The sequence below is a fragment of the Nelumbo nucifera genome, chromosome 6, assembly GCF_055504915.1.
Source record: "Nelumbo nucifera cultivar China Antique chromosome 6, China Antique-T2T, whole genome shotgun sequence".
Taxonomy (NCBI): Eukaryota; Viridiplantae; Streptophyta; class Magnoliopsida; order Proteales; family Nelumbonaceae; genus Nelumbo; species Nelumbo nucifera.
Genome location: NC_142654.1, coordinates 57,739,237 through 57,811,325, shown reverse-complemented (window position 1 = coordinate 57,811,325; position 72,089 = coordinate 57,739,237). Strand labels below are relative to the sequence as shown.

At 36.9% G+C, this 72,089-nt stretch overlaps 3 protein-coding genes and 2 long non-coding RNA genes across 17 annotated transcripts; 4 read left to right on the top strand and 1 right to left on the bottom strand.

The window, feature by feature from the left end:
- The first annotated feature begins 28,045 nt into the window (after nucleotides 1–28,045).
- On the top strand, nucleotides 28,046–32,437 carry LOC104601966 (uncharacterized). Its single transcript, XM_010265484.3, has one exon. The coding sequence runs from the start codon at nucleotides 29,274–29,276 to the stop codon at nucleotides 32,094–32,096; it is 2,823 nt and encodes a 940-aa protein (XP_010263786.1). The 5' UTR covers nucleotides 28,046–29,273; the 3' UTR covers nucleotides 32,097–32,437.
- LOC104601968 (uncharacterized) lies at nucleotides 30,885–50,981 on the bottom strand. Of its 9 annotated transcripts, XR_016077403.1 has the most exons (6): nucleotides 41,382–41,643; nucleotides 40,125–40,438; nucleotides 37,840–37,947; nucleotides 37,564–37,747; nucleotides 33,779–34,044; nucleotides 30,885–33,335 (listed from the first exon to the last, which is right to left on the bottom strand). XR_016077403.1 is itself a non-coding variant. In XM_088889826.1 (5 exons), exons 1-5 carry the CDS (start codon nucleotides 41,401–41,403, stop codon nucleotides 34,028–34,030), a joined length of 645 nt encoding a protein of 214 aa, XP_088745952.1. In that variant the 5' UTR covers nucleotides 41,404–41,643; the 3' UTR covers nucleotides 33,388–34,027. The 9 variants fall into 9 exon arrangements, 8 of the variants coding, with proteins under 8 accessions (XP_088745952.1, XP_088745951.1, XP_010263788.1 ...); XM_088889826.1 differs by lacking the exon at nucleotides 30,885–33,335 and having other exon boundaries at nucleotides 33,388–34,044; XM_088889825.1 differs by lacking the exons at nucleotides 30,885–33,335; nucleotides 33,779–34,044; nucleotides 41,382–41,643 and adding an exon at nucleotides 48,582–50,981 and having other exon boundaries at nucleotides 36,626–37,747.
- LOC104601967 (uncharacterized) lies at nucleotides 41,413–41,978 on the top strand. The gene is made up of 3 exons (XR_016077405.1): nucleotides 41,413–41,543; nucleotides 41,654–41,717; nucleotides 41,842–41,978. It is a non-coding gene; the product is annotated as an uncharacterized LOC104601967 (long non-coding RNA).
- Nucleotides 42,104–44,574, top strand: LOC148791086 (uncharacterized). The gene is made up of 3 exons (XR_016077404.1): nucleotides 42,104–42,271; nucleotides 42,450–42,661; nucleotides 44,321–44,574. It is a non-coding gene; the product is annotated as an uncharacterized LOC148791086 (long non-coding RNA).
- A 323-nt stretch (nucleotides 50,982–51,304) lies between the features above and the next one.
- On the top strand, nucleotides 51,305–59,072 carry LOC104601970 (B3 domain-containing protein Os11g0197600-like). Of its 5 annotated transcripts, none has more exons than XM_088889822.1 (5): nucleotides 51,305–54,165; nucleotides 54,273–55,332; nucleotides 55,489–55,628; nucleotides 57,930–58,177; nucleotides 58,649–59,072. In XM_088889822.1, exons 1-5 carry the CDS (start codon nucleotides 54,082–54,084, stop codon nucleotides 58,734–58,736), a joined length of 1,620 nt encoding a protein of 539 aa, XP_088745948.1. In that variant the 5' UTR covers nucleotides 51,305–54,081; the 3' UTR covers nucleotides 58,737–59,072. The 5 variants fall into 5 exon arrangements, 4 of the variants coding, with proteins under 4 accessions (XP_088745948.1, XP_088745947.1, XP_010263792.1 ...); XR_736002.3 differs by lacking the exon at nucleotides 58,649–59,072 and adding an exon at nucleotides 57,372–57,531 and having other exon boundaries at nucleotides 51,310–54,165; nucleotides 55,489–55,649; nucleotides 57,930–58,068; XM_088889821.1 differs by having other exon boundaries at nucleotides 51,310–54,165; nucleotides 55,489–55,649; nucleotides 58,649–59,062.
- The last annotated feature ends 13,017 nt before the right edge of the window (nucleotides 59,073–72,089 follow it).

The window sequence follows — 72,089 nt, the reverse complement described above, 5'->3', positions numbered from 1 at the left end:
GAATGACTGGAACACCAGATATGTGGCCTCTTCTGATTCTTCTTCCAATATTCCATTGTCTTGTGCTTCACCTTTTTCTTTCTAACACTTGTCCGACCAGAATTAGGGGTGCAAATGGATAAGATGATTCTATCCCATCTGATCCGAAATTCAACCCTATTATATTGGATTCAATCCAATCCGAATACATGTGTGTTTTATTTATTTACTTATAAATATATTTATATTGTATTTTTGTAAATTTTTTATATTTTTTTTATGAAAAACATGTATATATATGATGAAAATAGTTGAAAAATATTTATATATATACTTTTTATTTTTATATAAACTATTATATTTTCCTTTCCTTTTAATAAATGTTTATGATAAATGATTGGATTGGATCTATGGTTATAGTATTGGATCCCATTCAAATATATCCTAATTCAAATCTGATTGATCCATTTGTATCCCTAACCAGACTTTTCACACTTCATCTCTCTTAAAAGTTGCTCTTAGTAGCAGTGGCTGACAATCTAAATTATAGTACCTTGCTATGTTTAGGGACGCCGAAAGAGTTCCCATAAGATGATTTATCCGGTGAAATGTATGGATAACAATGTGTTTCGACATAAATCGAATGGCACAAATGCATTCTTAGTATTTAAGGTTATGCTTGGTTTGAAGGAAAAATGTATAGGTTTTGTATAGGTTTTCCTACCCAAGGATTAAAGTATCAGTATCGGGTATCGTACCGGACAACTTGGATATGGATACGGATATGGACACGCTTGGGAAACGCATGGATACGAACGAAAAAATATGGAAACGCTTGGATACACTAAGAAAATGCAAACAAATTCCATAAATATATAAATAGCATTAAGTTTAATGTCAAAACAACTATAAATAATATATAAATGCATAGAAATTGTATATTTAAATGATATATATATATATATACACACACACACATATGAAGAAATATATTATAATTAATATAGCAAGAAATATAGATATTATACAATTTTATAAATAATGCATTAATCAAGAGTCCAAGGAAAATATTATATAGATTTTTACAAATTAATATATACAAAAAGCCAATATTATTTTATTATCTATTAAAGTCTAAGGCATAAAGCATATGCAACTGTTATATTTGAATTATTATATCATTTGTTCTATTTATCTATTTTTATTTTTTAACATTAACAAAAAATTCAACTAAAAAATTCATTCTTAAATGTTTGATAAATAATATTTATTGTAAACAATAAATATGTTATTATAAAAATTAAATTAAAATATTAATTATAAAATACTAATTTTATAAATTATTTATTCCATTTATTTATAAAATACTAATTTTGAATATTGTTCTTTTTAATTTATAGTTGAAGTTTTTGAAAATCAATATATGTTGGTTTTTGTTTTCATGTAAACATTAAGATTAATAAAGGTTATTTTATTACATATATTAACATAAAATAACAAATGACTTTGTGGTTAAAGTGTATTTGAGCATTAGGCGCGCATTGCCTAGCATGGGTTCGAGCGTATTGAACCGATACGCATGATTGGCAAGATACACCTGCATCATAGTGTATCCCATATCGGTGCAGTCCGATACAGATATGTGATACAATCGGACATATCATATCGATATTTTAATCATTGTTCCTGCCTTTCCATACTTTTTCCTTCAAACCAAACACGGTCTAAAGGAGCATAACTAAATTTGTTTGAAATCCTATTCGTTGCAACCCGGTTCACTCTAGATCCCTATGGACTGTTTTAGTTAAGTTTATGACTCCTTAGAAGATGAGTTCTGCAAGGTTTGAAACAGAGTAACAAAACACTATTAATTTTGTCTTTTTGTCTAGACACTCAAATCTTACATTAGTCTAAATTCTCAAGAACAAAAAATAAAGAATCTTCATTTGTACAAAAACAAGGTGGAACTTCCTTTGCAACTAAAACTCCAATCCGACCTTAATTTATTGGACAAACTGAAACTTCAGTGGTAATTAAAACAATGTGAAAACGGACACATGAGATCAAATAGATTGTTAGACAAAAACAGAGATTGATATGAACGATTGGAGAACAAAACAAACATTTTTGCAACTGTTTTCATGATTGGGAACTACTGTCTTCATGGTTGAGAAGGAAAAGAAAAAATAGGGAATTTTTTATTAGAAAAGAAAAAATTATGAAGTTTGTGATTCAGTCAAATATGTAATATTGCCAAATAGAAAGTTTTTATAGGAGAAGCCAAGGGATGTGCCTCTACCTCGAATGGGAAGGGAGAGGAGTGGAAAGAGAAGGTGTTGACTTGGCTGAATGGGAGGGTTGGAAGGGAACAGAAGAGAAAGTTAGGGAGGAAGCAGGAAACGGGGTTTGGAAAAGGAGAAAATACTAATGTGAACTGCTTATAACATTCCCAATTGAAATTGAAATACTAGTTGGTACCCATGTGATGCATGGGTTATGTCAAGTGAAATTGAAAAATACAGAGCCTTATAATATTCCCAATTGAACTGAACCAATCCAAGGCCAATTTAAGAATGGTCTTAATTAATTATAATGTTATTGTAATTAATTTTACAATTATCATTTCAAAGTTTGTAAAATTTTTATTAGTTAATTTTATTTTTATTAAATTAATCATTTTAGATTGAAAATAAATTATTGTTAAATGGATTTTTTAATTTAGTTTTATATAATATTAAATTTTATTAACAATAATAATTTAAATAATAAATTATTAAATCCAATTAATAATTGGGGCAAGATCCTACCCATTGACAACTCTTTAAATATGGGCTATCAAATTGGTACTATATGGAGTATGAGTGATGTCCAATATGGGCTTGTTGGATTATGCTCTGTGTCCCATGCATCGTTTCTCTGAAGAAGTCGAGGTTCATGATCCTCAAAGGTCTTGTGCGGGATGTCTTGGAGCTTATTTGTCCAGGGTCTTTGTAGGACAACCTAATAACCTACTCGATAGTGACACAAAGCTGCTGATGTGGATGAACTCATCGGATGGATCTGGTCACTTTGGAGCCCACATGGCGAGTGCTGACGACTGGGATATGACCCTAACACCAGTCCCCCAGTTCTAAAGTTGAGGAGGAGGTGCTTGGACAAAGTTTGAAGGCTGAGATCCTTTGGTGCTTGGCTGTGGAACTCTTGTCAAAATTCTAAGTGTCGGTCAAGCCACGTGTCTACGGTCAGACCATTATGCAGGTGTCTAGGCCTAGGTGTGTGATCGTGTTGCTTCATCTCCCCGAGCTCACGTGTATGCATGAGCCTTGGGATTCGATCTAGACCATCAATTCACCTTGATCTAACCATTGGTTGCCCTTATATAAGGTGATAGAGGGCGAACCATTTCACTTTGCCATTTAAGTAAGAGCGATTTGGGGAACTTGGCTAAGGTCTTTGTCCTCAATACCCTTTATTTTCATCTCTGGGTGAGGTATGTCTTCATCCTCGTCTCTTTCTTCTGAGTGTTCTTTGGGGTATTCTAGGACTATGGGTCAAACACAAGTAGCAAGCAGAGTGGGGGGCGGTTTCTCAAGGAGAGACCGCTGACATGAGGACCCCTGAGATCGATGCCAACAAGGCTGAGTTCGAATGGATGTTACTAGAGTGGACTTCGTGGAGGAGGTCTGTTAGACAAGCAGTTTCACGAAGGGAGAGGCTGAAGTCCATAGTGAGGATATGGGTCAGGGTGAGATCGAGGCAGATGAGGAGTCTAGCGTGACCGAGAGTGGTCAACGGGCCACCATCCATGGTCTCCCTAGACTTGGTGATGTGCCTTGTTGCCTGACTGAGGCTGACATGGACTATATCCAAAGTGAATACTCGATCCTTGATGAGTATAAGCTAAGGTGCCCAAGGAGGGATGAGTGCGCAAACCAGCCCAGGGAGGGTGAATTGTGCATGTACAACCATAATCTAGAGGTCAGGCTTAGGTTCTCATTAGATGAGGGGCTGGTGCAAATATTAACCGAGCATGCCGATGACCTTCAACCTATTTCACATCCTTCCATACTTGAAGAAGTTCGACCAACCAAGATTTTACTACTTTTCAGCCCGACAAAACTTGAAGATCTTAGCTAGTGCCCCTTTGTTTTTGCAAAGATGAAAGGATAGGTACTTCTTCGTAAGCCAAGAGGGTGGATGGCCCCTGCCCCTAAGGCTGAGGACCCCTACGACCAAGCTGAAGGCGCCTCTCATAGAGTGTCTGACTGAAGAGGAAAGGGAGTCCTTAGGTAAAATGGCTAGTCTTCATATCAACATGATGGAGTATACGTTCAAGGCTCAGCTGATCTTGTGCCATTTGTTGTGAGATACTAATCGGCTATCTTCCTTTGTAGATTCCAATATATGGCTAGTAGAGGATCGTTAGAAGTTGACCGAGGATCTGAAAAAATGAGAAGATGGCTAGACTCCATCGTCTCTAGAGTGCTTAGAGCCAGAAGAAGATGACGTCTTGGCAAAAGAGTGTGCCTCCAATAGCTGAGAAAACCAGGAGTTTAGGACATGCACTTGTTCGGCCTTCAAAGCATCCTCGTGAGGGAGTGGTTGAGATCGAGATAAGTGTTTAGAGGCAACCGATCCCCCTTCGTCAAGTACCACCATCAAGGCCTTAGACACAAGAGGAAGGTCACTACTAGCCGAACTGTGAGGTTATGCCAACCGTCTCCCTTGAAAAAGGAGGGTGTATGTGAAGAAATTGTCCAGGGTATCTTGATTCTCGAAGTGGTAAAGGATCTACAATAATAGGTTAGTGGGTCAACCGGTAACTAATAGAACGACTATCAAGTTTGCTATCTAGGTAACACCATTTTTTGGCTTCGGCTTGGTCTGACTTGCCTTATTCTATTAGGGTGTTTGCTCGGTCATCCACCTTGTCAACCAAATGCACGCCATGTCTCAATTCATTGAGACTTCGGAGGGGAAGACAAAGGCCATGAAAGTCGCCTTGGGTGAGAAGGCAAAGGTGAAGGCTGAAGGGAAGAAGATCTAAGCCTTAAAGAAGGAGTGGGATGAAGCGAAGGCCACAACGGATTTGTCTAAGAAGAGAGCTCTTGTGGCCGAGTAGTTCCAAGATTGGGTTATCGAGGAGTCCAAATGATGGGCAGTCGAGGGGTTTTCTATGTTAGCCCAGTATGAATGGAGATAGATGACTTCGCTATCAACTCATATCTCTTTAGGTTTGAGAAATGCCAAAATAAGGTGGCGGAGATGTTTCTTGAGGTGGCCAAGGCCATCCTCAGCCTCCAACCTCTGGATCAGGAGCCCCTCAAGTGAACCAAGCCAAGGGAGGAGAAATCAAGCGAGACCCCAAGGCCGAGTAGCAACTTAGATCAGACCCTCTTATAGACCAGTGACTCTTGATCTTCTTCTTTTGTCAATCTTGTGTGGCTCGGTGCAGTGAACCTAAATGTCTCTTTTTTAGTAGTTTCTTGTTTTTGTATAGCTCAGTAGGCTAGGCTAAAATACTTGTAAAACATTTTGTGATGAATGAAAGTTATTTTGCCACAACTTTTCGGCTTCTACTATTAACTTGCATTGTGTTTGTAGTGTGGCCTCGACCTTCAGATGGTCGAGGCCTTCACCTTAACATGGTGGCCTTCCTCGATTTGCTTTGAACTATTTGTCTAAAATGTGGCCTCAGTATTCAGTCAACCAAGGTCATCAACTTAGCATAGTCAAGATTTCATTGCTTTTCCCCCTTACTTGCTTATATGAAGTGTGGCCTTAGTCTTCGATTGTCTGAGGTCTCGAACTTCATGGCTCAAGTGACCCCCAAGCCAAGTTGGATGAGGTACTTTCAAGCTCTTAGGTTCCTTTTGGAGCTCGATGGTACCTGGTCATCTCGGAGCTAGTCGGTAGCTCCTTAACGGATTGGGTATGGTGTTCGACTTACTCTTCCCTCGACACCAGGATGAGGGACTTGTCATGTGTCATCAGCTCCGTAAGGCCATTATGACACCATGGGGCAAATATTCATTGGTTGTCCTCAGGCCATGACTAGTAGGGGCGCCATTCCTGCCTTGCCTAGCCTAAGCTAGGAAACCCAAGTGTTCGTTCTTGGTCGTTAGAGTTCAGTCGAGTCACTGTGAAGGGTGCTTGGTGTACATAGTATGGAAAACACATTTCATCAAAAATAACTTTTATTGCTCAAAATTTAGTTACAAGGAGTTTGGTTGTTAAGACGAACATAGGCTTTCTGAGCCAATGGGCTCTCCCCTCCAAGTGTTTGCCCTGCAAAAGATGATACTGATGACTCTAGCTAAAGGCGAGCCCCAGTTGTTGGGTGCATTAGCACAACCAACTCCATTGGGAGCTCGACGGTCAACCACGAAGCCGTTAAGGTACCCTCTTTAGACGAGGTCTTCTATGTGGTTGTGGAGGTCCCAACAATCTTTGATGTTATGGCCATGGTCTGAGTAGAACTTACGATACTTGTCCCTAGTTTTCCTATTTCCTTGAGATTACAACTTCTCAGTCCATCGAATGAACCAATAGTCACAAATCTGCATCAATAACATGGTCTGTTCATGTTGAGGGGTGTAAATTTCCTGAAGGTCAAAGGTGGAGTCCTTGGCCTACGGTCTTGTCAACATTCCAACATCTTCTCATCATGATCAGATCGATGGTTATCCCAATCTCTATGCTTTGTTCCATGCTGATTCACTTCAGCTTCCCATTGTTCTATCTAAGCTTCTTCGGCATTGATGTACTTTTAGGCTTGTGCGAAGAGCTTGGCCATGTTCTATGGAGACTTTTTTCTATAGAGAAACGCTGAAGCAGAACAATCGCAAGTCATGCATCAGAGTAGCCACAACCACAGACTGGTCTAGGTTTTGAACTTGGATGGACCCGGCATTAAAACTCTCCAAGTACTCTTGTAGGGACTCCTCAATCATTCTACCTAATCTGCATGAGGCTAGTTGATGTCATCTAGTGTTATCGGTTGCTGGTGAATTATGCTAGGAACTTCTCTTCAAACTGGACCTGTGTGGTGATTGATCAAGGAGACAATGCGGAGTACCATTGCTGAGCTACTCCTTAGAGGGTGGGGTGAAGGCCTTGCACATCAAGGCGTAAGAAGTCCCATAGAGGAGCATTAGAGCCTTGTACTCTTCCAAATGATTTGTGGGGTCTAAGGTGCCGTCGTACTTCTTAAACTACGATGGCCACCCCCTACAAGGGGCTACTTGTCCATGATTTCTTGCATAAAGGCTAGCTTCTTATTGGAACAAGCTCCAATGACAATATCACTATGCTCGAGATGGCTCCACTCAAGCTCGTCCAAGTGTCCTTGCATGTCTTTGATTTCATTGTTAATGTCAATGCGCTATGCTATCTTTGGTGGTGCGTGGCAGTCTCTGATGGAGCTCGATTTTTCTTGGGAGGCCTACGATTGATACTACTATTATACTTAGGGTCCATGGTGCTTCTTGACCGAAAAATGGGTGCTAGAGTGTTGGGATTGCAAGTAAGAATTGTGGGCTTGGCTCTAGGCTTGAGAGTCGGATATTCAAGACAGTAGGGTCTTCTGAACGCCCTTTGAGGTCCTCGGCTTGAGGTCTAGCCATCGAGGGCGCCTAGGCTACCCTAACGCTTTCATCATTAAAATGAGCCAATTGACCATTCTCTACAAGGCATGAATTCTTTGGGGATCACTTTCTTTAGGTGTCGAGCCTTACACAAGTAGGGGAAGTGCACCTAGAGTGAGATCCCTATGATGGGGATTGAACACTAGAGTGGTCAGATGTGTTCTTTGGAGAGGACATATCGTTGATGCACGAAGGAAATAAGAAACCAGAGGCTTTTTGTACTGGTTCTCATAAATGGTATCAATCTGATGTTGTCCAATCCGAGTTGTAGCAGAGGCGGACATGTAGTAGATGATCATGGCAGTAAAGGACACATAGTGAAAGGACGAGGTTGTGCGTCGAGCATATCTATCTACAAGAAAAATAATATCAGAGAACCAAGGATGTTGTCCCCGAATAAGGCACTCCAACGCTTAATTCAACAAAGGATAGTGAGATCAGTCGGGCCAAGCTGGTCTAAATCAAAGAGAATATATGAGAGTAAGGGAGTAAGGGAGCTTAGAGATGGTAAACCTTTGGGTGAGGCGGGGGGATCCCCTTAAACAGATGTGTGTCATATCCTGCTAGATTACACTCCATGTCCCGTGTGTCATTTCTCTGAAGAGGCTGAGGTTCGTGATCTTTGGAGGTCTCACGTGTTACGGCATCGAATGTCCTGGAGCTTATCCATCCAAGGTCTTTGTGGGATGGCTTGATCACTTACTCGGTGCTGACATGATCAAACTCATTGAATGGGTTTGGTCATTTTGGAGCCCACGTATGGCCCCAACAAAGAGCAATAGACAAGACAAAACCATATATTATTGTCGTAAAATAGATCATTTGAAAATAAGTAAAAGGCACCCATTTACTTTGCCTTCCATACTGGAATGTACAAATGGGTTTTACTGGAACCTAATCAGAAAAAAACGATCATCTTCCAAGTTGCAACAATTAAAACCTCCAAAGAAATATAAAACAATTAATTGTATTGGTTCCTTAATCAGAGTAATTTGATGAAAAAAAAAGTGATGATTGAAGGAATTTTACACTTTGTAGTGAACAAAATGTAAAAAACAAACGGATTTAACTCACACCCCAAAAAGAAACACTGATTTAACTCATGGCTATATTCCTCCCAAGCTTATAATACCTCTACAACTACAAGTGCAACAGCTCCCGTCATCAATTAAGAGTAACTTGATCAAAACCAATCATGACTGAAAGAATGTTGCAGTTCGTAATTCAAAGGACAAGCTGATTTAACTCACAATGGTGGTATCTTTGAGGCTCATTCCAAGCTCTTGATACCTTTCACCTGTTGTTGTCCCCCATGGTTATTTACTTCTCACTATGTAACTCTTTCTATAGTAGCATCCTTCATGATTCCACTTGCGATGAAAGGTTAATTTACAAATCCCATTGGCCACCAAATTCAAAAAACCCAATACTAACACATTAATTGCACAACAACAATAACAAAACAAAGATATATTAGGTACTTTTAAACCATAAAAAATAAGCTAAATTCCATTAACAATATGTTGACATTGGATTATTCCCCTATGAGAAAGATGACGATTGGCCCCATGGAAAGAGTAATGATAAGAGGAACATGTTTTCTCATGCCCCATCCAATACTCAACCCATTTTTAGATTCACTATTAATTCTTACTATAGAGTTTGTTGGTTAGAGTAGCTGCAACTTTGTTGTGTTGTCAACAGTGTAGCCACCATAAGTGATTGTGATTGTTTTCAAGTCTTCACAAAATTGAGAAAATAGAGAGAGAACTGTTAGCTTCCATATGAACTTCTAACTTCTAGCAATATTAGAAGCAAGAAATGATCATTCTGAACTCTAGAAATGAACTAAAATCAACCTTGAGCTATTGAAGCAAAGGCAACTTCCATGGCTCTATTTTGACATTTGAGAGCCTCAAAATCACCTCTTTGGCTTTCTCTCCTCTTTTCTTCACTACCCAAAACTGGAATAAGAGAGCTCCTCAATCACTCTAAACTGCAAAACTAGAAACAAAGGACCTTTTCTCTAGTCACGGTTGCTCTCATCCGATGGATGGATGGTGTGTGTATGGGGTTCTATTTATAGAGATCAAACCGCCTAGAGAGGGGCCTTCCTTCATGGTTAAGGATATAGAAACCAGAGGCTCCATCAACCTCTATTTTTCTAAATCCAGGAGCCTATATATAACAAACAATGGCTCTCAACTGCTTGAATGCTCTCCTTCTCTCAGAAGAGTCTCAAGTTGGTTTCTAGAACCATTTTTCTAGCCAAGATGTTACTTAGAGGTCCTAGTTACCACTGGGCTTGGGGTGATTCATCTCAAGTCACACAATGAACTCATGATCAAATTAGTTCTAACAATCTCCTACTTGCCTAAGATGAATCTTTTATATAGCCATTTAATACCTAGTGTAATGAACCTGAGGGTATCCATTCCATTCAATTGAAATTGTTATCCCAAATCATCAAGATCACTTACGTTCTATTGATTTGACTCAGGACCATTCGATGGTTATGGAGTTAGCAACTTCAACCAACATGAACAACCTGCATATAATTCTTAGACAATCTAAGCGTGGCCCACATATCTCTATCTTACATTATGTGTACACATAAATTTGAGAGAAAAGATAAATACATGTTTATCAAAACCAGTAACTTTATTATGATCATGTATCTTGGTGTCAATAAGAACAATTACACTCAATTTAAATCCAACTTATCAAAACTATCCACCAATCCTATGCACACTACATGCTCCAAAAAGAACTTGGGTGGAAGTCCTTTCGTTAATGGATCAGCCAGCATGAGTGTAGTACCAATATGTTCCATCAATACAATTTGATCCTGAACCCTTTCCCCTACAACAAGGTACTTGATATCAATGTGCTTCAACCCTATTCTCGTCTTGTTATTCTTTGAGAAATACACAACAACAACATTGTCACAATAAATCATTGTCGGTCTTTGAATCGATGCAACTACCCGAAGACCTGAGGTAAAGTTACATAACCATATGGTATAACTGGTTGCTTCATAACATGCTATGAATTTTGCTTCCATAGTAGATGAAGTAGTCCTTACAGTTTGCTTCATACTTCGCCATGAAATGAGCCCTCTTGCCATTATGAAAATATAACTGAAAGTTGATGCATGTGTATCCCAACATCCGACAAAGTCAGAATCTATATACCCTATTACCTCTAGTTTTTTTGTGCATTTGTAACTGAGCATATAATCCTTAGTCCCTTGCAAATAGCACGTGACTTTCTTGGCTACTTTCTAATCGTCGATACTAGGATTCTTTTAGTATCTTCTAAGCATGTCAACAATATACACTATATTTAGACGAGTACACACATTTGCATATATAAGACTTCCCACAACTAATGCAGAAGGAATGTTGCTCATTTTCTCTTGTTTGAACTGGTTCTTAGGGCATTGAAGCATACTGAATTTATCTCCATTTACCACAGGAGCAACAATGCTAGGACAATTTTGCATGTTGAACCTTTTGAGCACCTTTTCTATATATGCTTTCTAAGATAAGCACAAAATACCATGAGACCAATATTAGTAAATCTGAATGCCTAAAACATAAGAGGCTTCACCAAGATCCTTCATATCAAAATTATTTGATAGAAATCTTTTGGTCTCGTGCAACATTCCAAGATTGTTACTAGCAAGTAAGGTATCAACAGCATATAGGACCAAGATGATGTAAATGCTCCCATTGACCTTTAAGTGTATACACTGGTCAATAATATTTTCCTTAAATCCATAATTACACAAAAATTATGGAATTTTAGGTAGCACCGGAGAGATGTCTACTTCAGACCATAAATGGATTTCTTTAATTTATAAACTATACCTTCCTTACAATCTACTTCAAAACCTTTTGGTTGTTGCATGCAGACTTCCTCATGCAAGTCTTCGTTTAGAAAGGTTGTCTTAACATCCATTTGATGCAGTTCTAAATTAAAATAGGCAACCAAGGCTATGGCTATCCTAAATAAGTCTTTCTTTGATACTAGAGAGAAGGTCTATGTATAATCTATTCCTTCATTTTGAGTGTATCCTTTTGCAATGATTCAGGCTTTATATCGCTTAATGTTCCCCATAATGTCTTGTTTGGTTTTAAAAACCCATTTACAGCCTATTGGCTTGACTCTTTCAAATAGAATAGTAAGATCCCAAACACCATTGCTCTTCATGGATTTTAACTCATCTTTCATGGCTTTTAACCATTGAGTTGATTCCTTTGAATTGATAGCTTTAGTAAATGATACATGATCATTTTCCAAATTCAACTCCTATTCACACTCATTCAAATAGACTTCATAGTCATTTGATATTGCCAACCTATATATTCTTTAAGATCTTCTTAGTGGGATTTATTCCGTTGGTGTTGTATTTTTAGTAATTTCATTAATCTAGACAGATAGTGTATCAATCTCAAGAGTGCCAATTGGTAGAACTCCTTCATGTATCACTGGTACAAGTATGACCACCAGATTTTCCTATAAAGTGATTTTCCTAGGTCCAAAGCTCCCACTAGAATTCCCAAATTCTAAAAAATTGACTTCCCCAGATTCCACAATTTTGGTATTCAAGGTAAGGCAAAAGAAGTTGTAACCCTTGGATCTTTTAGGGTGACCAATAAAATAACCACTAACTATTTTTGGAATCTAGTTTACCTGACTGTGGTTTGTGAACTTTTACCTCAATTGGACAACCCCAAACATCCAAATACCGTAATTTGGGTTTCCTACCAATCCATAATTCATATGGAATATAGGGACTGCTTTAGTAGGGACCTGATTCAAGATATGTATAAGGCTTCACCCCTCAAATTCTCAGGTAAACTTGAATTACACAATATACTTCTTACCATGTCTATGAGAGTACGGGTTCGTCACTCTGCTATGCCATTTTACTTAGGTATACCTAGCATGGTGTAGTTAGCAACAATCCCATGTTCTTATAGGAACAAGGCAAAGGCACTTAGATTTTGACCTGTTTCGATGTATCTTCTATAAATATTCACCTCCTTTATCAGATTGTATGCTTTTGATCTTCTTTAAAGATCTTAAATACATCAAATGTCTTTGATTTCTCATGAATCAGGTATACATAATTGTATCTAGAGAAATCATCTATAAAAGTAATGAAGTTTCTGTGTCCTCCCATAACGGGTGTAGGGAATGGGCTACAAATATTTGTGTGTATTGTTTCAAGTAAATCTACACATCTTGTGCCCCCCCCCCCCCCCCCCCCCCCCCCCCCCTTAGTGGTTTTGGTGGATTTTTCCTTTATACAAACCACAAGCATATCAAAGTCAAAATAATCCAGTAAATCGAGGACTCCATCTTTAGTGAGACATTCCATTCTTTCTTTAGAAATGTGGCCTATTTTTTTATGCCACATAACGGATGAGTTCTCATTCACTCAATTTCTTTTATTCCAACCATATAGTTCTCATGCATACTGTATAGGCTATAAACAAAATCAGGGTGCAAATTAATCTTATAAAGATTACCGCACAACACACCACATCCAACTTTAACAGAATCATAGAATATAGTAAAACTTTTGTTCTTAAATTTAAATTCAAAACAAGAAGAATCAAGTTTAGGAACTTATATAAGATACCTTTTAAACATAGGTGCATAAAGAGTATCTACTCAATCTAGATGAAATTTGGTATCCAAATTGGGTTAACAAACTAGAAGGAGTCTTATACCATTCCTTATTGGGTTAACAAACTAATTCCATCGCAAGCATTATCTTTCTACTATGTATTGTTTAATAAAACCGTATTAAATTTCATTAAATTTTTATTTTTAATAATATTTATTGAGGTTGGTTATACAATGTCTTAAAAATTGATTCAGAACCGGAACCTTTTTTTGCCATTGGTTTCCAAGTTAGTGGTTTAACTATCTAATATGAATGGATGGCCCATTGCAATTTAAAAAATATATATAATATAATAAAAAATAATTAAAACAAAAATGGCCAAAAACTGCTGTTCAATTCGAATGGGTTGATGATTTGACGACTCAAGTTAGTGGGTTGTTAACCAAGTAAATGGTTTTTGGCGAATGAACGGTTTAGGGGTGAAATGGAATCGGTTGTTTGGATGATTTCCAGGCAGAACAATCTTATTGTCCAAGTCGATGATGGTTCAAAAACCATGGATTATACAATATTATATATTTGTATAAAATCTATCTTATATAAAATGTTATATCTATACTACTATAAAAAGTACGAATAGCCTCTAAAATTTTTGGTTTTTTACTGAAATACCCCCTTTTCTGAAATATGATCCCTCTATTATGAGGGTAGAAAATGTAATTTGAATGCTATTATTCAATGCATTCAATTCCCTCTCATTAAGTCACACATTTAAGGTATTAACTCTCATTCACCCTCATTAAATCATATATTTAAAACATCTTTATTTACTCTCATCACTAAATTTCACTAATTAAATCCATACATAATAAATTAATAATTCCGATAACATACAAACTTATACTTTCAAAATCTACATGAAAAAAATAGTGTTTTCATCTAGGTGGTGGTAATAAATTAAACCATTTTGGGTCAAATGGGCCAATTGATGTTGCCACAATTAAATAATAAAAATTCAAAATAGATAAAATGTAAAAAATATAAAAATTAAAGAAATTTATGGAACAATTTTAACATCAAATATTTGATAAATAATAATAAGTATTATAAATACGAAATATTTTTTATTAATGATGGAAATGGAATAAAAATTTAAAACCAATTTGAAATAAAACTATTTTATTATTTTCTCTCATTAAATCCTATATTGAAGATATATTTTTCTCATCATTAAATTTCATTAATTAAATCCACAACATTAATTTTATTACTATAAAAATAAATATTTTGAAAATTTATTTGAAAACAAAACCATTTTCCTTCCTTTCCGGTGGTGGGTAATAAATTCAACCATTTGGGGTTAAATGGGTTAATCAGCAATGTCATAATTTAATACTAAAAAATTAAAATAAATAAAACATAAAGTATAGAAAACAAAAAGAATTAAGCATATCTCTAACATTGTATATTCATTATACTAAACAAATAAGTATGAAATATAAGTAATTTTATTAATGATGAAAACGGAATGCCAAATCTAAAATCAACCTAAAACTGAAATGATATTATAGCCAAATAATAAAACTTTAAAAGTAAAAAAGTACAAATAATCAAAAGAATTCAAAAATTATAAAAAAATTGTATGCATCTCTAATGTTATATATTAATTATATCAAACAAAAATTTAGTGTAATAAGTAAAAAATATTTATATAATGTAGATGAAATATATAATTTAAAATTGACTTAGAGGAAAGTTATTTTCCTATCTAGATGGTGGATCCAACTTTTCAAATAAACTCATTGTTAAAATTTAATAATAATAATAATTGTTACTGTGATTTAAAATTTCCATGTGCAATCCACATGAAGTTGGAAATTTTTGTGTATATTTACTTTTTATTTTATATTATATACATACATCCCTTATTAAATCCCATATTTAAGTTATTTTTTCACTAATTTATGCTATTAACTAGATCTATGTCCACTACTTGTAACAATATAAACCCATATATTTAAAATTTACTCAATAACAAAACCATTCTTTATCCAAGTGATGACTAAGCAATTAAACTATCCGAATCAAATTGGCAACCCATGAAATCATAGTTATATAATAAAATTTTAAATATAAATAAATATATAAAATTAGAAAAATGTAAAAAAAATAGATACAATTGTGATATTTTTTATTAATCAAATTTTAAAAAACAACTGTAATAAAAAAGAAATATTTTTATTGATGATGAAAATGAAATTACTTTCCTATTTAGTAGAGATCAATAGTTCAATTGTTGGGTCAAATCTATCAAATTGTAATGTCATAATTAAATAATAAAAATTAATAAGATATAAAAAACATAAATAAAAAATATATAAATTTTACAAAAAAAACATGTGGGCACATGTATTATATCGTATATTTATCATATTAAATAAAAATAAGCATACATAACAATATTATTTTTACACACATACAAATAAAAAATATATAGAAAATTTTGGATACATCTATAACTCCATATTTACACTACTATTAAAAATATGAATAAGATTGTAGAAAATGTAGTTTGAACTACAAATTTAATCACTATTTAATCACTAAGAAGATAAAATACCTTTTTTTGAATTTAATCACTATTTAATTGTGAGGTTTAAAATGTAGTTTGAACTACAAATTTTATCCCATTCAATTCCCTCTCTTTAAATCTTACATTTTTTTTTATAAATGAACAAAAAATATACACTAAGAAGATAAAACATTACAAAAAGAAGAGTCTAGCCAAGTGAGTAGGCCTGTCAATGGTACACGAAACTTTGCAGCCCAATATGAGGTGCTTACATAATTAGATTCAGATTTTGCAATCTACACCCGATTAATAGTGAAAAACAAAAAAATAAAAAATAAAAAATAAATATATATAAGTTTCATAGAAAATTTTGGATACATTATTCCTATCATTATCATCATTTAGAATTGGGGGGTTAGTATTCAACTCGGGGTGGGCTGGAAAAATCATGATTTATGGACCATTGTTGACTTGGTCAGTCGGACTGTTCTACTTGAAAACCGTCTAAGTAACTGGTTCCACTTCACCCTTGAACTGTTCATTTGCCAAAAATCATTGACTTGGTTAGCAACCCATTGACCCGGGCGGTCAAACCGTTAATCCAAACAATGGTTTTTAGTTTTCTATTTTAATAATTTTTTATTTTCTATTTTTTGAAATTGCAATGGGTCATTCATTCAAACCATACGATCAAACCATTGACCCAGAAACTGATAGCCAAAATAGTTTTGCTCTGGGTTAGTTTTTATAACATTGGAACAAATACCACCCCACACTGTCCTTGATCACCAAAGTTTGAGCTTTCTTGAAACCCACCCTAAACCTGATCAATGGTTAAAGCAATTGCCTTGATCAGGGTGGGGCAAGTTGGAGCCCTAGTAGGGGCAATCAGATCGTTGACCCGAGAAGTCAAACCATTAACCCGAATAATAGTTTTTAGCTATTTTTTAATAATTTTTTATTTTTATTTTTAAAATTGCAATGGGTTGTTCCTTTAGACCATACGATTGAATCATTGACCCAAAAACCGGTGGCCAAAATAGTTTTGGTCTAGGTCAGTTTTTATAACATTGAGACAAATAGCCCCCTACCTTGGTCACCAAAGTTTGGGTTATGTTAGGTTCAAGTAGATGCATTGGAGAGTCAGGTTAAAGTGAAGGAAAACCCATACTAAACCCGAATTGTTGTGTTTATTTTTCATTATTTTGAAGTTGAATTTAAATCAATTTTATATTAGTAATTTTACTTTTATTAAATTTTAATTTATTTAGTATTTTTTTTTATGTGTAATTCAAGTTATAATAAATATTATGCTAAGTTTACTATTGTTTAAAATTTTTAATAATGTTAGAATTTGTTATTACAAATTAAGTGTAAAGACAAACCCATACTGAACCCAACTTGTCGTGTTTATTTTTCATTATTTTAAAATTGAATTTAAATCAATTTTAATTTATTTTGTACATTGTTAATGGTGTGTAATTTAAGTTATGATATTATGCTAACTTTACTACTATTTAAATTTTTTAATAATGTTAGAATATGCAATTATAAATTAAGTGCAATATACTTGTAATTAATTTTACACATTATTATTATTAAAATTGAAAATCAGTAATTTATTTTGATTTTTCTATTATGTTAATCATTTTTAAATGAAAATTAAATGAATAAACTAACATTAGTTAAGTAAGTAATTAATTTTGAAAATCATTACCATTATTTGAGTTTAGCATACAAAAGTAATGTCAACCCATGGGCCCATAGTCTGTTATACTCATAAATAGTTCAAGTTGTGTCTCTGTCTTTTCCCTAAGATGTCTCTTTGTTATTGACCCAATTAAGAGAGTTCTAGGAAGAGGTAATTGTTAATTACTATATTTGCCTTTACTTGCACACTTTCACACTTGACTAACAAAATTATGACTATGAACAGCTAAAAGCCTAGAATTAGTGACTATGAACAGGTAAATATAATAACAAAATTATTATTATTATATTTACCTTTACTTGCACACTTGACTAACAAAATTATGACTATGAACAGCTAAAAGCTTAGAATTAGTGAGAAAACCTATCTCATTATAAAAAGATGGCATAGATATAATGGGGATGGAGGGTTGAACACATGACCAATCCATGGAATCCTCTGCCTAGTGGATGGTTTAAATCATCCACATCATCATTCCACAAAACAGATACACAAGGAACCTCCCTACGAAAACTTCGTTGGGGTAAGATGGATTGGAAGGGCTCCACATGTTCCTTCCACTACCCTCTGTTAATAGGACAAAAGTTTCAGCCTCTGTTCTTTGTCATTTGTCGGAATGAGTTCTTCTTGCATGGTGCTTGGTGGGGTAATTTTTATATTTTAAAAATTTAAATTTTTTTAAAGCTAGACAAAATAGCAATACAAGCTATATGAATTAAGTGATTGAACTCGGTTAAAATAGGGTTTATAATGGAAGGAAGCTTCCTAATTGGCGTGTTTGTCCATATGATTTTGTTTTGTTTTTTTCTTTTAAACAAATCCTAACGTTACATAAAAAAATAGATATTTGGTTTGCTAAAGGAGTATTGATCACTGTTTTATGTTTAATTTAAGGTTCAAAACATTGATTCATACACATCACTTATAGCATAAATAATGAGAGTTGGGTTTTTTTTTAATTATTATTTTGAATGTTAATATATGATGTCACAGGTAGCATGGTCAAATAAAAAAACGTAAAATAGTGTCAATTTAAATTATTGATAAGCAAATTAAATTTGTTTAGTCTTCACAAACAAAAACAACTGTTGTATTAACAAATTTATGTTGTTTTTGCTGATGTGACAAAGTTTTGTTTTCTCCATTGGTGTATTGCAAAAGCTCAGCAACAAGAATTTGATTGACAAAGGAGGATTCGGAATTCCTTCTGATAGCATACTGCAATGCAGTAATAGACAAAAGTCCATATTCCAATAAGTTAATCATATTGGGCTATTCAAATTTCAATTATATGTGGACAAATGAACACCCCTTGGGTCCTCTACAGAAGTGAGTTGAGCATAATTTGAACATTCCAATTTTGATGGAAGAATGAATTTTTGGAGACTTGGGTAATAGAAAATTTATCATGTATCATGACAAGGGGAAGGGACCTCTGGAGTAAAGTTTGGGGCTAAAAAGAGGGAAGGGACCACTGTACCAGATCCAGACTCCTCTGTACCACCCTTTACCTTTTACTTTTATCTCCTCTTTTTCTTCTTATTTTGAGAACTGAAGAGTGTTGTTGCAGAAAAGCAATTCCACAAATAAAGTTATTATTGCCACCAAATCATGTAAAAGTAGATGGATCTCACTAGACGTAAGTACTTAAATAAAATTGCTCATGACTCCATATATAGCTCAGATGATCACTTGGAATTGGAAATGGTCCCAATATGGAGGCGCATTACAGGGGGATTAAAAGGTGGGGGGACAAAGAGTGGTGCACTTGAGGTTCACTGACCTTATCTTATCTATGCCACTATATTGGGTTTCATGGTAAGTTAAGATACCGGAGAATATCAGTTATCCATTATATTTGGTCTCATGGTAAGCTAAGATATTATCTTGGAGAGTCAGTTAACTGGGTAATTGATACTCTTCTAGAAGATGAATAAATATTAATTATTTGGATAACCGATATTCTCCTAGAAGGTGGGTAAATAACTTATTCGTGTGCCGATAATGTGATCCCCCTCCCGCCTCTCTTTACCTAGATAACATGTGTTACTTAAGAATGTTGAAACTTCACTTGCCGGAGCAAGTGAAACTTGAGAAACACTACTTCTCTGGATTAACCTAATTACCTAGGTAAGTGAAAATGAACAGGACCTTTACAATAAGAACCTTACATGCATCTTGCTCTATCCACCCCCTTAATCCCCTTATAATCCATATGTAATATGTATTAAAAAAGATCAGTTAATAAAATTGGGGTGCTCCCTGACATGTTTTCATTTCCCCCAATGATATCAAACGGTCGAGGTGCAAATACTCTTAGTTGCATTACTTTTTCTACAATTGGGAAATGGAAATGAAAGTGTGAGTATGTTTTGTTTTATGGGCATTTCGTGATAGACGTTTATAAAAATGTCACTATGTCATCGTCAAATCAGCATTTAACCCATATTGATATTCATACTGATGTACACACTTATCTTTGAGGAAAATTTCATTTAGCATTTCCTCAACGGTTAGGGGTTTATTCACTATTCTACTGATGTGACACCTGATTGTTATAAATAATTGACATTATTACTTTTTCCAGTTTTGAAAATAAATCAAATACAAACGTTAGAAACTCTATGGAACACATTCCTAATCGTTTTATGTACTTGGGCTCGAGGAGAGCTCGAACAGAGGGCTAACACCTCTCTCTACCGCTTAAATCTATAACTTTCAAAATTCTGTAAAACTTAATTAGACAGTTACATGGATGGATCCATGGGGCTGGAACTGGGCTGGTCCTAATCCAACCCAAATTTAAATCGGGTTCATAATTTTCAACCCTCACCTTACCCAACCTAATAATGGGGCTAACGTGGCCCTGGCCCAAGTTGCTCCACCTACCTAATCAGTCAAAAGATGTCCCCCAATCCCATAAAAGAGCAAACGGTCGGTTAAAGATCATTAAATTCCTCCAGCTCCGGGTTCCGATTCCAACCATTTTGTGGGTAATTGGGGGGACCTTGGATTCCACTATCCCTCGGTTGATGGTGGTATTAGTGGGTGGTGGCAACCGCCAATCTCCACTCTACTCTCCTACCGTACTATCTGCAATCCGCCACCCCGACCATTTCACGCCACCCACCATCTCTGCCAATATTCTCTTATCAACAGTTATGTACAATTTTTCCCTTTTTGATAAAAGATGAAAATGAATTATTATTATTATTATTATTATGACTTTTTATATATTAAATAATAATTAAATTTGGTCAATTAGCAGATTTAGTTATGGTTTGAAAATATTGGCAAAAACAGTGAGTGGGAGATGTTTTTTATTTTTAGTTATAAATTGTCTTTCATTTAAATAGAAGATCGTATTTATCTCTTTTACTCTCTTGATCTCTCCCCCTTCTTATTCTTTGTCTTCTAATTCTTATGGTTGAAATTCCTGTTTGAAGCTTCTTTCCTCTCTTATTTCATACAGGTAACCATCTCTCTATGTTGCTACAAGCCTACAATTGCTGCTACTTACCACCAGCGATACTCTTCTTCTTCTTCTTCTTCTCTCTAACATCAATGGCAGCAACCAACTCCTTGCTATTATTCACTAAGCTAACAACCAATTCCACTGCTACACTTTCCCTAAACCATTGAACTAGAGGCCACATGAGCAAATGAGTGATGAAACAATAAAGTTATAGTACTAAAAAGGATGAAACCTCCACCATGGAAATAAATTATGAGAGGGACAAAATTGTATATGATTCTAGTAAATGTTTAGACTATCCAATATATAATAGATTGAATGGTGTTAAACAAATTTAGGCATCATCTGACAACAAACAGATCGAATGGTGTTTTACAAGCTTGGAAACCATTCGATATTTCAAAGATTGGATAGTTCCTTATAGTTTTGAATCATCAATTGCGATTGCAAATATTTATCGCTCAGGTGGCAATATTATTTACACTCTCAAATTCATCTAAAACCCAACAAACTATATGGTTTTATATGAGTCTCACAACTACACAGGTCATCCGATATAGTGGAGACCGGATGGTGTTTTATAGACTTACATAGGCCGAATGGTTGCTCAATTTTGAATCATTAATTATAGCTACAATAATTAATTACACAGGTGATCTAACACACTTAAATTCCTTTAAAACCAAACAAACCACATGGTTTTATATGATTCTCATAACTACACAAACCAACTGGTATGGGGAAGACTGGATAGTGTACTAGGCTTAAAACCCATTTGACATTGAAAAGACTGGATGGCTTGTAATTTTGGAACAACATTTATAGTTGCAAACATCTATCCCTCAAATGTTTTGGTTGTAGTTACAATATCAAAAGCACCTAGAGCCCAATAAACCACAAAGGTCTGTACGATTCTCACAAGTGTATAGACCATCTGATTTGGTGGAAACCGGATGATGTTTTATAGATTTACAAACCATCTAGCATTACACAGGCTGGATGAGCAAGCTTTATCTTCATTAGTCCAGTGAGTGAGGAAACTCTATCTTCATCGATCGTTTGAGATGAGCAACGTACGCCTTCACGAACTCATGAGGTGAAACATTCTTCACCATTTTAGCAACCTCTATGACTATAAAAACATGTAGAGTTGTGAGACAATGATGAACTTCTAGAGTGTTTACTCCCTAAGAAGTGTAGATGGCATTTTTGTAGGAGATTTTACTCTTAAATAATTGACAAATCTAGTGAAAATCAAGCTCATTTTTCTTCTTTGAAATAAACCAACTTTAGACTCAAGCCAACCACAATTCCAAATATTTGTTGTCAATTTCACAAGTCCTATCTCCCCATTGTAAAGAGCTCAAGCCATGTTTTTTTTTTTTGCAAAGATAGAAGCCTCCAACTTCATTTCAACATACAAGAAAAATACAAAAGAAAATAGAGAAATAAATGGATGCCTTAACAAAGTGAGAAGAAGGAGATACAGAGAAAGAGAGATAAACATGAAAGACGGAGACAATGAAAGAATGAAGGTAAAGTTATAATGCATGATAGGTGGTGATGTAGGCACATTTGGCGGGACTTTGGCACGTTGACACGTGGCCAGGCTCAGAGCAAATCAGTGTGTCAGATAAGGCAGGGGTCAATGCCCAGTGCGGGACCAATGGCGCGACCACACACAGCGAGCTCGGATGGGCGCTCGCTCAGGGATGGATCACATCCTGATCGTCCACAACGTCCGCCAACAGGCGACCTCAACTATAAATAGGGCATTACTCCCCCAAGGTAAGGGAGGTTTTTTCTTTGGAACGACTTTTAGGATCCAGACCCAGAACTTGCACTCTAGCTCCACAGTTTCCAAGCGACCTCGTTCGAACCCTTCGGACCTCGTCCACCCTCCCTACTATGCCCTACTAACTTGACCGTCGGAGTCCCCGCCTTAGGTCTTCACCTGGGGCCTTTGACGTTCCTTCCTTCGCAAGTTCTCGGCACTCCACGGATCCCATTGGTCCTCAGCCCCGGCCTTCTTCGAACAACACCGGTCATCAGCCTTGGCTCTACCTCGGCCGACAAATCCTCGTCCCCAACACAGCTCAAATCCTCTTAGTCACTTCGTCCAGGAAGTGGAGCAAATTTACCTTGTTGTCCTCAACCAATCCGAGCACCAACAATTGGCGTTGTTTGTTGGAACTAACTACTAAACCCTCCCCCCAATGACTCAACTTCAAGCGCAAGAAAGTTACACAAAACTTGGTCACAGGGACCAATTCCAGATAGTCCTTGACTGGCTCGACAACCTCACGCAGAGGCTGGACGAGGTGCAGCAACAAGCAGGAGGCCGCCCTGCTGAAAATCGGGGGCATCACCACCGATGCCCTTTGCGGGCTCAGCTGGCTAAGCACCCTATCGCACCCTCTAGGCCGACCTCTCAACGTCCGGCGGAAGTGGCTAGAGTGTGAGTTAGCCGCCGAGGACCCTCCAACCGCCTTGCACCTCAGACCTCCGAGACTACCTCAACGACCGATGGGCCAGAAAGAACCAAGGTGCAACCGGCCCGTCCTGCTACCGCGAAGACCAAGACAAAGCCAAGGTACTTGTCGGCCAGCAGATTGCCAACATACGAGCACAAATCAGCGCCATGAAGAACGAAATTCAATGAGTCAAGGAGAGCCAAGGCAATGCCTCGGTCAGTCAGCACCCTTCAACTAGGATGGACGCCTTCACTGCCACCATCACCTCGGAACCTCTTTCGCCTCATTTCAAAGCTCCCACGTTGGAGACTTACGATGGCACCTTGGACCTAGACGAACACTTGGAGAGCTTCCAGGCACTCATGCACCTATATGGGTACTCCGACGCATTGAAGTGCCGAGCTTTCCAGGCGACCTTCAGGGGAGCAGCTCGACAATGGTTTTCTGGGCTCCTGCCCTGTTCCATCAGCTCCTAGGACCAGTTCGCCCATCTCTTCCTCGCCCACTTCATCAGTAGCCGGCGGCACCAAAAGAGCATCATCTCACTCATGGTCATCCGATAGCGACGTGGCGAGAGCCTGCAGTCCTACATCGACTGTTTCAAGAAAGAAGAAATGGAGATCCGTGACCTTGACCCCATGGTCTCTATGCACACAGCGATCCAATGCCTCCTCCCCTGGTCGAACCTTAAGAACTCTATCACCAAAACGCTGCCCAAAACCAAAGCAGAATTTATGGAAAAGGCACAGAAGTATATCGCCACTGAAGAAGCCTTGGCTGGAGAACACCTAGGTGGAGAGGCCGACATCAACATCGATGCCGATATTGACCATGGCAATCACCAATGACGGGACAGCCGCGACGATGACCACGACGATGGGAAGCAGCTCGATGCTGTTGATACCGATCTCATCACCCCATCTCAACGGTTGTTGTCGTAGTCAGTCATCGTCATCACCTCGGCCTCGATTGCATCCACAGGCCGAACCATGTGACCACAAGAGCTCAACTTTGACCGACTATGTAAAAACCTTTTTTGTAATAAAGCAAGTCTCTTTTACCTCGCCTCAAATCCTCAATGCATACATTCTCGTCTCAATCGAGCACCTTTTCGCAGCATACAACCTTTGCAAAGGTTACATGCTCAGACTGGACCTCGTTCCAAGGCACACGGCCCCTTGGGTGGCCGCCGACGGGACGGCCCTCGATTTTGGCCTCAGCCTTGGTGAGACCCTCCAAGCGAGTGAGTTCTCTTCCAAGTTTGAGTGCTGGCATCGGCCCCCCACTTGCATAGACATGTTGAAGGAAACAACTCCAACACCTCGGCGGATGCACCTGACGGCTTCACCTCGGCAGACACACCTCGACGGTCTTACCTAGGCGGACACACCTCGACGGTCTCACCTCGGTTGATGCGCCCTGACGGCTTCGCCTCGGCGGACGCACCCCGACGGTCTCACTACAGCAAATGCGCACTGACGGCTTCGCCTCGATGGACGCACCCCGATAGTCTCACCTCGGCGGATGCGTTCCGACGGCTTCGCCTAGATGGACGCACCCTGGCAGTCTCACCTCGGTGGATGTGCCCTAACGGCTTCACCTCGGCAATGCACCCCGACGGTCTCACCTTGGCGAATGTGCCCCAACGGCTTTGCCTCGGTGGACGCACCCTAACGGTCTCACCTCAGCGGACGCACCCCGATGGTCTCACCTCGGCGGATGTGCCCCGACGGCTTTGCCTCGACGAATGCACCCCGACGGTCTCACCTCGACGGATGCGCCCCGACGGCTTCGCCTCAAGGGATGCACCTCGACAGTCTCACCTTGGCGGATGCACCCCAACGGTCTCACCTCGATGGATGCACCCTAACAGCTTCGCCTCGGTGGATGCACCCTGACAATCTCACCGTGGTAGAGGCGCACCGACAGCTTCGCCTCGGCGGACACACCCCGATGGTCTCACCTTGGTGGATGTGCCCCAACGGCTTCGCCTTGGCGGATGCACCCCGACGGTCTCACCTCGACGGATGTGCCCCAACAGCTTCGCCTCGGCGGACGCACCCCGACGGTCTCACCTTGGTAGATGCGCCCCGATGACTTCACCTTAGCCTAGGCCCTCGCCATAGAAGGTTGCTCAGCGCCTCCCAGCAAGAACACTCTCTTCGGCCGAAGCCAAGGTCCTAAGCTAAGACCTCCACCACGGCCTCGAGAGTGGAGGGCAAGTGATGTAGGCGTATTTGGCGGGCCTTTGGCACGTCGACATGTGGCCGGGTTGGAACGAATGGTGCGACCACACGCGACGAGCTCGGATGGCCGCCCGCTCAGGGACGGATCACATCCTGACTGTCCATAGCATCCGCCATCAGGTGACCTCAAGTATAAATAGGGTACCACTCCCTCAAGGTAAGGGAGGTTTTTTCTTCGGAATGACTTTTTAGGATCCAGACCCAAAACTTGCACTCTAGCTTCCTAGTTTCCAGGTGACCTCGTCCGCCCTCCCTACTACACCCTACTAACTTGACTGTCAGGGTCCCCGTCTCAGGTCTTCACCTAGGGCCTTGGCCTTGGCCTTCTCTAGACAACACTGGTCCTCGGCCTCGACCCTACTCAGACATCATTGATCCTCAGCCTCGGCTCTACCTCAGCCGATCCTCGGCTGACTTCATTCGACTTTGGCCGTAGCGCACTTCAGACGCAGCAAGTCCTCATCCCCAGCACAGCTCAGATCCTCCTAGTCAGCTCGTCCAGGAAGCGAAGCAAATTTACCTTGTTGTCCTTGGCCAATTCGAGCACCAACAGGTGGGATTTTAAAAAAGGGGCAATTTGGTAAAAAATAATAAGCTTTTTATACAGCTCACTGTTTTTGCAATTTTTTCAAAACGTATATGATTTTGTCAATAGTCGTAACTTTGTTAATTTTTATGCAAAAAGTCATTATTATTATTATTATTATTATTATTATTATTATTATTATTATTATTATTATTATTATTATTATTATTGTTGTTGTTGTTGTTGTTATTATTATTAATGTCAAAAAATACAAATAGAAATTATTAAATTTTGAACCATTCAAATTGATGATCCATTTGTTTTAGAGCTGGAATTGGAATTAGAATGTATTGGAATTGGAGTGGTTTATATCTCTCACCTGTTTTGTTCAAATTGAAATCGAAATCATAATCAAAATTGGTTGAAATGGATTTTCATTTCCATAGGACGGGAGGAAATGGCCATTCCCTCAAATGGGAGAGTGCTGTTCCACTATAAATGAGAATGAGATTTTGATTCTGCCCAACAAAACAATTATTATGGGAGTTGGAATAGACTCCAGGTCCCTATTCCCACAAACCAAACGGACCCTGAGTATTAATTAGAAGTAACTAATACCCCCTTAAAAACTAAAATAAAAATCAACTCAAGTTTTACTTAATATGGAATATGCTAAAATTTATGTCAAATAACATTTTAAAATATTTAGTTTATTCTGTCATTATATCTCGTTGAAACTGATTATTTTTTGGGTGAAATTTAAACTAGGTTATCTAATCAATTAAAAAAATCCACCGCAAATTACGCAATAAACAAGTAGATGGAAATCATATTTATTAAAAACTGTAACTTAATTAGAAAGTTAAACCGGAGAAAGCAACATTATTTTAATAATATATGTTCAGCAGAGAGAGAGAGAGATTAGAGATGGGGCGGCACTAGACAAAGATTAATGAATTTGTTTATGAGATAGTGGCAGAGTAACTAACATACAAGTTGACCATGATCAAGTGAAGTTACTTTTGCTTTTTGAATTTTGATTCATCTCAACCAAAGCTCCAGGAAAATGACAGGAGGACTGACTACTGACCAGTGAGTGAATCTTCAGGCTTCACACTTGGTAATTGGTTGGCTGGCTGCAATTGCACCATTAGAAAATTAAGGGATTTTTAGACTGCAACCCCTAGAATTAAACAATTAATTAATCGTTCATACTCTTTCTTTTGGAGTTGACTGAACACTTCTGTTAAACATATGCAGATATGCTTACATGGCATACAACCAGCCTGCCTGTATGCCACATAAGCTAAGCATTGACATCTGTAATTTCAAGCCCAATTGAAACTTGAAAGGATCGAAGATAGATTTTATTACTTTTAACATATTTTACTAGTAACTTATAATATTTTAACCAGTTTTTACTTTTTATTAATAATATTCGAATCGGATCGATTCGATCCGATCCGTTTATAGGATGGGCGAACTCGAATCGAAGGTGGTTTAAGTAAAGCCTTAAAGGACAGGAAATAGCTTTACAAGTTAGAGCTGATTTGACTTTTAGCCCATAGCAGGTCCAGGAGGAGAAAAGCAGAGGTGGGCCCACCTTGCCACTACCCACAGAAAATAGTGCTTAATAACATTAATTAATAAAAAAAGGAAATTCAAAAAAAAATGGAAAATATCATAATCAGTTTAGTTCAGTCAGTGTTATGAAAATATGAAGTCAATGGTTGACGTTTTTCTTCCCTTCTGTTTTTTTGTTCATTGTTTAGTGAAATCAATAATTAATTGAAGATTAAAGGAGAAGGAAAAATTAAAGAAAGCATGAAAAGAAAAGAAAAGTGGCGAGTGGGGAGGAGGTATATTGTGTTTTTCTTGAGATGGGAGTAATAATGAAAGAGGGAAGAGAGCAGTGACAATCAATGCAGACATGTTTGGATTGCCCATTGGAGTAATGGGAAGTTGATGGCAAGACGGGTTCGCTTTTCAAACTTTTAATTCGATTACGGAGGAAGTAGAGAAAGAAGGGAGAGAGGTTGGTGAAGGGGAAGAGGGGTGGTTGGAGCCGTTTCTACCGCCGCTTTTTTTCTTTTGTTCAAGCCCCAGAGTTTTGATGTGATTCCTTTCATCGATTGAATTCTAGGGGCTCGGGTTCAATGCTCTATCTCACTTTGCTGCAGTGTCTGAAGGGTTTGGGGGATTTCTGAACTTTTCTAGATCTGGGGTGCTTTCTGGATTTGAGTTTCAGGGCCTGGTATTTTTTCAATTGGGGACTTTCTCAGAATTTGGTGTTTCGGTCTTTGGTGTGGGTTGGGTTTTCGGGATCCTGTGGATATCTTGGGTTTTGCTTTAGTTTTCTTTTTTCGTGGATTTTTGGGTGCGTACCGATCTCTGGTTTTCTGGTGGCTATTGTTGGGATGTCTGAAAAACTTGGACTTTGTGTGTTTTATAGTCCAGGGGTATCTTTTCTTTTCCCCTTTCATTTTCTGTCTTGTTGATGATGTGGTCCGCTTTGAATTCGATCCTGAATTTTGGGTTCTTGGAGGAAGGAGGGGCTTAAACTAGGGTTTTGTCTGCTCGGGGGTTAAAGGTTGGTTGGGCTGAGATCTCTCTTCGCTCTCTTTTTTCCTTTTGCATTTCTTTTGAACCGAGTCTTCGCATTCTAGTTATAGTTCTAAGCCTTAATGGAAGAATCTCTGGTTCCGTGTGTTTGAATATTTCGGATAAAAAAGTGAAGGCCCCTCGGCCCGATTAAAGGTCGGACTGTCGCTGAATCTCTGCTATTTTCCCTCCTTGCGTTAGGGTTTTGATTTTTGAAAGCAGAGGTTTGATTTTGGGAAGCTAAGATACCTTTTGCTTTCTGTTGGACCTGGTAGAGTTTGAAACTGATTCTGCTTTGCTGGGAGTTTTGCTGAATGGGCTAAAGACTGGGTATCTCGGCTGAGCTTGGCTGGTTTTCATTTTTGGGTTTCTCTCAGATTGGCTTACCAGAAGGGAGCATTCATGCATCTTCAACTATGGAATCCTATATCCAACTGTGCGGCCCGAATCCTGGAGAGGAAGAGCAGACGGAGAGATGGTTCGGGTTCGACTGAGGAAGACAGACGGAAGCCTTCGATTCTCCGGCAGGTGCTGGAAAACAAACTCAGAGAAGCGCTCGAAGAAGCATCGGAAGATGGGTCCCTTTTTAAATCCCAAAACGTGGATTCTGAGTCATTCTCCAATCAAGATGGGAGTTTTGGGAGGTCAAGGTCCCTTGCTAGGCTCCATGCCCAGAGGGAATTCCTCCGTGCCACCTTCCTTGCTGCTGAGCGGACCTTCGAAACCGAAGAGTCCATTCCTGACTTCCATGAATCCTTCTCCAAGTTCCTCACTATGTACCCAAAGTTCCAATCCTCTGAGAAGATTGACCAACTAAGGACGGATGAGTACGGACACCTCTCTGATCAGTTTGCCAAGGTATGTCTCGATTACTGTGGCTTTGGGCTCTTCTCTTACCTTCAGACTTTTCAGTATTGGGACTCTTGTGCCTTTAGCTTGTCTGAAATAACTGCAAACTTGAGCAACCATGCTCTATATGGAGGTGCCGAGAAAGGCACAACGGAAAACGATATAAAATCAAGGATCATGGATTATTTGAACATCCCCGAGAATGAATACGGCCTTGTTTTCACTGTCAGCAGAGGATCTGCATTTAAATTGCTAGCTGAATCATACCCTTTTCAAACGAACAAGAAGTTGTTAACTATGTTTGATTACGAGAGCCAGTCTGTGAACTGGATGGCTCAGAGTGCAAAAGAGAAAGGTGCGAAGATTTACAGTGCATGGTTTAAATGGCCAACCCTGAAACTCTGCTCCATGGAACTGAGAAAGCGGATCTCTAACAAGAGGAGGAGAAAGAAGGATTCTGCCGTTGGCCTTTTTGTGTTTCCTGTTCAGTCTAGGGTGACCGGAGCTAAGTATTCTTACCAGTGGATGGCACTTGCCCAGCAGAATAACTGGCATGTCTTACTTGATGCTGGTTCATTAGGCCCTAAGGACATGGACTCACTTGGTTTATCACTCTTTCGGCCAGATTTCATTATAACGTCCTTTTACAGGGTGTTTGGGGCTGACCCAACTGGGTTCGGATGCCTTCTCATCAAGAAATCTGTAATGGGAAGTCTGCAAAACCAGTGTAGCTGCACTGGGTCTGGAATGGTGAGGATAGTTTCAGTTTTCCCACAATATCTTAGTGATTCTATGGATGGTATTGATGGATTGACTGGAATTGAGGATGACAGGATTGAGGAGAATGAAGATTTGACACTTGAAATTCGTCAGGGATCACAGTTGCCTGCTTTTTCTGGTGCATTTACTTCTTCCCAGGTGAGGGATATTTTTGAGACTGAAATGGATCAAGATAACAGCTCTGACAGGGATGGTGCAAGCACAATATTTGAAGAATCTGAGAGCATTTCAGTTGGGGAGGTCATGAAGAGCCCAGTTTTCAGTGAAGATGAATCTTTTGACAACTCATTCTGGATCGATTTGGGTCAGAGCCCATTTGGATCTGACAATTCAGGTCAGTTGAGAAAACCAAAATTTGGATCTCCCTTGCCTCCTTCATGGTTTACTGGCAGGAAAAACCATATGCTGTTCTCTCCCAAACAAGCACCAAAGATATCTAGAAGCCCAATCTATGATGGCAGGCAGGTAAACCTTAGACCACATGAAGATCATGTGCTATCTTTTGATGCAGCTGTATTATCAGTCTCACAGGAACTGGACCGTGTTAAGGAGGTGCCTGAAGAAGAGCAGTTTGCAGAAACGGATTCCATGTCACAAAACAGTGGAAAGGTTGCAGATTTCGAGCATGCTAGGGTAATGCAGAAAGAAGATGAGATCAGAGAAGAATCAACTTTGACTGGTTCGAAGTTGAGTTCTGTAGCAAATGGATCTGGGCTTCAGCATGGTAGCCTTAATGGCTCGATGTCTGAAATATGCCAACAGACAAAAGAAAGTGCTATAAGGAGGGAGACAGAAGGTGAGTTTAGATTACTTGGAAGAAGAGAAGGTAACAGGTTTGCTGGAGGTAGATTTTTTGGTGTGGAAGAGAAGGAAAGAGTTACAAGCATGGGCCAGAGGGTGTCCTTCAGCATGGAGGACAACCCCAGAGAACGATTGAGCCATACTCTGGAGCCTGGGGAGGTTTCTGTGACTAGCCTTGGTGATGAAGAGTCCACCAGCGATGGAGATGGGGATGCGCAAGAGTGGGACAGAAGAGAGCCCGAAATAGCGTGCAGGCATCTTGACCATGTGAACATGTTGGGTCTCAACATAACTACTCTCAGACTCAGATATCTTATAAATTGGCTTGTTACCTCACTACTCCAACTTAGATTACCTAGTTCAGATGGGAGCACGGGACTGCCTCTTGTTCACATTTATGGCCCAAAAATTAAATACGAAAGAGGTCCAGCTGTAGCGTTCAATTTGAGGGACAGTAACGGTGGGCTAATCAACCCAGAAATTGTTCAGAAGCTAGCAGAGAAAAATGGTATATCTCTGGGCATTGGCTTCCTTAGTCATATAAAGATTGCTGATAGCCCAAAAAATCATTGTGGAGCATTGAATCTTGAAGACACTGCCTTGTGTAGTGCAATAGCAAATGGCCACCTTGAAAGCAAAAATGCCTCCATCCGTGTTGAAGTTGTTACAGCATCTCTGGGATTTCTTACCAATTTTGAAGATGTGTATAAGATGTGGGCTTTTATAGCTAAGTTTCTTAATCCATCATTTGCAGAGGAGAGACTACCAACTGTTCCAGAGGGTTCAGAAACATAATATTTTCTATGTGAATGTCTTTGTCGCAAGTTCAAAGGAAGATGGACTCCTTTGCTGCCTTTTGCAGCACCCTCCTCGCAGTTGCAGAACATGGACATATGTGATTCTTATTGTTTGGAGTCTACTTTCCGGGAGTTGGGGTGTGAGATACAGAAGCTGAGTCTATTTCTTTTAATTCTTCCTTGAGAGGTTTTCCATCAAAGCGGGTGAATTTGTTTATTCTTGTTTTGTTTTCCCATTTCCTTGGAATGTATTTTCTCTCCCTTCTGGGTTCATGTAGATTTTGCTTTAAAAATTTGAATCATCTCAGGAGCCATTTAGAACTCCAAGCAGAATTGAAATTGGCCGAATACTTCTTCTTCTTCTTCTTCTTCTTCTTCTTCTAAGTTACAGTTCTACTTAGTATTCCCATCTTTTTTCAGTCATAAAACTGGATATATTGTGTTTGTTTTTTCTTTACCCTCCAGGCCTCCACCAATGACGTAGGCTGTATTTGGTTTGAAGGAAAAGATAGGGAAATGAACATTTATCAAAAAAAAAGAAATGATAGGGAAATGAAGGGAAAAGTGAGGAAACCAATACAAAGTTCGTATAGGTTTTACTTCCTTTTCCTACATTTTCCTTTAAACCAAACACAACCTTGGGGTGGGGTGGGGGGTCACAAAGAAAGTGGGCTGGAACTTTCAGAAAATTTTCCCTTATTTTTGGTAGTGGTGTGGGGACGATTTCTATTTCTGCAATGGGTGATTTTCTACTAATCATCCAAACTCTTTCACTCTGCAGATGCCGATAGTGGAAACTGATATAAGCATACTTAGGCCCTGTTTGATGATTAAGTACTTGTTGAAAGAAGTACTTGTGAATGTTTGATGATTAAGTACTTGTTAAAAGAAACAAGTACTTCTTAGAAGTATTTGTTTTAACAACCCTTTAGGCTGTATGATAATCTACTTTTTCAAATCACTTATTATGTTTTTAAGTACTTATTGGGGTGAGAATGTTTGGTAAGCTATTTTCCAATAAATGTTTATATTTATGCAAATAACAATTTTAGCCCTCTCCATCTCATACTTCTTCCTTTTCTTTCCAGAAATTCACTATTCATCATCTTCCTCACGACACAGATCCAAGCGGCGATGAATTCATTCCACCATTCCATCCTCGAACAGTCCAAACCAATAATAATAAATGCAAATCAAATAATTTCTAACCAACTTTCCCTTGTAGATCTCACGGATTCTGCATCAAAACCAATAGATAACAACGATCAAACAATTGAAGCAACAACTACACAGCCAAATCAACACCGCTCTTTGAGACATGAGGCCACTGAAATTACTTATTAGATAACTAAATTCCACTCACAAAACCAACAATCGGTGATAAAAAAAGACCGAAGAGCATGGAAATTCGACTATCGGAAGAAGAGCTGTGTAGCGAAAAAATTCCCTTTTCTTTTAAAAAAATAGAAAAATGGGAGTTTGCAAAAACAGTGTTGGAGCTGCAAAAGAAAATGATAGAAACCTAACTCTTATTCTCCACCTAAATCCCGTGATTTGTATAACCATCAGACATTGAACACATGAAACACGTAGATCAATACATAAGCCCTAACACGAAATTTCCTGCAGAATCTTGTACAAATACCAGCTTGAAAGCAACAACAGCACAAAAAATCAAACCTATATTACTTGAAAACATTTGGAAACCCAGCAGACGAAAAAGGCTACAGCAGTGGTCGGTTATTCTTCTATGAAGTCCAATGAAGCAGTTCTCTCTCCCCGTCGGCTGTATTATACACCCAACTCCGCCGGCAAGAACAACTGTATTATACCGAGAACGGTGTTGGACCTGTAAGAACGGCTGTATTATACACCCAACTCTGTCGGCTGGCTTTTGTTCACCGTCGAATATTGCCGGTGGACCTGCAATCAAGCTCCACCGCTGCCTGTTGTTGTAGGGTTTCGAATGGAAGAAGAAGATGATAAATTCGAATGGGGCTAGTTTTATCATTAAAGAAAAGAAAACAGGGACAGGTTTGTCCCATTTGAATGAAAAAGTACTTCTTTAAAAAGTGCTGGAAAAAAAGTCATATCTATGTCATTTTTTTAAGAAGTATTTTTTTTAATAATAAATACTTCTTACTCTCTTTTTTATCAAACACCCACAAGTATTTAAAAACCACTTAATTTGTGGTCCCATATCTTAAAAGAAGTACTTAATAATATTTTCAAACGGGGCCTTAAAAACGACGGTTCACACATACGAGCAACTACCTACCAAAAAATGGTATTAGCTATACCATATAGGTAGATTAATGTGGGAGGCTCGTATGGTAGCAGGGAGGGCGCATTACTGTACTATGTCACCCTTTGTTATTTCCAGCTCCACCACAACCAGCCGGAGAGCATCTTGACTTCCGATCATTTGAAGAGTAGAGGTTTTTGCATGGCGAGCTTCTGCTATCTTTACTGTTCAGATGAAAAGATGGTCTACCAATTTCATGTGGAAGTTTTATTTCTTTCTTTTTGGAATGATTGTGTTTAGAGATGTTCTGCTCATGGCCAAGAACTAACGGTTGCAAGAAAGCAATGATTGTGTGGAGCTGTATCCTTTTGCAGTCTGCTGGGTTATTTGGAATGAAAGAAACACGAGACTATTTGAGAATAAACATAAGAATATTGATAGGCTGATATCTATGATTGAGAATTTGGTGTCGGATTGGATTCTAGTGCATCCAGAATTTCATCACTAGCAGAGCAGAATTGGGAGAGAACTTCTAGAATATTCTTGAGTTACAGACTTGTAATTTTGATTACTTTTTTGTCTCTTCAATTGTCTCATGTATTTTGTTTTTTTTTTTTTGTTAAGGCTGTGGTGGGGTGTTATCTTGACAATAGGCTGTGTTTGGTTTGAAGGAAAAAGTAGGTAATGGAAGGGAAAGGTAATGAAACCTTTACAAATCTTGTGTAGGTTTTTTTGCCTTTTATTTTACAAATCCTTCAAACCAAACACGGCCTTAATGAAAATTTTATTTTATTTCTTCAAAAAGATCTATGTTTTTTACTCTGGTGTGTAGTAACGTGTAGCTGTCAATTTTCTTCTTTTGGTAATTTAAACTGATTTTTTACAAAAACTACAATAGAGACTAGAGAAAAGAGAGATCCATAATGCTACATTCCTAATATGAGGGTGCTTTCCCTCATTCTCCTTTCTCAACAATTATTACTAGGCCACGCCCATTGAGTTACTTTTATCATGAGAAAATTAAATTCTATTTTCTGCTTTGGGTTTAAGGGTATATCATATTGTAGAAAAGCTTAGGTGGGTTCTCTCCTAAAGCACTCTGGAGTCTGGACTAGGACCATGACCAGGACCAAAAATAGATGTGGTAGTAAAGTCTTTTAGACATTGTAGGTTGCATTCTTTCTTTACATTAAAAAGAAAACCATTACCCAAGGTTGGTTCCAGCCATCTAGGGTCTTAGGAGGGATGAATTGGATACAGACATACCATTTGGATGGCCTATGAGTATATCATGATCATCCAAACAGAATTTTTCTGCATGAAATTTCCAACAGTTTGATTAAAGGGGTTAAAGTAGTGCCTATTCTCTTATTTTGGGCCCTTTTTTTTTCTCTTTTTGTCATTGTGAAGATGCTGGCGGTTGACGGTGTTAACCAATTTGTTGGTAAGGTCATTCACTGGTTGCAACAGAGACTTGGGATCCTATCCTTGCCTTCACCTTGACTAATCTTCCTAACAGGCATTTCTTTCTAGATTTGTGCAATAGTTGGCTATAAGCTCATCCTCTTCAACTATTGGGCATATATTAATGCTACTTTTATTTTAATTCCAAATCAACTTTTTAGCTCATCTAAATAGTAGCATTCTAATGCCTAATTCTATTTCTTTGAATTCCAATTCCTACCAATTCAAGGATTTGGGATCATTGTTTTAAAAGGCTTAAGCCTTGAGGCGAGGCATACAGATTTTGCCTCAAGGCTTAAGCCTCACAAATTTGATGGGTGAAGCTTAAGCCTTTGTCAGAATGAGGTGTAAGCCTCAAGCCCCAAGGCATGAGGCATAGCTTGAGGCGTAAGCCTCAAGTATCAATGATTAATGATTTAGTGCAAAAAGTGTAGTTTTATAATTTAAAATATATAGAAAAAACACTTCCACAATTATGGGCCAAATAAAAAAAAGTAAAAATGAAAAACAATAAGGAAAATCAAATTCTATTAGTTTTTCTTAGTGTTCTAAGAGAGTTCAATGCAAAAAGGACTAATCAAGTTATTAGTTTCTTTTGGAATTTGGATAAATTAAGTGAGGTTTTTCTTATTATTCTAGATGTAGTGTCCCAAGTTTGTTATTTTTCTCATAATAGTAATAATAATAATAATAATAATAATAATAATAACAATAATAATAATAATAATAATAATTATTATTATTATTATTATTATAATAATTGTTAGTTGTTTCCGTTCTTCCAAATTATTTTTTACAAGAAATATAAAATGTTTATAATTGTTAGTTGATTAATTATTATTTTATTTAATGCTTAAATGCCAAAACTTATTACTTATAAACTTGTAGTTTATGGATATGTATACTTTCTATCATTTTAATTTAGTATATTGTATGTTATTTTCATCAATGTACAAATTTTAATTAAATTTTTTCTTAAGCTTTGAGGCTTAGCCTTTAAGGCTTACGCCTCAACTATGCCTTTAGCCTCTTAAAACCTTGTTTGGAGTTCTAAAATTCAATTCCAGTTCCATGCAATAGACCCTAAAGAGTTTATTAGCCATCAAATGCATTATTTATTAAGTATTACCAAAAGAAAAATGCATTATCAGGGACAACCAATAGTCAAAAGTACTTAACAATGTCAAAAATATTAAAGTGATTCATGGTTTGCCCAAAAATTGTCAAAAAGATCATAAAGAAATTAAAGAGGAAAAACCTTTGGTTCCTTAACCGATTTTACAAAGTAAACCACTTAAAGGGCAAATTGTTCATTCCTGACCTATAAAGCATATTCCTTATCAAGACAATACCTGCTTAATACTGGCTTTGTTGGGTTCAAGCAGTATTTGTTCATTAGCCGATTCTCTTGCTTTAATTGTCAGTTTTGTTAGATGAATATAAATAGCATATACTAATGCGAACTAAATCTGTATGATAACAATTAGGGTACATGATGCATTAATATCACAATTATCCACTTTGTTTTTTTTTGGTAAAACACAGTTATCCATTCAAATAGATGGAGTTGAGGGTGTTATAAGATTGAAAGTTTCATAAACAAGGAACAGCCTTGAGTTACCTAATAGCTAGAAAAGATTGTTATATTGGTTAGTGAGACTACTCTTTAAGTTGGAATACAGACCAAAGAGAGAGTACTGCCGGAGATTCTTCACCTCATACCATGAATTAAGGACCTCATCACTCTTATCCGTACCTGAGAAAGCTAACTGTATGCCAAGACTGCAATCAAAAGGCCCACCATGGCTTTGGCAATTAGAGATTCTAGTTGCACAGTCCTGGAGGTTAAGGCAAATGAAAGATGACTTTCCAGCACATGTTGCACATCCATCCTTCTTCCAATGCAAGTTTTGAAGGGTTCCCTTTTGGAATTCAAGTACCTTCACATACACAGTAGCAACTTTGATAATGATTAATGAGTCCATAGGAAAACATGACTAGTTATGCCTGTATCTCCATTCAATGCTCTTACCAAAGTAAAGCTAGTTATTATATAGGAACTGTTTGCAACAAAAGTGGGTTGTGATCTTGCTGCATATTTCCGTCCAGCAAATGCTACCATGTATCCACCATACATATCCTGGAAAGTGAATAAAAATTGCAGAACTAAACTAATTATTTTGTACTAGGAAATTGTCAGTAAATACATGATAAACTTGTAATATCAACTCCAGCCAACTTCTTGCAGATTGTCAAACATAATGGTTAGTAACCCAATTCCTTCATGTTCAAATCTAGGAAACCAGAAAATGATTTTGGTCCAGTGGCTCATATCTGCACCAAGAATGCTTGTCTTGGTAATATAGTACAAAACTGACATACAGATTCATGGACAAAAGTGGTATTGATTTAGTTGAAAGTCAAATGAACTGGTAATTCTGGCTTGATGAAAAATAACCATCAGATGACAACCTGGAATGCTAGAACCAATCCCACTATCAACCCAAAGATTATTGTGGATGTTTACAATTAGAGCAACTATGAGATCTGAATTCATAGTTTTCATAGATTCATATAGGTCAATGTATTTGAGTACATCGTGCATGGTAGTATAATTAATGTGGTCATGGGTTTAAGAACAACACAAAGAATTCTAGACAAAAAATACAACACTCAAAAATGCACAGAATTATAATAGCTAATCCAATCTCCCATGTCTAGCATATATCCCTCATAATAACAATGCTATATCATACAAAAGTTTATCAAGCTATATATAGAATTACAGCCCTGAGGCAATGTATCTTCACATGAAGTAGTTGAAATAAGATGTATGCAAACATGTGAACAAGTTAGACACAAAGAACAATTCTCTACTATGCATAATGGGTCCATTTCACATGTATGAAACCAATGAATGTAAAGTTTGCATACATCAAGTTTAGGCTTGTCAGGTATGCAATTCTTGGGTCTTCATAGTTGGAACAATAATTAATGGAGAAAAGGACAAGGGCAATGAAGACCATATGGAAAACCAAGTGTCAGGGATGACAAAGAGTTCATGATATTTGAAGCATCTCCAAACATCCATTTAACATAAAATAGGTAGAATTTCATGTAAGATTATAAGGTTATTAATTGAAGATGAGGTGTCCGAAATTGGTCCATATCTCAGAAGATGAAGGTATTAGATGCACCAAAAAAATCAAGAGGTAGTTAAGGGCAAATTGGATTGATTGTTTTCTTTTTTCAAGGAGTCTTTACTTCAAACTATTCATTGTGTTGGTGCCTCTAATTCTAGTTATGATCCATGATCCACTCTGACCAGAATTGAGAAAAATCTAAAGGGAAAATTTCCAGTGGTCTATAGTGGAAAAATTCATGGTATGGACCCACATCAATATAGGATCTAACCTGAATATGAACCTTATTAGGGTTTGGTTCTCTTATATATCTCATTGTATTTTGAGGAATAAGCTGTCTTGTATCTTGAGAATATGTGAGAGGCCGAGTGTGAGGAGAAATGGGTGTATTGAGGCCAAAGTTTGGTGATAGAGGTTGTGAACACTATGAATGTAGTTTTATAGTGGATTTCATCTCCTCTGATGCCCTATGGACATAAGCTGTAAAGCTTAACCACGTAAATCTCTATGTATGCTTGAATACTCTGTTTTTTCTTTTTTGTACTCTTCTTATTTTCTGTACTTGCCAATTGTATTTTTGGATCCTGCTTTGATTTTGTTAGTTCTGCAACACTACTCAGGAGAAGGTATAAACATTTTTGCCTTTTAGCACAATTGCAAGACTGAATTATGACTTCCGTGTAAGGAGCAAACTTTGACTATTTGGAAATAAATCAAATCTTTCAATTCACTTTACTATCCATTTATTCTCCTATGCATATCAACCTAGTGAGACAGAACTTTGTATTATCTTGGAATAAAATATAGGGTACGGAGTCACCAAGATGGCTGTTTTCAATAGTTTTGTATTCTATATGGACTAGGAGGGCTTAATAATTAGACATCCGAACTAATTCCCCCCAACCACTTGGTGCTGTGAAAATGGTGCATCATTTAAGATTCTGTCCATGTATTTTCTTTTTCTTCTTGAATTCATGGAAGTCTCACTCATCGAAGATATACAGAACATCCAATGGTAATGGTAATGCCACTCTCAGGCTAATATTCCTTTTTCTTTTCGATGACAGGAAAATCACCAAATTTGGGCCTTCACTAATGAAATCTCAAATGATGTCAGGAGTTAAAGGAAAGGAAAAGGGCATTTCAGTTTTTTTTTTTTTTTTCAGGTACGTACCGGAGAGAATTTGCTACCGTTGATGGTAAGTAGAGAAATCTCATCTACCTTTGGCCTAAAGACAGCAAGCTGAGCAATTTTGGTTGAAAGCGATAGACGTCGATCACAAGGTGAAAGCTGTATTTTCTCAAAGAAAAACGATTCTTTGGAGGAGAATGCTAATCCGAGGGTAAAACCATCGGATTTCAGAATTTTGGCATCTGAGCAGGGATCATAGATATCATTCGTATCCCATGCATCCACTGAAGTTGTTATCACCACGATCATAATCAGTGTCATTATCGGGACAGTCCTCATAATGGCTATTGCTGCAGCTTCATCAAAAACAAAAAAAAGGAATCCTACTCGTTAGATACAGAAGAGCATTATAGCAACCTTTAGAAATTGAAATTCTATACACATCAAATAAAAGATCCAGGAATCTAATTGATAATTTAAAAAGAATCAACGTAGACAGAAACATAGGAAATAAGAACTGGGCAACAATTAGAAGAACAACATGTGTCTGAGCTTCCTATTCAAACAATTTTATGCAATTAAGCAGCGTGGCATATGGCGTCAACACAAAATCTAAGGTCCGGTGGAAATATTAATAAAAGAAAACAGAAAACAGTTTCTGGAAATACTGCTAGAGGACGAAACACACAAGTGATGATGATTCGTGGAGCCGAGTTTCAAATTTTCAGTTGAAGGGTTTCCTTTGGATCGGCTATTGCCGCTTCAAATGAAGGAACACGAGAAAGCGTTAGAAAAAATCAAAGAGAGAGATGGCTGATGAAATTTGATGGAATGGAGCAGTGGAGCACCATTCCGTTCATGCTGGATTTACGGGGATATTTGATGGGATGGACCTCGATTCCTCGACACCCCTCAGCTTTTGTCAAACTCAAGCAAAGAAGCCCAAGGAAGGGTGAAATCCCCGCTTAGTACGAACGAAACGAGGTAAGGCAGCCATCTGGCCCGGCTTTCAACCGTCAAACCGGCATTTAACAAACTTTTGAAATCGGCCATGACAAACACGCTTCAAAGAGACCAACCATAATCAGTTTTTTTTTTTTAATCCCTCAAAACCCACAAATCTTCCCCATAATTAAGCAGGAAATTTTGAGCAATTCAGTGTTTGAAATGACATGCTGATGGGATTTCTCATAGTTTGCTTGGATTTTGGTTTTTGCCATACGGTTCTTCAAATCAGAGTAGTTATAAATGATCTTACTGGAGCAGTTAGCTTCACTTTCCTAGACAAACATTACTTACCCAAGCTTACAGTTCGAAGCATTTCCAGAGGAGAAGATTCAAGTTTGCTTGATGAAGAAGAATCTAAGAATGGCTACAACTAAAAGCCTCGGGGGCGCTTCTTCAGGAATTCCATCTTCCTTCTTCAAGGTTTTCCTTCCTAATGTCAGCTCAGAACGATTGGTACTTTCCTTCTTTACTATTGCTTTGTGTTACATTGTTGTGGGATCCTTTAAATGAAACTCCAATTGCAGTACTGGTGGCGTTCTGAATCGTTTCTTAACTGTTTGCAGAAAATCCCACCAGCATTCTTGAAACACATGCAAGGCCAAACCTCTGGAACCGTTTCCTTAACAGGTCCAAGTGGGAACGTATGGCTTGTCAATTTGATTGGGACTACTGACGGGTTGTTTCTTGAACAAGGTTGGAACATCTTTCTGAAGGATCATTTCATAGAATTTGGCGATTTCTTTGTTTTCAGATACGATGGGAATCTGTGTTTTGATGTGCAAGTATTCGATCAAACTGCATGTGAGAAAGAAGCTGCATTCCGCGCCAAATGTAGCCAAGTCAATGGCGATTTTGTACAGTATAATGGGATGAAAAGAGTGAGAGGCAAGGAACCAGAGATCGTGTATGGATCATCACTTAAGCCTTTTGAGGTTGTGATCAAGAGGAAGAGAGTTAGCTCTCCTCAAGTCACTCAATTTAGTTCGGGAGGGGAAAAGTAAAAACAACTAGTAACGTAATCGTTTCTGATGAGAGTGAATGTCGAAGAGAAGAAGCAGCTGCGACTAAAACAAACCAAGAATCTGGCTTCCTAAGTGAAAGAAAACGGGGAAGGCCACGGAAGATTTTTGCTAGCTTGAAACGATTCTCTCCTTCAGATAATGCTTGCGACAATTACCGAGGTACGAGTGATGTAAAAACTCCGAGTTGATTCACAATGAAACGTATATTAGTATGTGTTTGTACATGCCTAGTATCTGATTCAGATGTAATCTATAATTTTGAGAATGTCATTGTAACCTGTCAACATGAATATGCTCCCTTTAATATCTAATAAGATGAGCTTGTGAAACTATGCAGGGCTAGTCAACCGAGAAAAAGTCAATATAGAAGATGTTGAACTGCCTGCTTGTGAGATGGGTTCATATGTCGGAGGCTATTTTCCATGGAGGAAATTGACATCTCAAGAGACAAGAGAAGAAGTTCAGAGAGCAGCTTTGTCTTTTTCTTCCGAATTCCCTTACGTTGTGAGTTGTATGAAGAAGTATAATGTGGGAGTGCCCTCTGTTCTGGTAAAGTTTGTTTAATTTCTTTGCTTCCTCCTATTGCTCTTATAGTGAATGTTTTTAATTATTGATTCAATAAGCGGTTGGTTACCAAAAAAAAAAAAAGATTCAATAATCGGTTGATATTTTATTTGCAGTAGATATGTTTATATAAGGGAGCTACAATTAGTGTGGCACCTAAAACTCCAACTTCCTGACCCTTGGATCTTCAAACTTGAATTTAGATGGCCTTTGTATTCTGCGTCATGGAATTGTTTGATTACGACATTATAGGATACTTTATGTTTTCTCTACCTTTTCCCCTTGTCTTATCGATTCATGACAAAATGTTAGGATTTGAAGATCCACTTATATGGGAATTAGCATTTTAGCTATGCTATTGGATATTGAGGTAAGGAATCTGATATACTTTAGTTCTTTTGAGCTTTGGTGTTGTAAGGAAACATGATTGTGGTTTGATGACAACAAGAAATAGAGATAAACAATATAAAATCACAACCACAAGAATGCAGGAGTTTATGTGGTTGGCTCTGCAAACTGCCAACATCTACTGAAAAAGATGAAAAAATCCATTAAATATTTGGGGAGATAATAATGAATATCAACCAAAAAGAGACAAAAAGTAACTGTCTTCCCCAAAACATAACTTCCTTCTCAAAGCCATATTCGTCCAAAGAGATACACTTCTTTGATACCAATCTCAAAAGAAGGATCTCTACACCAAAACCTTGGAACTCAAACATGGGCTACAAACTGTGTAGAACCTCAAAACTTGCAGCCAAAGAACAGCTGGTGAAGAACCTCCTACAGATTATATCTTGGGTTTGCTCCCTACTTATATGATGTTTCTCTTTCCTATCCCCACTCAAGTACCAGCTCTGCTGGAAAACAGATAGAGAGACTTTTTGTGGCAGGGTTGGAAAGAGGAGTTCAAAATTCAGTCATCTGGAATAAACTGTCACCCTAAATCTAGGGGAGGTTTGGGGGTTAGAAGCTTAAATTCATTTAAGACTGCAGTGATTGGAAGTGGTTTTAGGGTTATAATGAGGAAAGGATAGTTTATGAAGGCAGATCATTAATTTGAAGTATGGGTCAGGGGATGGAACCTGGGATCCAGGGGAGAATACTGCTCCATACAGTTGTGCTCTTTTGAGAGGGATTCAGAAGTCCTATACTAAATTCATGAAGGGAATCGGTTAAAGATTCTTTGCCTCAGTTTTATCAATTAGCCCTGAACAAGGAAGCATGGATGGCTAATGTGTTCAGATCCCATGGAGACTCAACTTGTTGGAATCCCACCTTCAGGAGAAGCTTTAATGATTGGAAGTTGGACCTGTTAGTAGAATTGCTTAAAAAGATTTACTGTTACATGCCTGATAGAGAAATGATGGAGAGGAGAGTTTGGAGGTGGAACAGACCAGGAAAGTTCAGTCAAGTCTTTATACAACATTTAACTTATTTAAGGGGAGAGAGATACTTCTCCTGTTTCAAGGGTATGACAATCAATTGCTCCCCCAAAGGTAGCATTTTTATGTGGATAACAGTACTTAACAGGGTTTTTACGATTGATAATTTTTTGAAGAGAGGCTTGGCTGTTAACCATACCCTTTGTTCTATGTGCAATGAGTGCCCTGAATCTGTAAATCACTTATTTCTTCACTGCAGGTTGGTTTGGAGAATATGGTGCAGAGCAGAATGTTCAATTTCTTTGAAGTGAAGTTATGTTTACTGAAAATCTGGAGGATCTATTATGAATCTGGCATTGTAGAGATAAAGAGAGTTAGCCGATGAGGCTTTGTATTTTTACCTCTTGCTGTATTTTATTTTATCTTGTACACCAAGGACAATTTGGTCCTTTTACAGTTTAATAAAAATATCTTTCTTAAGGTGTCAACCTCTCCATTGGACACACCCACAAATCTGCTGCTGTCTCTCCTTTTTCTTGGGTTTACAGACTTAGATCAGACTCTGACGGGCATTTGGCTGGCTTTAGCAGAAAACTTAAGGTTGTTTGGAGGGTGATCCCTCTGATAGTGATTTGGACTACTTGGACAGAGAGGAATAATCACATATTCAATGATTCCATCTTAACAGAGGAATTGATGATTAAATCTCTGAGGTAGATTGCATTCTTAAATAGCAGTGCACAGGGTGTTTAAAGGAATTCCACAGGGATTTTTGTGATTGGAGGTCTGTTCTTGTATCTAGCATATAGAATCTTGTATACTTTTTGCATAGTGAAATACTTTTATACTGTCTCTCTTCGCTCCTTGCAATGAGGTTCTTTTTGTTTAACATAATACCTATACCCTTTTCCTTGTACCAGAAGAAGAGTCCAATAGGAAAGTGATTAGTTTTTAAATAGGAAACTTTGAAAGAGACCATTTAACTTGCCTCTGAATTCAAGGCATTGTTCCCAAGTTCCCAACTGTTGGCTTTGTTTTGACACTCCAAGCTAAATGATGAAAGCATTCCAAATTACTTGTTTATGCTAAAGCTTGATAACTGCAAGACTGAAGGGATGATATTGGCACCAAAAAAATCTGTTGATCTCCACCCTTTGTATCACCAACTCTACAGCACATGTAAGCAAGAATCATAAAAGCAATTCATTCTGTTGGTATTCCATATCATTCTTAAGGATGGAAGCAAACCATTAAAAACGGCCATTACGCAATGTTGCTCCCATCTGTCTGGGGTCTTAGCATGGTTGATTGGATATGGACCTAACCTTTGAACAAATACCTCTGTGGCAAAGAAAAAATAATACCTCCCCTAACCAAAGAAAAATCCTGCACTCCTACTACATGGAGGACTTGTCTGCATGTGCTCTCATATTTTAACCACTTGGAGGGATGGGACAGACAATCCAGCTTCATCAAATAGGGTGGAATAACAACTTGCTCACTTCTCCAGTCCATGTCAAGTCTACCATATGAGTTACATTTAGCCCTAACATCTAAGAGAATGTAAATTTACTTCCACTGAGATACTATGTTAGAACTTGTTCTTTAATGAGCTAATGGTTGGTATTTTTTTTTTCCAATTTTTCTGTTTCTAAGGACTTCGACAATAAAACGGTATTTTCCTTCTCTTTTTTTCCTTTTTATTTTTATTGGACAATGCAAATGCAGTTTCAATTTAAGATATTCTAGTACAACCTATTTACTGTTTTGCGAATATATGATTTCGTTGCTACTTTTAAATTTTGACAATCTTCAATTCTCGTACTTCCTTTTTACACCCTGATGCCTTTTCATTTACCATGCCTAATGTTATTGTTTGTTATTTTTTAGTGACTGTATATTGGTCATGCAGCATTTCCCAATTTGCTTTTCTAGAGTATATTTTCTTGGATTTGGAAAGAATACACAGATTATCCTCCATGTCTTTGGATGGTGAACTTGGTCTGCTCTGGGGAACAGTATTATTCTTTCTGTGGAGGGTGGCCTAGTTTTGTACATGGTAACAAGATTCTAGAAGGAGATGTCTGCATTTTAGAACTTGTGGATAAAACTGAAATGTGTGCCCATATTTTTCGGTTGGCTGAGAAAGTACCTAATGATAGAACCTGAAGTCTCTAATTATTGAGGTCGTTTGCCACATTCCTGGTTTTTGGTTGAGTTGGGTCTCATTGTCACCTACTTGTATATTAGGCTTTCAATCAGTTGTTATTGTTATATACATGTTCTATAAGGACAGTTTATGCTGATGGTGGATAAACTGAGCTATACATGTATGGTGGATGCCACATATTTTGTATAACATATGGTGACAGAGACATTGTTGGATTTTAATCTCGTAAGAGATTAAATCCAATGGGTTTGATTGGTCAATTTCATGAGAATTTGCACCTGCACACTTGATTGAAAAAATTAGCTTTTCTCTTACAAAAACCCAGTTTTGAACTTGTCCCACATTGGAAAATTATAAGCTTTGTTTTCAGTATTTCAATAGGAGCTGATTTACACTCCTTAGAAATAGTAGAGGAGAGTATGGGGGTTTGATACCGCGCAGCGCGCACGCACGCGTGTGCGCGCGTGTGTGCGGCGCAATGAGGCGCTTTAGAGGCACACTTTGCTTGCACTTCGCGTGGCTCGCGAAGGGCGGCTTTGGTTTTGGTGCGTTGTTGACCGTTGATCACCATTGATGAGATCAACGGTCACGATTCAATCGGGTGTGATCAAGAGGCACAATTCAAAGTTAACAATCATTAACTGTTAACTACTTTTTAAACAGTCACAATGTTTGAAATTGTGACTGTTCAAGGTGCCTTCTCTGAACCAGCACCTACCTTTTCTTCATACATCTTCATAAACTATTTAAGGAGCATGAATCAGACTCCAAAAACACACAATTTCGAAATTCACTTTCTCTCTCTCTCTCAGTCCAGTCTGCTTCAGTCTCACAGAAGGTTTCTTCGGAGATTCTTCAACTTTGCTAGTTGCAGATTCTCGCCTAAGGCTCTGTTGTATCTTGGGAACGGATTTGCCTATAACCCAACAGCAAACTCAGTGAAACTAAGTGGGGGCAAATAACGTTCTAAAGACAGTGTCTTCAGACGTGCCTTAGAGCTTCTCCTCCAAAGTTACAGTGACCCCATTTCCCAACAGACATGATATTTACTGGTTTTATATTATGCATGGAATCTTAAGAAAAATTACCATGAAAGCTCACAGTTGTCAGCCCAACATTTTACCTTGGCACCAAGCAACATTTTACCTTCTAAAAAAGCAACTTTTTGAAATGAGATTTTTGAAAAATCACTTTTTTAGTTTTTGTCTCAAAATAGTTTCTTGCAAATGTGAAATGTTGCTTTCCAACCCTTTAGGAGCAATTTAGGGCACCTCTTGGTGATGGGTTCCATCAATTTGTCCATTCAATGAAATAGTTTTGTATTCTGCATCATGGAATTGTTTAAGGCTGCATACATCTGTCCCTCTTGGTGGGAGCCTCATGCACTGGGCTGCCCTTTATCATGGAATTGTTTACATTAAGACATTGTAGGATACTTTATGTTTTCTCTACCTTTCCCCCTTGTCTTATTGATTCATGACAAAAGGTTAGGATTTGATGATCCACTTGCATGGGAATTATCATCTTAGCTATGCTATTGGATATTGAGGTAAGGAATCTGATATATTTTAGGTGATGTTTGGTATTACGGCTGTTTCTATTTGAAAAGCTGCCACATCAGTGACACCTACGTGTTTTGAGTTTATACGTTTGTTTGTTGTTTGGATGAGACTATATTGAGTTAAAAGAGTCATAAAACATTTCTAATGGAAACATAAACCAGGCGTGTTGGGGGGAACATCAAATTGATGTTTCCTTCACTGGCTGCCCTTTTGAAGAAATAGTCCAATGACCTGGATCTTAGTTGGCATCCTACATGGCAGTTTAGAGATATATTTTGGTGCATCACATGCTAGAAAAAATGGGTATACACTATTGAGTACCCATAAAACCTCCAAAAGAAAGACTCTTTTTTTTGGGTCTATGCTTCTAGATCCATCAGATCCGAGGTTCAAAGTATTGATATACCCGACATGCACCAACATGCATATTGGGCGTTATTGATGTTTAAAAACATAAGTTTTTGGAAATTCCTTAAAAAAGTTGTCTCAGTGAAGCCACAATACAATATGATATGCCTGATACAGACCATATTGTGTCAAAATTTTGAACCTTGATCAGAGCAGCATCTAGATGTTAATCTATGTGTAATAATGAGCCAATAATCAGAAAACGATTATTTATTTATTTATTTTAAATTTGACCATTTGGATGAGATTTAGTATATTTGGGTAGTGTCACACTGAATATAAACATTTCATTTAAACGTTTTAGGTTATTAGGTAGCAATGCCAACACCAAACACAACAATGCTCAAAACACTTGTTCAATGCTTAGTAAGCATAAGTACCTGTTGAAACATTAAGATGCAGAGATGGACGGCTGATACTTGGGCAGTCTAAACCTACACATAAAAGAAGAAAGAATAGCAGCCACACAAAATGGGATCCGAGACACCAAACTCTCAAACAAAACGTAAGAGAGAACAGCTAAATCTGGATGGGGCCAAAAATTGGAGGTTACTTGACCTTCCAAGATATCTTATTTTCTTCTTATGTACTATCATTATGAGATAGCAATATATATGTCTCAATCCAATGTTCCCTTCCTTGTTTTGAGGAGGGAACTTAACCAACTTGAATGTTTGGGGGAGACCAAGTCAAGGCCTCTCCAGATTGAGACAAGTGTCTCATTGACCAATGATCTAACCACTTGGTCATCCAGCCTAGACCAAGCCAAATGGATATCCATTGACCCAGTAAGAACTGGAACTAGGATCCAAAGTAATCCAGTAGTATCGGTATCTCTATGCATAAAACATTTTTTAGTAAACAATCAAATAAATTTATTTTTATAGAAAATAAATAAATAGATAATAATTTAAGAAAAAATAAAGAAGTGAATGATTGTGTATGAAGGTGTTGCATAGAGATAACCATGAAATAATCATCTTCCATCAACATGTGGCTTGTCACATGGCCATTGGATATTCCAACATGTTGAGGATCAAACGAGGGCCTATGGCCACTCTACCATCAGTACCGACCAAACAAATTTCATGTCAAAGTGCCTGCGTTGGCATCTTGACATGAAATGTAATTTCCTCTCTAAATGTTTGATCCTAAAATGGTAATGTTACCAAACACAACCTTAGTTGTCTTGAGTGTTGGTTTTGTGCGGAAACATGATTATGGTTTGTTGGAAATAAGAAATAGTGAAAAATAATATAAAATCACAACCACAAGAATGCAAGATTTTACGTGGCTGACTCTTCAAACTGCATCTACTGAAAAAAATGAAAAAAAATCCAATAGATATTTGGGAAGATAATAATGAAACAAGTGAAAAAAAGCCAAAAGGTAACCTCTTCCTCAAAACAATACTTCCTCCTCAAAGCAATATTCTTCCAAAGAGACGCATTTCTTTGACACCAATCTCACAAGATGGATCTCTACACCGAAATCCCGGAACTCAAACATGGGTTATAAACTGTGTAGAACCTCAATACCTGCACCTAAAGAACAGCTGGTGGGGAACCTCCTACAAAACACTAAAGTCTCTCCTCAATTAATAACCAGAGTATGTATTTGTATATGTAATAGGACCCTTTCCTTTTCCTTGTACCAGAAGAAAGCTCCAATAAGAGAGTGGTATTGGTTTCCAAAGAGGAAACTTAGATACCATATGACTTGCCTTTGAATTCAAGGTACTTTTTCCAAGTTCCTAACTGTTGACTTTGTTTTGGCATTCCGAGCTCAATGATGAAAGAACTCCAAATTCCTTGTTTATGCTGAAGCTTGATGACCACAATACTGAAGGGATGATTTGGTCCATCTGATCTCTACCCTTTTGTGTCAACAATGCTACAGCACATGTAGGAAACTATCATGATAGCAACTCGTTGTGTTGGTTTTCCATGTCAAAAGGAGGATCTCTACACCAAAATCCTAGAACTCAAAAATGGGCCATAAACTGTGTAGAACCTCAAAACATGCAAGCCAAAGAACAGCTGGTGGGTAACTTCCTACAGAGCACTAAAGTCCATCCTCAACTAATAATCATAGTATGTATTTGTATATGTAATAGGACCCTTTTCTTTGTACCAGAAGAAAACTCCAATAAGAAAGTGATATTAGTTTCTAAAGAGGAAATTTTGAAAGAGACCATGTGACTTGCCTTTGAATTCAAGGTATTTTTCCCAAGTTGCTAACTGTTGACTTTGTTTTGGCATTCCAAGTTCAATGATGAAAGAACTCCAAATTCCTTGTTTATGCTAAATCTTGATGACTGCAATACTGAAGGGATGATATTGGCACCAAATCATCATCTGATCTCTTCCCTTTTGTGTCATCAGCTCTACAGAACATGTAAGCAAGTATCATAATAGCAGCTCGTTATGCTGGTTTTCCATGTCATTCTTAAAGGTGGATGCAAACCATTAAAAAAGGCCATTACCCAATGTTTGTCCCATCTGTCTGGGGTCTTGGACCTCTGTGGTGAAGAACAAAAACATCCCTTAACTGAAGAAAAAACCCATACTCCTACTACATATATTAGGAAAATTTTTCATAAATGAGTTGTTGAGATTTCTTGTCTGCATATCATATTCTAACCACTTGGAGGGATACACAGACAATCCAGATTTGTCAAATAGGGTGGAGTAACAAGTTATTCATTTCTCCAGTCCATGTGAAGTCTATTATATGAGTTGCATTTAGCTCTAATATCAAAAGCATGTAAATGTAGTGGTCATGCAGTATTTCCCACATTTCTTTTCTAGAGCACATTTTCTTGGATTTGGAAAGAATACACAGATTGTCCTCCATGTCAAAGAAAAACTTTGGATGGTGAATTTGATCCGCCATAGGGAACAGTATTTTTCTTTCTGTGGAGGGTGGCCTAATTTTGTACATGATAACAAGATTCTAGAAGGAGATATCTGCATTTTAGAACTTGTGGATAAAACTGAAATGCGTGCCCATATTTTTCGGTTGGTTGAGAAAGTACCTAATGATGGAACCTGAAGTGTTCAATTGTTGAGGTAGACTACAAGAAGTGGCTTCCATGGTAAATCAATGCTCTGGGAAAGTTGCATTAAAAAGTAGTATTTTGGTCCTTCGCCACATTCCTGTTTTTTGGTTGAGTTGGGTCTCATTGTCACCTACTGGTATTGCTTTAGTCTTTCAATCAGTTGTTGTTATTGCACATGTTTTATATGGGCACCTTATGCTTATTATGCACATTGTAAACATGAAACATTTAGGAATTAGCAAAGGAAAAAACAGACACCATATAAAAAGTGACTGAGCTATTACATGGGTGGTGGATGGCACATATTTTGTATGGCATATGGTGGCAGATGCATGATATATTTGCTTGTTTTATCTTATGCATATCACTAATCTAAGTTGTCCTTATACACAAGTATATTTAACCAATTAAGTATATAACCATTTTTATTCTTACTAAAAATATCTTCAAAATTACAAAACCCTATTTTCTTGGGGTAACAGATGGCAATTCTTGAAACAGGGCAATAACCCAGAAAATGGAAAAAGTCATGAAAAATTCATTTATTTTCACTACACACACAAATGGGTCAATTTAGGGCACCTCTTTGGTAGTGTTCCATGGTGTTCCTGGAACAAAAGAAAAAAAAAAGAACAATATTTTTGCTACTGGGAGCACTAGAAACATTCTATTGGAGTTAAAATGATGGATCTAGAAAAAGCTGCTTCTGCAGGTGAAGGGTGAACTGTTGTTATCATTGTTTAAGAGAATCCATTGATTCCAAAATACCAAGGGAAATGCCCATTTCCTTTGTATATGCCTAGCATTTCTTTATGTTAAAAATGGGATTATGTACACTTAAATTCATTTCCAAGCATGGCCCTGCTTGGTAGGTGCTAGACAAGTAGACATGTGATGATATACCTGGGGCAAGGACTTACAATGTTGGGCGTTTGGTCAATTTGGGTATGTTGCTGAAAACAAAAATGTGGGATAAAGGGCGTTTCCCTAACAAAAAGCCTAGCTAATATCAATCGAGTCAGGGCTTGCTTTTGGTTTGAAAATGGGTTTTGTTGTTGCATTGTGCCTTTTCAGTAGGTGTTTTATCGAGTACTTGGTTGCACACCTGACCCTATTTGGTGGGATGGTGGGTTCAATCTCTTTGTACATTCAATGATTGCAGAAAGCCTTCTCACTTACTATCTGTTGTTTATCCACAAAAATTCTCTACCAGTCCCAACAAATCCAGTACTTGGAACTCAACAGTCTGAACAAATCCAGGCCGTTATATCATTATTTCATGCTGGTAGCCTTCAAGTTACCTCCTTTCCCATGAAAAATAGGGTCCGTTTGTTTTGCAGTCAGAATCAGAATCAAAATTCTATGGAATCGGAATTAGAATAGTCTATTCCCATGGCCTGTTTTATTCAGACAGGATTGGGAATGGAAATTGAAATTAGTATGAATGTGATTTCATTCTGAAGAAAGGGGAGGGGATGACCATTCCCTCAAATGGGAGAATGCGAATGCCAATCCAACCAAACAGTTAGAATTGGAATGAATAGCTCATTCCAATTCTCAGACCCCTATTCCCATGAACCAAACGGAGCCTAATATTAACCAGGGTCCCCTCTAAATCAACCTAAAAACTAGCTTTAACCCATTTCTGCAACGACGTGCTTTTAGTACATTCATTTGGAGTTTAGACGGTACTGTAAACTGTAAGGCTCAGTTTGGGATGATTTCAAATACAATTATGTACATTCATTTGTACAAATACAAATGTGTATAGAAACCAATGTACAGTACAAATATGTACATTTATTTGCACTGTACATTCATTTGCACTGTACAATTCGGACCCAATCTGACAAGTTCGATTCGAGCCAATCCATGACTTGGCGGACCGTATAGCATCACACGTAAGCATCAGTCTGTATCTGTCCGATTTCACCATATTCACATCTGCGCCCCACAAGGGGGCGCCCCACAATGCCCCACAGAACATCCCCACAAACATCTCCCGAGCAAAAAAGGTATTAAAGTGTTAAACAAAAATGGAATTTATAGCCAGCTCGGATAAAGGACTGTCCTCCGGACACGTGTGTGGCATTGCACCTGTTCGAGAAGCCTCCCATGAGTTGGCACTTTGTTCTGTGATTCCTTCTCGAGAGTTGTTTGTTTTTACTTTTCTGCTCGAGCCGATGCTCGTCGGTGGAGACGAGAGTCGAGAGCTACAGAGGTGATAATGGTAGAAAAGTAGGGTTGCAGATAGAGAAGGTTGACGGGAGAGGATGAAACCGGAGGGAGCGGGTAGGGTTGACCGAAGGTTGGAGGTGGAATATGTTTCCATTATCCGGACTAACTGACCTGCTCTGCTGCTGCTGCTGCAGAGTGGTAGGGGAGAACGGAATACCTCACAACCCATACCTGGTTTTTCACCGGTGAGAAAACAACGACCGACGCCGGGCATTGTGTTTGCCAATGGGAGAATAGGGAAGATAAAAACCGGTGGTGCGGCTACCAGTGGGTGGGATTGGGTTGGAAGCTTGCTGTTGGGTTCCGGTTCCTCAGAAGTTTTCAAGACATAGCTTGACGGGAAGTAACATTGCTCTCGCACAACCGCAACCACGCATTATCCCAAGTATTGACTTCAGGATAGGTGATACAAGTAGCCGTTGTTAGTAGCAGATACAGATTCTTTCAGTCACGCATTGTCTCGATCAAGTTAGGGTCCTGAGTTTGAAGAGATTAGAGATCCCCATTAGAAAAGACAAAGCTTTCATTTTTATTTTTAATTTTTTCCACTTCCCCTTTCTTTTACGGTTTTACTTGGACTAATGGCGGGAAATAAGGGATGCTGTCCAGAGCGAAGACCTCATTTTTTCAAGGTTTTCCTCCCAGAACTTAACTCCGAACGGCTGGTAATTTCTCTTTTTTTTCTCCCCCTTCTAGCTATTATTTGACACATTTTTTTTAATGGGATTTCAGTTAAATTATCGATTGACCGTGCTTAATCTTTTTGTTGCAGCAAATTCCATTAGGTTTTTTGAAACACCTGAAAGGCCAAACCTCTGGGACTGCCTACTTAACTGGTCCAGGTAAGAACGTTTGGCGGGTCGACTTGGTTAGGAGGCGTGAGGGCTTGTATTTTGAACATGGTTGGGAGGTTTTTCTAAGCGACCACTCCTCCCAATTTGGTGATTTCTTTGTTTTCAGATATGACGGTAATTTGCATTTTACTGTTCAAATATTTGATCAAAGTGGATGCATCAAAGAAGCAACTTTTAGGGCCAAATGCAATCAGGACCAAGATAATAAAGATGTCGTGAAGAACAATGGAAAGAAGAGAAGGCAAAATGAAGAGTTACCACCAGCTGCCTCTTCAGATGAGGTTTGTGCGGTTTCCCGAAAAAGGATTAAAGGGTCCTCTCATGAAGTTGATTCAGTTTGTACGATGAATAAGAGGGCAGCTGAACCCCTGAATGAATCCGTTAAAAGTGCTTTGAAGAAGAAGGCCCACAAGAAGAAGGACGGGGAGGATGCAGTGAAACACTCATTGGTTGAGACTTTGGCTAGTCCCCATGGAAGCAAGAAGCAGACACCTTGTCGCGCTGGCCTGCATTATTCATCTTCTCTAAATGATTCTCATAAAGTAAGCAAGTACCATCAACGCACTGTCTTGGATGCTTGTTCAGATGAGGTTTGTGCAGTTCCCCGAAAGGGGATTAGGGGGTCCTCTCATGAAGTTGATTCAGTTTGTACAATCAATAACAGGGCAGCTGAACCCCATGATGAATCTGCTAAAAGTGCACTGAAGAAGAAGGCCCACAGGAAGGAGGATGATGCTGTGAAAAACTCATTACTTGAAAGCTTGGATGGCCCCCATGGAGGCAACAAGCACACACCTTGTCCAGTTGGCCTGCATCATTCAGTTTCTCAAAATGGTTCTCATAATGTACGTAAATACTATCAGCGTACTGTATCGCCATCCTCAAAGAAGATACATGCTGGTTCGAGCAAAGGAGATCAAATAAAATTTCTTCATTTAAATTATTCAAATACCAAGAAAGCTATTCGGAGTAGAGAATGTGAGATCTTGATCCTTTTCATTTTTCTTATTTCTATTTTGTCTGAAAGAAGATGCTTTTAAAGAAGATATATATTGTCTCATGATCCTTTTCAATTTTTAACCAAGACTATTCTTGAGTCATGTGATCTTTAATTTGTCAATGCCTTACCTGCAGCAATAACTACCAATGCATCGGGATATTTAGTTTCGCAAAGACGAGATGTCTCAATTGAAGAAAGAAAAAGGGCATTGGAAGCAGCTGATGCATTTAAGACAAAAAATCCTGCTGTTGTAATGGTTATGCGAGCTTACCATGTCTGTACCGGGTTTTACCTTGTTAGTTCCTATCTTCCAAGGGATTCATTTCAATGTGTTGTCATGAGTTATCTCTTGCTTATTGCCTTTACTCTCTTATTGCACAGAAGTAACTTGTTTCTTAGTGTTAAAATGAAAGAAACTATAAAAACTTCTCTGGATAGATGGGACCATTATCAAATAATAATTGGTTCAAGTATTACAAAAACTGTAATGTGTATCAAGACTGTGCTTTAGATGAACATGTGGAAGTGGAAATGCAGTTGGTAAATTGAATTCTTTCTATTGTACCCAAAAAAAGGAATCCTTTTGCTGAGAGGATTCTCAGTCGGAAATTACTGACCACCAACTGTCTCAAAGAAACCAAATCCATGAATCCATGGACTCTCTATCAGAAATCACTCCAATCCCTTTTCAATACTGACAAAAATTTCCTTTTAACATGATAGTTGTCAATTAAGATCTAGGTTGCATATGTAATCATCTCACTACAAACTGTAAGTAACAAGAACTCACTGTCTTTTTTATTCACATTATGGAGAACATCATCAGCTCCTCTCACAAGTTTCATTGGAAGGAAGTATTTTCATGACCAGCCCAAAAATTTATACTACCTATAAAAGAGTGAATTCCCCCTTTTTCTGGAATTTTCATTGGATGTTTTCTATCCCTCTTGTCTAAGCACACAGCGGGCATAAAGAGGGCATATATGTCCTATACTCTCACTTCAGAAACTGCCCACTCATAACTGTTCAGAAACTACCCACTTATAAGTTATAACCGTTCAGAAACTGCCCATGAATTATAAATAGTTTTGTCTTAGAGATACTGCCACGTGCAAATGCACTTACACGTCTACTAGTATATCTAAAAGAGCTATAGCTACAAAGATCCTTACAAAACAAGTCTTTTCTCTCTTCCCAATTCTCATAGCTCTCTCCACTACAGGGCACTTTCATCAGATTCTAAACATCTCTAGTTGATAGAGTATTTAGTGGGAGGCAGGTCCCAGAATGTTAGGTGACATAGTTTCCATAAAGATCTCCTAAAACATAGGTCAATGTCCCATGCCATTGACATAAGGGCGGTTGATTCCTCATAATTAGTCAACAACAAAGACCCATAGACTCTACCAAACATATATAAGTTGTCTCATCATCACTTCATCATTGAAGCCTTATCCCAACTATATATGGGATCGAATTAACATATAACTAGTCTAAGTAATAAAACATCATTTGACAGTTGTGAATTAAGGGGAAGATGACATCTATGGTACATGGGTAAAAATGTATGTTAAATAATTCAGGTTTGTTAAGATGATCAAAAAACTAATTCAGGAACCACTGGCTTATTTGGATGAAAAAAAATGTAAAAATAAGTAAGCACATTGAAAGGAAAAGAACAAAAGGTATTTCAACTCTGCTGCAGATGCCAAAAGCTGATATATTGTATTTTACTATGGCTACTAAAACATATATGGGATTTGAAGATAAAGGTATTTCAAAGCTTAAATGAATAGTTGAGATTGTTGGCCTGATGAGATAGGACACAAGCCTTAAAGGATTTAATAAATTAACCACTATGGAAGAAGCTAACATTTTGAAAACTTTTTAAAGAAATAGATGATAATAATTTTGAATAATATTTGAAAACTTTTTAACAATAAAATGTCAAGTTGTTGTATAATAGCTAAACAGAAAACAGCCATGTACCAACTGATAATACTTATTGCCAAGTTAGAAAATGAAATCCTGTGAAGGTCTGTCTGAGCTTTTGATGCGCCCTTCAACCTCAACCTTTTATATGACATGCTGATGGAGCTGAAGAGCAACCGGTAAAGGGATTTCCTCATCAACATTATCCCCTTCCACATATGGACGCATGCTTCCTTTAACTGCAGGTTTCCCTTCAGCCCCTTACTCATTGTGCAATATGAATTTCACCGAGGCCTTAAAAGAAACTGATCAGACTCTTATGAATCTAAGGTCATTTGCAGGCTTTTTTTTTTTTTTTTTTGTCTTCTTTCCATGCTTATGAACTGTTGAAAAAAAATCCAGGATTGAGAAAGAGAGCAAAGCACTACATTTTTTTTTGCCACTTGAATATGATTGTTCTGTCACCACACCAGTGAATAAGAAACTTGTAGTTCGAAGCTCATGGGGTTTCCCTTAATATATCCAGTTGGCCTATTTTCCTTTGTTTTAGAATTTTGTACTGTTAGTTTACATTCAATTACTTGTTTATCTCTTGTTATGCTCTCAACACTGACAATCTAACTAAAATCTCTGTTGCATGTAGGGTCTTCCAAACGATTTTGTAAATGACTGGCTTCCTCAAGAAAGTCAGGAAATGATTTTGTGGGATCCAAATGGGAAGCCATGGCCTGTGAAGTACATTAACCGAGGCGGTCTTAGCGGTGGCTGGGGTACCTTTGTACGTCATAACAATCTTGAAATAGATGATGTCTGTGTTCTTGAGCTGATTAAACCAAACGAAATGCAGGTACATATATTCAGGGTGGTACCAGAGATAACACCATTGATCAGGTGCCGCACAATGAAATAAGGGTGCTAAACATTATTTATAGTGTGTTGCGTGCATTCATTTGTTATTCGTATACATTCCTCTATTTCTTTATTATCCTTGTTTCATTTTGTTTTCTTTTCCATGGCACCTTGATAATTTGTCTTTATAACTAACAAAGAGTTGTGTTACTGATTAAAAAAAGTCATGTTACCTGATTCTGATCTAATTTATCATGGTGCCATCGATTTCAAGCTCTCATTACCATATAATACCATTTAGGAAATAGGAATGCAGATTAGTTATTATTACTCACGACTGCAGGACCCCTGCTTACCATTGATTCAAATGCATTTTCGTAGGTTTTTAATTTGTTTTCATTCAAGGATTTCATGTAGAAATTGTCGAACATTGAATGTTTTCGATTATGAGAGTTGAGTTCACATAACCGATACTGAGTGATTTATTGTTTCTTCTTCTGGAGTTGGTTTCAGAGTGACAACAAGCGTGAGAACATGGGTTTGGGTAGGTTTTTATCCAATATACTCCCGACTGTTGATAGCTGAGGCTAGCATTGGGTGATGCAGAGTAATGGGTCAGCCAACTACAGTTTGTAATGTAGTGGAAGGCCTGAAATCTTGAAATTGAGGACGGTGCTCTTCAAGCATTTTTCATTTGATGGGTCAGCCAATGTACCCCTCGACTGTTGATAATTTGTTTCATGAATTCTTTGTTACAAGCATTGTTTTCATGCACCCCCGACTTCAAATTGAGGAGCTACTTCGTTTTCTATTGATCAGCATGGTTGGAAAATATGTGAAAAGGTTTCATTTGATGGACTCTGCCTGTGCTGCAGCATTGCCATTATTTCTATTTTTTTTTTTCTTTTATGCGGGATTGTTTTTTAATGGAGAAAAATAAGGGAATGTAGGGTTAAGGTGAAGAAAGGGGCAGGACAAGCTCCATGAAAGAGGGAATTTCGATAGAAAGTGCAGGTGGAGTAGCGTTATTTTTTGGGCAAAAGAAGAGAAAACTATATTAATATCTAGCCTGTACATCTAACTACTCAAATCTGCCTGAGGGAACCGGTATCATAGTCAAACCATTTTATATATTATAACTACTTAACTAGCGGTGACCTATGCAATATACAGGTTTTGTTAAGTGAAAGTTTAACAATATAAATACATAAGAGTATATAATTATTTTATAATTTAATATTTTAAATAATTAGTGGGGACCCATGCGATACATGGACTTTGTTAAAAGAATTTTAAGTAAAAGGAGTTACAGGTGCAATTTGGGTGGACCCAACCTGAGTCTGATTCGGCTCAATCAAAGTTTTTTATAGGTTGGGTCTGAGTTTTTGAACTTTAAACTGGGCTTGGGCCAAAAACTCAAACCTAACCTAAACCTAGGCTGGGCTTGGGTTGAGGTATCGAGTAGCCCAACCTGATCTAACCCAATTTGAGCCTACCTAACATTTTATGATATACATATCGATATATTATTAATCTATTCTACTTAGAAATTGGACTATAAGGCTAAACACTGAAGCCCAAGCCCAGTTTGAGATGCTGGATTAAACTCAGGTTGGGCCTAGGTTGGTAAGAGAAAAATTACAAGTACTTTTCAATAATTAGTGATAGCTTGCAAATAAATAACAAAAATAAAATGACAATAATTACAAATAATTTACTAACCAAGGCCCAAGTTTACAAACCCAAGCTTAAGCCCAAATTACTAACCCAGGCCCAACCTAAGCTTAACCCAACATCTTGGGCTGGTTTTGGGATTAGGCGTGTTGAGTTTTATAGCCTAATTTTTCAAGTAGAATATATCGATAATATGTAGATATACATATCATAAAATGTTGGGCACACTCAAATTGGGTTAGGTCAAGCTTAGGCTACCCAAGCCTAACATGAGTTTAAGTTAGGTCTGAATTTTTTGGCCTACCCAGTTTGAAGTTTGAAAACTTAAGCCCAAATTGTACAAAAGCTTTGGTTAAGTTGGGTTGGGCTAAAGTTGGGCCCACTCAAGCTACACCCTTAAATCCCTTTGTTTCAAATTCTTTTGACAAAGCCCTTGCTTAGCACGACTTCCCACTAGTTTACCAAGAATTTTGTGTTGATTTCTACTTAAGGCTACAACTTGGACCGAGTTAGCCTGAATCCAACCCGAAAAGGTTGGGTTGGGTCGGGTCGGGTCGGGTTAATGCTCATGTTAGGGTTAGGGTTAGGGTTAAAATTTATGAACCCAACTTTACTTCGGGTTGGGTTAGGGTTGACCCCTTGGGCAACCCGACCCAATCCGAACCCAACTTTATAATACATATCATATATAAATATGTTATATATATGATCATGGATTGATTTGTTTAGATGCATGATATTTATATAGCCACTACCACATACTATCATTTATTTCATTTAAGATAATCACTCCACTTAATCCTAATTGGAAATACTAAAACCTTGATAACATATTTTATGTTTTCTAAGTATTTTATTCTTTATCTCCTCTCTATTGTTTGCCACCCATAGCTTGTTGCCCATAAAAGATCTATTATAAGTCATCATAATAAACTATAGTCATTTCAAACACTTTTTTTCTGAATTTTGTATTTAAAGAACCAATAAAAACATCAACAAACAAATACTAATAAAACACATGATTAATATATATAATGAAAGTTGAGTTAAGATCTAAGATTAAGAAGTTCTACAAGATTTTTAAGGGATGGGAAGAAGGTTGGGTTGGACCCAACCTAAAGTTGACTTTGGCTTGGGTGTTGGGTTAGGGTTGAAGGAATTTAGTTAGGGTTGGGTAGGTTGGGTTAGGGTTAGGGTTTGGGGTTTGGGGTTTAGAACTTAGGATTGGGCTAGGATTGGCCTCAACCTGACCTAACCCGACTTGACTTGCAGCCCTAAATTCTACTATTTCGTGGACATGGTAATTATTTACTAATAATTTTGTGCCAATTTTTACAATTTCATGGATATCTCTATTATTTATGATAATTTTGGCTAATTACTGGCAATTTATGAAGATTTCTGAAAATTTATCGCATTTTTTGAAAATCTATTGGTAATTTTGTGCTAAATTCTACTAATTTATGGTAATTTTTGTCTAGTTATTTAACTAAAAAATTGTGTAGTTTATTTCGTATTTTGTAATAATTTCTCTATTTATGTTACTAATAGAGTGTAAAATATAATAATAACAATAGTCACCAAAATACAAAAAAAAAGTTAACTAACAATAATTTGAAATAAATATGCAATAGTTTTCAAAACATAACTTTAAATGAAAGCGACTCAACTAGCAAAAGCCAAACACCCAAATCACGAATTCATCAACAAACATAATTAACAACAATAACTTTAATTTATAGTTATTAATTTATTACAGCTATTAATATTAATTTATTAGCAGTAATAATCATGAAAACAGTTATTAATTAGTAAATTTTATAATTGTTTATTTGTAAAAATTATTACTATTAATAACAGAAATATTTCTGGTAATATTAATAATATAAATAATTAATAAATACTATTTTTATTAATAGTAATATTCGTTAATATTAATAATTAATAAAACTAATATTATTAATTATTAAAACGGTAATAATTTTTGGTATCTTTTAATTAATCATGAAAATAATTAATTATTTTACATAATTAATAGCACTAATTTTAACAGTTATTAATAACACTAATTTTGGTATTAATAAAATGAAAACTATTAATTATTAAAAAATAATATATGTTGATACTTTTTAACTAATCATGAAAATAAATCATTCATGTTTTTAAGATTTATAATTAAAAATTATTTTTTAATAAAATGAAATTTAAAAATTATTAAAAGTAATAAAATATTGTTAATTTTATTTATTATTTTTTAATTTTCAATAATTATTGCTAATTCTACTAACGTTTGGTAAATTCTAGCTAATTGTGGTAATTTTCAATACGTGCTGTTAATTTCCATAGTTATCAAATTACTGAAATAACAAAAATTAGTGAATAAAAAATTATCATTATCATTATTACTATTCAATAATACTTGTTATTATTACTGATTTTCTCAAAATTAATAATTTCTGGGAATTTTTAAAAATTATTGCTAATTATTAGTAATTCATGGACCGGATCAAGATAAGCATATGGACCGGATTCGACCGGATCAAGAAACGGTCCGGAGTCCGGACCGTGCACGATAGTCCAAAATCAAATACATTGGAAGATTGGATTCGGTTTTGGAATCTGGATCGGATTGTAAAAACCCGAACCTTTAAACCCTTCTTCTTGACCCGCTTAATTAAAAGCTATAGTACTGGTCGCTCGATAGGGATCCATTGATACTAATGGCCACTGTTTAGGCCAGAAAAGAGAAAACTTACCTGGGAGAGTGCCAAAATGACTGTTTTGGCTGCGTGCAAAACCTGCAAGGGATATAAGCACCATGTCTGGATTCCTAATGGATCCATTGGCGCTTTCGGCCACTATTTTCATCACAACCAACCCACACAGTTCGGAAAGACATTCCTACAACTGAAACGAAATTGCTTTGCTTTATGCTTTAAGAAGTCGGGAGTTTTTGTGAATGATTATGACCCTATTTAGTTGAGGTGGGAGAGAGAGAGAGAGAGAGAGAGAGATGTTAGAGGTAGCAACTTGAGATTGGTGAGAAAAAGAGACTTTTGTTGAAGTGAGCCAGACATTTTCATATCTAATATAATTAAACAATGATAAGGCTAATGTGAACATCGGGTAAAGAAGATGAACTTTGCGGGTTGTCGGATCGGACCTATGTTCGATTCATTTTATGCATGCTTCACATAATGCGGGTTGTCGGGTCGGTTTCACATAATAGACCTAGGTTCCATTTTATCCAACTGTTAAATACATTTTACGATACTGTATTTATGATTACTGCTTAGTACCATTTACAATTAATTAAGTTACAATTTAATTACTGTTAATTGTTGTTAATTAATACTTTCTTAAAAATTAATTACTATTACATTTAAAAACAATTTAAATGTTAATAACGGTTACATAAATGTACTTATGAATTATACTGTTACTTAATAAATACATTACTATTAATAACTTCTGCTAATTTATAAATATTATTGTTAATTAATAACTACATTATTTTTTATTTATTTATAGTAATTTATTAAAATACTGTAATTATAAAAAATTATTGTAATTATCAAAATACTATTAATTACATTTTACAATACAGTAATTATGATTACCGCTTATTACCATTTAAAAATAATTTAGTTACAATTTATTTACTGTTAATTGTTTTTAATTAATACTATCTTAAAAATTAATTTCTGTTCATTACTGTACACGGGCTTTCGGGTCGGTAATAAATTAAATATAACTAATAAATATTTTAATAATAATTATTATTAATTTTTTTTATTATTCAATACGTTTTACTAAATTAAATACAAAAAATAATACTTCATTAATTTTTTACTAAATTTAGTTAAAAAAATTAATTACTTAATCTTATAAATATTTCCGAATTTATAATTACTAAAATATTATTAATATTTTAATAATACTGATTAATAAAAAAATATAAGTAGCAAAATTTATTTACTTAAAATTAATTTCTGAAAATACTAATATCAGTAATTTTAATATTACTGATTCCAAAATCAATCCACACATAATAATAATAATAATAATAATAATAATAATAATAATAATAATAATAATAATAATAATAATAATAATAATAATAATAATAAATTACTTTATAATAATAATTATAATAATAATAATTACTATTATTATTATTATTATTATTATTCTAAACTTATACCAACCCGGTTTATTTTTATTCCACTCATACCAATTTAATTAAATATGAACTTATTAATTCAACATAGTATTTAATTGCTGTTAACTACAAAAGTAATCGTAATTAATGATTTATAAGTAATTATTTACATTTATTAATTACTGATAATAACTAATTAAATCCATTAATTACTAATACTAATTAATTACTGATATTTAACAACAAAATTAATAATAAATGGCCTAAATTATTAATACTATTAATTGCGTAATGTTATTATTATTTACTACTAATTAATTACTGATAATTACTTATAATTATGTAATGTTAAGAATTATCATTGTACATATTATTATCATTAAATTTAACAATATAAGAACATAATAATTCAATTATCAATTACATTGTTTAATTTATCAACTTGGTATTATTTAAATAGTTTAATTATTACTTCATTAATTAAATAAAAAAATTATTTACAAGTAATTAATTACTTATTAAATTTAGTAATAATATTATTATACTTATTTTTATTACTATTACTATTATTATTGTAATCTTATAATTATTTCTGATTTTATAATTTGTATAATATTAATATTAATTTAATAATAAGTATAAAAATAGTTTTTCTTACAAGTACTAATTAAAAAACTATAAGTATAAAAATAGTTTTTTTACAAATACTTATTAATAATATTTATATTATTTAAAATCGAAATAACCGTACTTTTTGCACATTCCACCATGCCTGTCAAACTTTTAAGGAATTTGCTTTGTGAACTAGGAACTTCAGAGAAGTAAGGCACTAAAAGAACTTTCAAGGTGTTTGCCAAACTCTCTAATTGTAGTCTCCAACTTCAAAGAAGTCGGATAACTCTCCAACTTCAGAAGTCTGCAAATCAAAAAATTCTGCAACAAGTCTGCTATTCGGAGAACTCTCATGTTAGTAACTTCTCTGTTTATAGTTGTTTCAATAACTTTATAGTAGTTTTCTGTTATTTCAATATGTGTTTTAATGATGCCCGATTACCGGCAATCATTTTTAGCCAGCCATAGTGGCCTGGTGTTAATTATATTTTAAAATACTTATCAAAAACACTATTAATTACAATTTAAAAGTATTTTACTTACAATTTTATTAATGTTAAATTAATAAACAATTTAAAAATAATTACTGTTAATTACAGTAAAAGGGTTTTCTGGTTGGTAATAAATTCAATATATTTAACAAATATTTAAACAATGCTAATTATTAAAACTTTCTTTTATTTATTTTTAATTAAATGAAATTCCCAGTAATTAAAAATTAATTACTATTAATTGTTGTATGATGCACTGTTAAATAATACTAAATTTTTTAATAAATATTGTTATTTATTTAAAAAAATACTGTAATTATTATAAATACATTTAATTAATAAATACATTACTGTTAATAAATATTGTTTATTTATAAATATTATTGTTACTTAATAACTACATTTTATATGTATTTATAGTAATTTATTAAAATACTGTAATTATAAAAAAAATATTGTAATTATGAAAATATTTTTATTTATATTTTAAAATAGTTATCACATTACTCTTACTTACAATTTAAAAATAATTTACTGTTAATTGCTGTTAATTACTGTAAATGGGTTTTCTGGTTGATAATAAATTCAATATATTTAATAAATATTTAAATAATTCTATTTATTAAAACTTTCATTTATTAAATTTTTGTTTACTAAATTACTTACAAAATTAATTACTTAATCTTATAAATATTTACGAATTTATAGTTACTAAAATGCTATTATTGCTTTCCAAAGATAAGTGGAAATTTCTAGAAAGCTAAATGCGTGGTAATTTCTGAGAAATTCTTGCTAAAGCCCATAACCCACTACCAGGTTACAACCCCCACCATTCAAACACATGGCCTTCTCATTTTTCTGGAAAGTTAGACACGTGGAATTTTCTGAGAAGTTGATGCTAAAGCCCACAACCCATTACTACAATTTTCAATTCATTCCTAAAAAATGCAGAAAATGCAAAAGTGGTTATCCATAATCAATTATGCCTACATTCTATCCATTTCCAATCCTCTGCACTTTCAAAGTTTTGTTTGTTTCCAATATCCTAGTTATAATAGGTATGTAATATATTAATATTCCTTTAACGTGTAAAAGTTGGTTGTATGCAATATCATTAACATATAAGATGTTACCTCAGAATCTAATCCCGCACAATTTTTTTTTCTCGAAGAACTTTCAATTGTAGTAATTGATCTAATAATTGAATATTCACTTGTACTATGTTTCATTTCAACACTATTGTCAACTGCAAAAACTTTGGAAACTGTCAAGTTTAGATTTTGATATTCCAAATCAAATGATGAAATTTTGATTTGAAATACAACAGTCGGTCCAATCACTCCATCAAAAATTGTAGTCAATAATTCAACCCTATTTTCCTATAATGAATTAAAATTATAAGAAATATCATATGAGATGATAATATCGAATCTAAAAAATATTACCTTAAGTGAAACGTCAATCAAATGTATCCGGTTAAAAATTCTACTTTTTTATTAAATAGAACAAATGTAGCAACACATGTGTCATCTTTCGCCTCCACCTTGATCATCAATCTAATAAATTAAAGCAAATGATTAACATTTGAAAAGTATATTGTTATAGTTAAAAAATTAAATATTACCTTGCTTTAGGATAAGGAACATTAATATTACACTTGTTGCAATGCAATATAGAGTCTTGTAATTTTTTTTGCAAAGTTAGTACATGCAAGATAATACCATCCACATTCGTGTAAACCATGTTTATGGATGTTTTTTAAGTATAACCAATGCCATATGACAATAAATATAATATATTAATAAATAATATAACAAAGATATATAAGTTCTAATTCATTAATGTTATTAAATATCCGTGCAAACCTTATATGTGCTATTTGTCTTTAATTCAAACAATTCTGAACCTCTTATTTTTTTAAATTCTCTCCTCTAACGGTAAAGAATAATTCTCAGCTGTATGTATTTCTCCAATTGTTAACAATGAACTTGATTCAAAACTATCAAATAGTTCAACAAATTTTCAAAAATATCAGATAATTTGAACAATAAATAAAAAATTTATTTTACAATATATATAAATCATACCTTGCTAAGAAATTAGTGACACAATCATTTTGCAAATTTATGTATAAATTTGTTGCACTTGTTAATGAAAGATATGTAACACCTATAAATATATTTAGCATTCAACATTATAATAAAAATTATAATGATAAGGAAATAAATTTTTAAGAGTATGATTAAATTTACTTTGAAATTTCTTTATCATTGTTAAAGTGACAACTAGAATATTTGCACTTTATCTATTTCCAATTAAATCTTTCCCAATTAAACCCCCTTGTCTCATCCCATAAAGAGATCTTGATACATTTTCCCCTGTAATAATTTAATTCAATATTAGTAATTTTAATAACAATAGATAAGGAGTTGAAAATTACCTATTATTTTCCAAAACAATACTCTTCTGCTTCATGTTTGTCCATTTTGTTTACGAATAGATTCTTCACTAGATATGGCATATAATTTACCAATTACATCTACAACATCAGCAAATATAAAGTAAATATATACATACATATATATATATATATATATATATATTTATATATATAAATGTTAAAAATTTATTGACCAATAAGATATGTATTATCTTCATTTATCTTGATGTTATCAAAATCAATGAGATCAAATATGTGTCTTGGAATTTCTGCAATTTCTTCAGGAATCGGTTCAACTAGAGTAGCTCACTTAAAATATATGACAAATGCATGTTTCACAGTTCTGTAGAACCCATTACTTTGAACAACATTAAAAGTTTTGAAAAAATATAGAGAACCCTCGCACAACAATTTTTCAAATTTATAAACAACTCTTCTATATAACAACATGTATTTGTTCTCCCTACAAAAGAATTAAACAAATAAAAATACATTAACAAATTTAAATTTAATGAAAATATATCAAAATATGTATATTTACATTTTCATCAATTAATAACATGTCCAAACTTCATGGATCATCATTATTTTTAAAATCCAATGCCTTTCGTAAGCGTGACAGCCGTACTTTAATCTTCCAAGAATCAGAATTCGATTTTATTTTATTGATATATTGATAATCTCTTGAAGACATATTGTCACTCACCTGTTCATTAATTTGAGAAATATATTAGGCACAAAATATATAAAAAATATTAAGAAATAACTATTGATATTTAATATACCTGAATACAAAATATTGAAGACTTCATGATAGACAATTGATGCTGTTTAATCCTATGTAGTGCAAGAACCGAAGTCACTGTCAGATAATCCTTGTCAATTGGGCAGAGCCAAGGTGGAAGGACGAAGCCCTGCAATGAGATCTACGAGCAAGAAACAAGTCAGAGGTTTGATGAGTTATCCCCGGGTAGGTACTCTGACACCCAAGTCAGTAGAAGGCAGTATGTGGTCGGGACAAGCAGTTGGAGAACACTGTTGGTCCGAGCAAGGTAGCAGTATGAGAGTCAGAAGTTCAATCCCTTACCTTGAGTAGGAGGCACCTTTATATAGCTGAAGGTTTGTGTTCTGATCGGATTAGGCTTCCGGGGTTATCAAGATGAGGTTAACTGCCAAGGTCTTCGGGATAAGACATAATCCCCAGAGGAGTTGTGCCTGTCTATTCTCCTGTCTTGGTCATGTCTATCCACATGACGTGGAGTCGTCGTGGCTAGGAAGGTGGACTGGGGCCGCAGAGGTAATGCGTTGCTAACGTGGCCGAGGAGATAAAGTACACTGCGGATGTGGTGTGGTGCTGACATGGCTGAGGAGATAGGGTGACCACGTAGGTGCCACGTGGCGTCTAGAGCCAGCTCAACCATGACCCGAACACCACTCCCCTAGTTCTGAAGTCGAGAAGTAAAGTGCTCGGCTGAGGTGTAGCACGGAAGAGGTCTTTAATCCTCGACTGAGGAACTTAAAGTTGAAGTTTGGTTGAGCCTTTGGTCTGACTCACGTGGCTCGAGGTAGGATCAGTTCGTCTGGGCTGGTCCAGTCAGGTCGATGGTCGTACCATCTCTAAGTCGCTTCGCTTCCCGAGGTTATGCGTGTGCAGAGGGCGAAGGCGCCAATTGGTCTTCCCACGCTTGTTAGAGCGGCAATTGATCTTCGTCGTCGATCTTGCTTCGATTCAGACCATGAAAAGTTATAAATAGGGAGGGTAGAGCATTTCTCCTTTGCCTTTTGCAAAAGGAATTGCTTAGAGAGCTCGATGAAGGGTGGTTTGCAGTGCTCGGTGTTTGCTTCAGTTCTGCGGTTCTCAGTTTGGTAAGATGTCTTCCTCGTCCTTCCGTTCTTCCTCTTCTTCTAGTTTTAGTGCTTCCCATTATGAGTCTGAGCCGGGGTTTTTCACTAAAGTCGAGGACTTTGAGGGGATAGATTCTGGTAGAGTCGCCGAGGCCGAAGAGGTAGAGGCTGGGCCGTCGAGAGTGGAGGTAGAGCTTCCTACGCGGGCTGACTATCAATTTTGGACCACCCCTTGCTATTTGATTTCCAAGGATATTGCTCGGATCCGACCTCTGTACTGCATTCCCGAGGAGTACGAGTTGAGATTTTTGCTGCTTGGTGAGAGGCCCACAGAGGCTCGGCTGGGCAAGCTTTGTGTGTATGAAAAGAATTTGGAGTTTGGGCTGATCGAGTGGTACCGGTGCTGCCAGTGCAGTTGATGCCAAACTATTTTAGGTTTCTAATCAGCCTTATGTCTTACTGCTTCGTCCATGATCTCGAGCTTACCCTAGGGATGGTGAGCTATTTCCTTCAACTGAAGCATCACCAGTAGAGGTATTATTATTTCTCGGCTAGGTAGCGCATCAAGGTACTGGTCGGGGCCCTGTCCCCGGTGAAGCACTGGAAGGAGAGATTCTTCTTTGTACACCCTCGGGGGCTTGCCCCTTCCAGCTGTGCTTTAGGAGCCGAGGACTAAGGTGCCGTAACCCAAGTGGAACCGGCTTACCGAGGACTAATGTGGTACACATCCTTCCCGATGTTGATCCGTGCCGGACTAATGTGCGAGGAGGCCGGTCCGTTTTGTTGCTTCAATCCATTTGTTGATTCTCTTTTCCGAGCTTATACTTGTACTGATTAATTTCTCACTTTCGGTGCAGGTGTCGATATGGCGAGCGAGGAGGAGGTTCTTCGCAGGATGATGGCCAGACAACAGAGGCGCAACCGGGGTGCTGTGAGGGGCCAGCCCTGTTCTGAAGCTATTCCGCCAAGGTCTGCCGAGAGGGCATCTCGACAACAAAAGAGAGCTAGGCAATGGGGCAATAATGAGGAGGTCGTGATAGTTGACCCAGAGGAGGATTACCAGTCTGCTATTCCCCCCTCTCCATGGATGGACATACCTGGGAGCAGAAATTCGGCCCTTCACATGCCATAGTGGACTGTCCATTCTAAAGATGGGCTTGAGACGAAGGGTATGCTCGAGCAACTTCTCTGTGGGATTATGACGCTGGCCATTCGGCGGGAGGCTGTGCAAACAATAAGCGATGCCTTGGAGTGCTCACTCCTTCGCCAAGTTGCTTCGGTAAGTTCATGCTTACTCTCGGTTTCTTGTTTGGTCGAAGTTGACCACGCTAACATGGTTTCTTTTGCAAATCGCTTATTCAGCGATTGCGGTGGTCGATCGCCTTCGGGCGCTACGACACCTTTATGACATGGAGCACATCGAGCTTGTGGGTCTGAGAACCCAGTTGGCCGAGTTCAAGGCAGCCGGTGAATGAACAACCGAGATGGAGGGGGAGATAGCCAAGCTGAAGCGCCGAATTGATGAGCAGTCGAACACCATCCGCAACCTGAAGAAGCGCATCAATGATTTGAAGGCAGAGTGGAAGCAGATGAAGAAGGAGGTTGCTGATAGGGAGGTTCAGGCGATTGCTCGGTTCAAGAGCTCGGAGGAGTACCAACATTAGATAGACGACTTCTCCATGAGCTCCTTCGAGACGGGGCTCAACCTTTTTTTGGAGAACGGTGTTGCGCCATTACCCCAATATTACTGAGATTGCGTAGACCTGGGGCCCTTATGACGATGCTACCCCGCCCACCAAGGATGATATTTCCATGGATGTGCTTGAAGAAAATGTAGGGGCTGAAGAAAACGAAAAGGTCGCGGACTTCCTACCGAGATTTTGTTTTGCTTTGTTCTACTACCGTTGTTAGGATGTTGACCTTTTTTTTTTTTTGTAAACAACTTGATATGTCAATCTTAAAACGATGTACAGACTTTAACTATTTAATGAAAGTATGCTTTTTTTTTGCTCTGAGCTTGTGTGCTGCCCTTTTACGACGGAGGTTAAGTGTGGCCGAGATCTTTGATCCTCAGTTTTTGGCTGAGGTGTTATCCGAGCTCTCGTCTCCTAGAGGGATGCTCAGTTGTAGGTCTTAGGAGCTTTCGGCTCTTCGTGGGCTAGTCGTTCCTTGGTTAACTCTACTATGATGATTCGTCAATAGTGTACGGAGTTCGATGACCGCCCTCTGGCTCCGGAAGGCAGGAGTGATCTTCTCCATTTTAGGCTCTAACCGTCAATCAGCCGAGTCAACTGGTCGGCTATACGCTATCGGGCTAGCTAATGGCTATGCGTTGTAGGCTCAGGCCATTACAGATGAGCTAAGTCGGTGCACAAAAATTCCAGTTGTTAGGAGTTCAGTTGGACGTTGCATGTTGCACAGTATGCTATGCAGTGTGTGCGGTGTGTGTCATGCATTGGACAATCCACTTTGTAGGGTAAACAACATCTTTATTAATGTAGAATTACTGATAGTACATTCAGAGGTTGTTGGGGTTCCAACTCCTCTGTATAGGCATGTCGTCGAGGTCTTCTAGCCTGTAGGTCCCGGCTCCAATCACTCTGGTGACTCGGTATGGTCTTGCCCAGTTTGGTTCGAGCTTTCCTTCTTCTGGCATGGGTACTATGACCTTCCAAAGAACTAGGTCATCAGTCTTGAACACACTTCTTTGAACTTTGGTATCGTAGTACT

Excerpts from the sequence above, each read along its gene's own strand:
- LOC104601970 (XM_088889821.1), top strand. The coding sequence starts at position 54,082 with ATGGCGGGAAATAAGGGATGCTGTCCAGAGCGAAGACCTCATTTTTTC. Across the intron at positions 54,166-54,272 it reads AACTTAACTCCGAACGGCTG|CAAATTCCATTAGGTTTTTT; the intron begins GTAATTTCTCTT and ends TTTTTGTTGCAG. Across the intron at positions 58,178-58,648 it reads GAGATAACACCATTGATCAG|AGTGACAACAAGCGTGAGAA; the intron begins GTGCCGCACAAT and ends AGTTGGTTTCAG.
- LOC104601966 (XM_010265484.3), top strand. The coding sequence starts at position 29,274 with ATGCATCTTCAACTATGGAATCCTATATCCAACTGTGCGGCCCGAATC.
- LOC104601968 (XM_010265485.3), bottom strand. The coding sequence starts at position 41,403 with ATGCTTCGAACTGTAAGCTTGG. Across the intron at positions 40,439-41,381 it reads GCTTCGAACTGTAAGCTTGG|CTGCAGCAATAGCCATTATG; the intron begins GTAAGTAATGTT and ends TTTTTGATGAAG. Across the intron at positions 37,948-40,124 it reads ACGGTAGCAAATTCTCTCCG|GATATGTATGGTGGATACAT; the intron begins GTACGTACCTGA and ends TTCACTTTCCAG.